Source organism: Pleuronectes platessa, chromosome 22 (assembly GCF_947347685.1).
Source record: "Pleuronectes platessa chromosome 22, fPlePla1.1, whole genome shotgun sequence".
Lineage (NCBI taxonomy): Eukaryota > Metazoa > Chordata > Actinopteri > Pleuronectiformes > Pleuronectidae > Pleuronectes > Pleuronectes platessa.
This window is the reverse complement of record NC_070647.1, coordinates 15,149,935-15,222,023: the sequence shown is the minus strand read 5'-3', so window position 1 is coordinate 15,222,023 and position 72,089 is coordinate 15,149,935. Positions and strand designations below refer to the sequence as shown.

General features: G+C 43.8%; 2 protein-coding genes across 2 annotated transcripts in view; both read left to right on the top strand.

The window, feature by feature from the left end:
• Positions 1-19,225: 19,225 nt before the first annotated feature.
• Positions 19,226-54,553, top strand: LOC128429199 (ankyrin repeat and sterile alpha motif domain-containing protein 1B). The gene is made up of 8 exons (XM_053415476.1): positions 19,226-19,321; positions 25,711-25,897; positions 38,460-39,118; positions 39,675-39,797; positions 41,727-41,796; positions 44,145-44,251; positions 51,865-51,963; positions 54,224-54,553. Exons 1-8 carry the CDS (start codon positions 19,226-19,228, stop codon positions 54,416-54,418), a joined length of 1,536 nt encoding a protein of 511 aa, XP_053271451.1. The 3' UTR covers positions 54,419-54,553.
• A 7,511-nt stretch (positions 54,554-62,064) lies between these two features.
• Positions 62,065-72,089, top strand: part of LOC128428428 (ankyrin repeat and sterile alpha motif domain-containing protein 1B) — a 23,678-nt gene continuing 13,653 nt past the window's right edge. Inside the window, exons 1-2 of the mRNA XM_053414601.1 lie at positions 62,065-62,100; positions 71,871-71,978. The gene's annotated coding sequence lies outside the window, so the exon portion shown is untranslated. The remainder of the gene's footprint in view (positions 62,101-71,870; positions 71,979-72,089) is intronic.

Here is a 72,089-nt window from a genome sequence, read left to right as displayed (position 1 = left end):
AGGCAACACAGAAATTCATGAGACGTCAGGCGTGGGACGTCCACGAGTCTCCGTCAGCGCAGGTGCATCACACAGACACACACAGATACACAAACACACACACACACACACACACACAAAAATCTCCGTCAGCGCAGGTGCATCACACAGACACATCAGCAGTTCTCCATCTATTTCTTCGTTCCTGTTGTTTTCTCTCGCTCTCTCTCTCTCTCTTCCTCCTCCTCCTCCAGCCGTTGTTCTTTCTTGAGTAGGTGGCTGTTGAGGGGGAGGAGGGTCTGCTGCAGGTTAGGATCACAAACCTATGATGTTAAGAAAGATCAGGGGGGCCAGAGATTAGTGGAGAGGAGCTTTGAACGCCCGTGATTTAAGGATTGAACGAGCTCCGAACACATGAGGTTTTTTTAGTTTTAAACATTTTAATCTGTTGAGTTTTAACAATTTATAAGAAAAATCTTGTTATGGGCATCATGGTGGCTCGCCGCGAGCTGTGGTTCCCGGTTTGAATCCCAGTTTGGCCGGCGTCTGTCTGCATGGGGTCACATCCCGTCAAGGGTGTATCCCAACTCTAGCCCTATGTCATCTGAGATTGGCTCCAGCTCCCACCACGACCCTCAAAGAATATACAATGATATAATGATGGCATAACTAAGCCCAGTAAGGTGTGTGTGTGTGTGTCTCTCTGTGTGTGTGTAGGTTTATGTGTGATAAGTGTTGTATTCATCCTATAAAAAGTTAGTCCCTGACTCCTGTAGCATAACCCAGGCATAAAAAGCAGAGTACTCATAAAAATTATAACTGGAAGTCGTTTTTCGCTCTGTGATCCTCCACTGAATTTACTGTCGGGTTCACAAAGACTCACTGAGTCCAGCTTTTAATTTATTATTTCATCGATTTCATTCTGTTTTATGGAAAGAAGTGAAAATAACCTAAAAACTGCATTATATAACTACTACACTATAAATATTCTATGGCTGCTTCGAATTTTAGAATGATGACTAGCTCAAACTGATCTGCTGTAGTTTTAATGTGAAAAAGACACAAATCACAACAGAACATGAAGATTTAGAGTTTTCTTTAGAAACAATGGCAATAAATGTTAAGTGTATTTAGTCCTTGAATCTTCTATATGTACAATATCAGTCTAGTCCACACTCATTCCCTTACAGCCTCTGAAACGTCCTCCCCATTTGTTGTGGCTGCAGTTAAACACAGGGACGGTTTCGGTGAGACAGCGGGCGGCGCTCCGGCAGCAGCCGCTCGCCCCGGCTGGTTCCGGTGTCTGTCGGGACGAAGCGTGGAGCCGGGGGAAAGCCGCAGTTTGAGCTCGGTTAAATACAGCGACCGCAGGGAATGTGAAGGGTGTCATTTTCCCGAGGAGCGACTGCTGGTGTCCCACGGGTGGCTCAGCTCGCTGATTTCCGAGGGATTAGACCGTAATGGAGGGAAATCAAATTATGTGTGTATGTGTAGGGAACATGGCTGAAGACTCTTATTTTGGAGCCTCAGGCATCACAACGACCTGTGTTCATTAATGCACAGCACGAGACCGATGCTAATCTCAAGGAGCCCACGTTTTGCTGCTTATTAGCTCGAGTTAGTTCCGCCAATCTGTCTTTTCGGTCAGTGTGTGTCTCTCCACTTCTGTCCTCTCTTCACTGCACCTCCCCTCGACGAGGCCCTCACAGGGTCCATTGTCCTCTCTGGTGTCCAGCCCCCCCCCCCCCCCCCCCCCCCCCCCCCCCATCCCTTTTCTCTCTAATCAAATAGCCTCCGTGAGGAAATGCCAGCAAATTATAGCCTCTATTCATATCTGATGGCCTCTGAACTCATTCTGCATTGAACAGAGCTCCAGGCCGGGGCTGAGATTTCTACAGCACGGAGCTGAGGAGGCGGACGGAGGCAAGAGACAGTCACAGGATTAAGATAGAAGTTCCTCAGACGTGACCACAGAGACGGCACATTTCCTATTTGTGTTATCAGCACACACACATACACACACACACACACACACACACACACACACACTGTATATTACACATCCAGCTCTAACCCAGACGGTGAAGAAAGCTCTCACATGATCACAGAAGACAGTATGTTCAAACCCCACAGTGCATTATTACACATATATAATCACACAGCGTTACATACATGCCATGCCTTGGGTCACATGTGCAGGCGCCATCACACTCTCTCACACACACACACACACACACTCTCACACACACACACATACACACACACACTCAAACACACACACACACACACTTAAACGTTTAATCTGGCCTGTGCAGTTGGACGGGAGCTGCGTACGACCTGCTAATTAGTGGCCAGAGGAGGCCTCTGTTTGTCTCCTCTCTTCCTGTGCAGTTCAGACACAAGTTTCTCTGTGTGCTATCTCTGCCCTGAAAGATAGAGACCAGGGCGGAGGGTGGAGGGAGGGAAGTGAATGAGTGTGTTTGTTTGTCGGAGAGAGAGAGAGAGAGAGACTGCTCGCGTCGCACCGCATGAAGCCTTTTCTTGCACTTTTCCCGAAGCCTTGTGACCTCTCGGGGTCCGTGAAGGACGCGGAGCCGGGACACCGTCAAAGGATCAGGTAGCTAAACCTGTCGTCACACTTCCAGATTAGTTCCACCGGCACGTTTGAGTTCCTGTTCCCCGGGCTTCACCGTGGATGAATAGCTCAGACTTCCAGCTGGTTGATCCGTTTCGGAGCGGCTGAATTTTCTTGTGTGAGAGAAATCAAGCATGTTGTCTGTGCTCAATTTTCAAATTTCTATGTTTTTCTCATTTTTGTGTGTGTGTGTGAGGAAACCTCTGCTCTGATCTGCCCTGCACTCCCACTTCCTCTGCTTCCTCTCCTCACTGCAAACCCATTTTCCCCTTCCCGCTCTGTCGCTCTAATCTCGCACTCGTCTCCTCCAGATCCGCTGACACAAACTCTGAAGTTAGTGTGGAGCTGGATCCCGGCATCTGTTCATGTACCTACGTTCTCCCCTCCCTCCCCTTGTTCCTTCTCTGTCACCACAATGGTTTCTTTCCCTCTCTGGCTCCTCCGTGGCTGTTTGGGTGGAGGTTTGAAGTAGCGGGACGACTGACAGATGATGAGAGAGGGTTAGTTTGTCATCTCCAGATGAGCGAGATAAGAGGCAGACGCGGAGTGAGTGTGATTCCTCCGCCTCTCTGTTCTTTTACAGATAATTTCAGGCACTTTTCTAAATCATTTCCTGCGTCACGTCTCTTTCACTCGTTCCTTTTCATGTTTCATTCTCCCGGGAGCTTTGCAGAGATGCGTTTCCCACTCAGCTTCTCTTCTCATGTGTTTTTCTCCAGTGCTTCTTTTAATGAGGCCTCTTTTTACCTGTGGCTTTTTATTTTATTTCAGAAACTAATTATTAATAAATTATTACATCTTGGTAATGACTTAAATCAAAAGAGAGCTGATGATCCGGAGCCTCAATCTCATACTTTCCTTTCATCTGACGGGATATTGTGAATGTTTACTTTTACTTTCACTTCCACTAACTTTATCACCGCATGAATGTTTATTTAAAGTTTCATGGGAATCCAATAGTGGAGATTTTTCAGTCTGGATCACAGAGCTTGACTGACATTATCAACCACAGAGCCTGACAACAACTATTCATCTAGAAGTTGAGTGTTGAATCAGGTGAGATTTGAACACATGTTAATAAACTTTGATGAAACCTAGTGTGATTGACAATTCCTCCTCATTTTCACCATCATTGTTTCTTGCTCCTAGTATTTTCTGTAGCTGTAAGCAACTGCAGAGTCGACAATTTGCTTCCTGTTCTAAACCAGTACGCACACACACGCCTAGTGTATGAGAAAAGGTTATATATGTTATATTATATATGGAAATCGTTTTTTAATTTGAAAACATTGAAGTATAAAATGAGGCCTGAGTCTTTTTTATCCACCCTAACTCAACTATGTAAATCAAGTTTCTGGTTTACTTGACATTTAATAAATCATCTTCCTGCTGAAATTCGATGTTAACACACAGAGGAACATTCGGCTTTCTCACTCGTGCTATTGCTTTCTTACAAGTTTTGCTTTGAGTTTCAAAATTGACGTGAAGATGATTCATTGCACTTTAAATCTGAGCTGTCAGATGAGTTTATAATTCGGAGCAGAGGTTTTTTTTTGGTGCCTGAAAGCAGCAGTAAACTCTCAGCGGGTCTTTAGGACTCCATCATAGCGCTCTCTGCCTTTCCATCAACTATAACCAGGCTGTCACATCACATCAGTGTCAGCCGGGCCCGGACCACCTGCAGAGGGGAGGCATGAAAGACCGACCGGGCCTCCATTAGCCTGTAATGGCCGCCTAATTGAGAGCTGATGGAGACAGAAAAAAAACCTGAGGGGTGTTAGTTTGCAACCTTTACTAAAGTGTGGTGTGAGCGAGAGGAATCATCAAGAGACTGATTGCTCTATCAGCCCGAATGATTAATCCATTCTGAGTGTGTGATTGATGGCCTGGTGCAGTCTGGGTAATGTAGTAACAGCTGACAGGAGGAGTAATGGGTGTTAAATGAGGTGAGGAAGGGGGGGCGGAGTCAGAGGGTTGAGAAATATGTTTGGAGTGTGGTCGAGAGCAGGAATATCCAGACCCACAACTTATCACCACAGAGACACGTTTCCCACTTATCCCATTAGAACGGGTTCAACCAGGGGCAGGTTGCCAAGTGACTCTTCAGAAATGATGATGGAGTGTTGCATTATGGGGAGAAAAGGCAAACATCCAGAGGCTGCAGCGCTGGAAAGACATGTTTTGTGTCTCCGGCTGCAGTGACTCTCGCCACCGTGACCTTTTCCCCTGCTTCACATCGCTCGCTCTTGTTTATCCCCCCCTCCGGGTTTCTGCCTCACAGATAAGGAACCCATTGGTCCACGGCTCCTTCCATCTCTCTGTGAATCCTCTGGGGCTCAACCTTTTCACCGCCGAAGCTGCGACAAAGTACAACATGAGATTCTCCACAAATAAGAGAGAGAACTCGATAAAAAATTATAGAAAGGTCTCAAAGAAATAAGCTCTTAATTGAACCCGAGCGATTAATGGTTTGGTCGTTAAAAAATCGTTTTGGCCGATAACCTTTCCTCAATATTGTTTGTCGGTTTGGAAACTTTTACTTTACAGAAGAAACAATGCAGAAGAGATCTTTGTTTATGTTTAGATAAAAATTGTTTATTTTTTATCAAATACATTTGGTTTTATTTGTCTTTCTTTTTATTTATAGTTCTAAGTAATACATTTTATGGCTGAAACAGGATAAATTAGCTTTAACATGAATTAATTTTCTCCAAACAAAGTTCCCCCTGTGTGATGTATTTCATTTAGTTTGCATATTAGGGGGATTTGGCAAACTCTCTATTCAGGAGGATTAACAATAAACTGCACAAACAAAGTGCAACAGCATTAATAAACCAAAGTGATGACAGATCAACCTTCTCATTAGGTCTATTGACATGTCAAGAATAACAAGAGGTACTTTCTTTCGCTGAATTTAAGATGATGAGGCGTTTTATCTCCTCTCCTGAATATGATGTATGTGCATCTTTCCGTGATATCACAGTTAAAAGAGAGAGAGAAGAAGCAGGAGATGTGGATTGAGGACACACTAACTGAGACGTACTTGCAGATGTCAAGTCAGGTGAGCCTCGACCTGCAGCTGCTCAGGATTCACAGTGAAGCTGCTTTCGCCTCATCGCTGAGAGGCTGTGGAGCAGATCTGCAGGATTAGGCTGAAGGTTGTAGAGAACCCTGCTGAGGTTAATCGTGGTCAGGGGAGTCAGGCCGATTAGTGAGGACGCGTATCCACAGGAGAGGAGCACCTGTTTCTTCTCCTGAATAAAACCTGTAGTTTGACATTTAGCTTGATTCGGGAAAGTTAAAACCTTGTTAGACGTCGGTGTTAAGGATTTATGAAGAGTTTTGTCAATATCACGGCAGCTGGAGAAGGTCAGACGTTTAACTGTTTGTAGAAAACTTGAGCAGGATCGTGTTTTGCGTCAAGTGATTATCAAATAGTGATAAAGTTTAAGTTTTTTTAGTAGGGAGCCACATCTAAACAGTGGTGCTGCCCCCTGGAGTTGATGTACCTCTGGTTCTCTGATTGGTTGTGTGCTGATTCTCTGCCAACACTTTTCATGTTAGACAAAAAGTTAAATACTTTGTCTGAGTTTTGTGTCACTTTTTGGAAATCTCCCCAGTTGATGCTCTGCAAATGATTCTCTTAACTTGTGTTTGTTAGAGTTCCAGCTGCCGGCTGAGACAAAATAGAAGCTGTTTTGATAACTTTATCAGGTCTCTCACCTCTGATGTTGTTAGTTTGGAGTGAACCTTGTGCCGTTTCCCAGCTGCTGTTTTGCTTTCCTCTAAAAATCCATTCCCACCATGTGATGAGACCCCGAAGCCATCGCACTGATTTTAACAATCCCCTCTTTCATCCGTTTTGAACCTAATAATTGATATAAAACCTTTTAGCTCTATCTGAAAAACATTTATCAGATTACGGCCCTTTTTCACAAATTGCAGCAGTTTGATGACAAAGAAACTGACAAATCTCAACAGTTTACTAAAGGATGAACGCTTTTTTTGTGCCAGGGACAGTTTTGACTAGAAGGTTTGTGTTTTTGGAGTTTCTGTAAAGATGCTGCAGGGGAAACTTTCCTCCCGCTTCCTGCACACGCAATCACTACCGGATGTATTTCATGAATCTTCCTCACACTTCTCTTTCTCTATGTTTTCCCCTCTGTCTTTTTTAGGACTCAAAGTTTTCAGGAGAGATCATCACGTCCCCGTCTCTGGACGTTTTCCTTCCCGAGGACGAGGACAACCCGTACGAGTCTGTGACGACCGCCGTCACACGCAAACCCTGCTCGCTTGATATCAACCTCCGGCTCAACAGCGGGCCCCGCAATGGTAGGAGGAGGATTCAAACTTAATGCTTCTTGGTGTTGGGGTCCCGATCACGCCCCTCAACTCTTTCACTCTCAGCTTTCTGAATAATCTGGAGAAGTTCTGCCTCACTCTTCAGATAAAGAATCTTTGTTTGTGCCTCTCCTGGGATCATTTCTAATCCCTTGATGCAGCTTCTTACTGGTTAGTAACTGAAATATCTTATTAAATCAAAGTTTAAATTAAATTATACTAATTTGAAGCATGCTTGACTATTACGTTTTTATTTTGATCTCGTAGTTTATCTCTTGTGGATTGTCATACTCCGTTTAAAATACACACAAAATATTGTGGCCAATCATGTTTACTGTGTTAACAAACAAGCGTCCATATGAACAACCCACTGCTGAAACCACCTGAACCTCGAGCCAAGCGTATTGTGTGTTCAACATAAACACACAAGTGACAACGGCAATAATCATGTGTGGAAAACGTGGGTGAGAGTGATACATGTATTTTTGGAAAATCATGTCTGTAGCGCAGTTTGCTTTGTTTTTATTTCTTCCGGGAAAGTTTAAACGAGGTCGGTTTTAATTCCATTTATCTACCACATCCTCTCCACCTTTTGTTAATCAATAATTAATTGTAATTTTATTTTGCATTCTGGCCGCTGGTGTCATCCTGTTAAAAATCATCACCATCGCCTTTGTGTCAATTTAGTTTTTGTAAAATTCTCATCACGTCTTTGTTATCTGACGATGGCTGAATGTCACACAGACGACTCTATTGACACAGGAGGACGACAAACACTTCTTAATTTCCCTCCTCATGCTGCAGTCTACATCCCCGTCTAAATATGGATTCATAACTGGAATCATGTCACTGCTCTGTTCCTGATTCAACTGGATCCAGCCTGAGCTCCAGTCGATTGTGTTTGCTCATCACTTGTTTGGTTTCTGCAGCGTCGCACTCACACTCGCACAACAACAGACACACACAGCCTCTCCTTTCCTTTCACTCAGCTCCCATAGCGATTCTACACACTGCAGGTTGTCACGGCAACTGCATCACCAGCTGGTGAGTCACCTGTACGTTGCCATGGGAACTGCCTTGCTAGTGACACCCGGCATCCCCCCCCCCCCCCCACACACACACATCAAACCCCTCCCCGAGTTGAGTGAGGCCACTGTAGGTGTGTGTGTGTGTGTGTGTGTGTGTGTGTGTGTGTGTGTGTGTGTGTGTGTGTGTGTGTGTGTGTGTGTGTGTGTGTGTGTGTGTGTGTGTGTGTGTGTGTGTGTGTGTGTGTGTGTGTCTTCCCACGTTTGGCCGTTACAGCTTGTAGCTTATAGACTGTGTGTGTGTGGGAGAGAGAGAGACATTAGAGTTTGGTTTAGGGAAATTGAAAGCATTGTGTCAGTTATTGTACTCAATAATATAGATGTACAATTGTGTGTGTGTGTGTGCTGCGAGGCTGCCCTATGTCAACGTGTCTTTTGGTATAAAATTCCTCCCCTGACGTAAGTGAACAGTGTGGGTGTCATGTTTGTTCTCTGAGCCCTGCTACCTTGGGGGGGGGGGGGGGGGGGAGAGAGAGAGACTCTGTAGATTTCCATGTCATTTGTAAAAATGACTAGAGATGCATTTTCGCCTCACAGGCTGCAGGTGCTGTCTCATTGCAGAGAGACGGGAAGTAACGATGGGCGAGTGAGAGTGTGAGAGAGTTAGAGTGTGAGATGGGGCGAGCGAGCAGATGAAGCCTCCAGTCGAGTTGGAGGGTCGTCTCAGGTTAAGCCGGATACATGAATCTGAATCTGTGACACAGCAGGAGGGAGACTCCTGGATTCCTGCCTTGAGTCCAGTCATATGTCAGGCTAATTGGACATGGGTGTGAGTCAGAGGCTCATTACGTGGCTCTGAGAGGAAGGCGAGGATGATGAGGATGAAGGAACGAGGAGAAGGAGGGATCGAGATGAAAGGGAAGAGGGAAAAAGAAGAGCAGAGAAACACTTGGTGCATTACACTGCAAAAAAATGATCTTTCTCCACAGATCTTTTGTTCAACCCGTCATGTGGTTAGTGTCATGTTTTGCAAGGATTTTATAATCACATTTAATCGCAGTTCAAATGAACTTCTTTAAATGTTTCACGATCAGATGCGACTTCAAAAGAGAGAATCAAAATAACAATGTACCCAAAAATAGACAAAACATGACTAATTCACATTGCGCCTTTGGAAATCAGATGGATGAATAGAGGTGTGAATTAACTTTTTAATGATATGAGTTAATGAGTTTAGCTTCTTTTATCTGCTCTGAATCCGAGGCCTCATTTTCCTCTTTTGATATTTGTTCTTTTCGATTCGCTGCAGTTAAAACATTCAGCACCTGAGCACATTGCTCTTAATAACAACGAGTGCAAAGTAAAGCTGCTGCTGAAGAGGCAGCTTTGGCCGACGAGTGTGTGTTCACGAACAAGCGTACTTATGGAGAGACACACTCCGACTGTGCGTCTGTGAGTGATGCTACACTGTCAATCCTGCAGAACCCTTTAACAGCATATATGGGCTCAGCATACATGATTCAGATGAGGATTGTTTAGGTGCTGCACAAGTTGATAAAAGTTTTCGTCCTCTCTTCTCCTGAGTAACCTTCTACTGGTTTGCCAGGCTGCTATCACATGACCCCCTCCCAATCTTTGGTCTGTTCCAAAGAGCCTCCTTCGATGTCATCAGGTCTCATGATATTGTGGCTGATTCATGAAAACACCACGAGGTGTAGAGCACCTTTTAAGAACAGGGATTTCACAGATCGCAAAAATGCATCCAGGCTGATAAAAGCAGTTAATAAATCAAAAGCATTATGAAGGCAGCTGTAATTACAAATAGGAAACAACAGGACCAACACAAAGAAGACATATGAAAGAACATCCTTCCCTTAAAGTCACTTCCTTCCCCCCTGGCACAGCGGGAAGTTAGAAAGCATTTTATTTCTGAAGGAAACGTTGGAATGATTTAGACGCTGGTGTTTGTTTGGTGGCAACAAACTGCTGGAGCGTGTCTGTCGACTCTGCAGGTGTTCTCTGTGGTCCTGATGGATTCTCTGCTTGTGTTGGGCCACACTGCTGCAGAGGATGCTCTGATCCTGATGTAACGTCCACTAATTAAATCAGTATTTTAATGAGGTAATGATTCGGTGCTCGTTGTCACCTACCTGTCCTGAGCTGCAATTTCATTTTTCACGCCGTCCTGTGGGATAGTAGCAAACCCCCCGCTGCTAACATGATGCAGAAATTAATGGGTGTGATCAATAACGAATTTAAGATTCTAACAAAAATGGAATTGGTTAGATAAGCTATGAAAATATTCACTTTAAGGTGCAGAAGTGATACATTCTTATCATTTAACAAGTTTTATAGATCGATAGATCATTAACGTTATGAGACCTTTGCTAATCTGAGGTAACGTGTGGAGCTGCGTCCACGGCCTCCTCATGGCTTCCTCGCTGAGCAACTAATGATTATAATGTTTTTTGTTTACAGCACATTGACACAGGCATCTGCCTTAAACATCCGAAGATTCAAGATTCAATTTATTGTCGTTTTCCATTCACATAACAAATTAAATGAATCTGTATCAGACAAGAGAAGAAAAAAGCTTTGAATAATATTTAAAATAGTATTAAAACAAACAAGAAGTATATTCACATTTATATCATATATGTTGGATGGGAGCAATCAGGGTGTGAGTGTGTGTATGGGGGGGCTTGCAGGTGAAACTGGGGGGGGCACACTGTGTTTATGAGCCTTGGGAACTCAGACATCTACGTTCTCATATCGAGACCTTCTGGATAAGTTCAGGAGAACATCCAGAGTTCAGTGCATGTCTGAAAGCAGCAGGTCAGTTAGTCTGCACACGTTTCTAAAGATTTAAAATGCTTCACTCGCAGGCAGGCGTGTTGCAGGGAGAACACATGAGGCGTTTAACTACTGCACCACACAGCCGTGAATCAAAAGGCTTTAAACTCACCACGGAACACAATTTATGTCCTGATACCAGAGAAAACATTTAAAATAAAAGCCTGACAGTGGAACTGAAGGATTGTGGATCATTTGTTCTGCAGTGTAAGTTCAGCCTGTGTTCTGCTTCTTGACTGTGGGCTGCTGCAGTCCCACAGTCGTCACTTCCAACCAAACCATCTCCTCTGTCTTTTCACGTCTCTGCTTCTTCGATCTCTCCCCCTTACTTCTCTTCTTTCTATTCTACTTTCATCCCCCCCCCCCCCCCTTTGTCTTTCTACAGCTGTTTCCTTAGATTCTTCCCACTTCTGACGCCGCTGTTTTCAGGACCGATTGCTTTGGAATGTTAATGCTCGATATCCCACTGCACCACATGTCCTCTGACATGACAGTGAATAAATGGAATCCTCCTCTTTGTAATGTAAAGTGTGCTGAGTGCCGACTTGTGTGCATAATCCCAGGCAGTCATTTCGTATATTAGCTCGGGATTATACTCAGCGCAGGGGATGGATTCCTTTCTGATGGAATTTAATTTGTTTCAAATGAGGGAACCCGTTTTTTTTCCGGCTGCAACACTTCACTGGAGATACATTTCATTTTTCATCCGGCAGATTCATCTCATTTGTTTTACACGTGTACAGAGCGGGATAAGAAATGAGCAGCATCTGCTCGTCAACTGTAGAGGAGTAGAGAAGTGGAGAGAAGCAATTTGTTTTCCTTATTCATGAGAGGAGATGAATTTGACTGGGTTAGCCAGGTTTGCACCAACACCTGTAGTGCAGACTTACAAACTGTAGCTTAAAGGAGACATATGATTCTTCTTCAGTTCTCTTTCCTCTGGGGTGTTGCATAGTTTTTTTTGTTATATTTATTCTTCAAAATTCAAACGGCAAAAGCCCGTGGAAAAGGAAGCGCCTGCAGTCTGACCGATACCTAATATCATAACATCTTTATTTGAAAAGCACTTCTCAAAGCAAAGTTACACAGTTACATAAATAATCATTAATAAGTAAATCAGCCACTTGATAATTCTGCAGATCCTCCTCCTCCTCTCCGGTGCGGTGAGGAGGAGGAGGAGGAGGAGGAGGAGGAGCGACCTTTAGGCCAAACCTGCACTCACGTATAGTGCAGACAGAAAGAGCCAAGTGGTCGGAGCAAGAATGCGTCTTCTCTCCTATGGGGACGACTCCTCTGGAGATAAACACACACTTGTCATCTCCAGCTGGTAAACAAGCCGCTGCTGACGTGTGCAGTTTGAAAGTACAAAGTACAGGTTCTCACTTATTTTATATTTATTTACTGGATCCTGCAGATTCAGAGTTTGTCAATCTTAATATTGAATACGAGCTCATTTTATCCAGTTACAGCTTTACACACAGAAAACCTCTAACATCTTTGAATATAACTCTATGTTATAGGGTCTTATTCTCCCTCCGATATTAGCTTCCACCGTCAGTCCTCTCCAGTGTGTAGAGCTGAGACGTCTCGCCTCATTTACTCCAGTCCGGTCGGTGCTGGAGGCGTCGAGTGGTTAATGGCATCAAGTCCCAACTCCTGAGCTTTTTCGATTAGAACGGTCAAGTCCCAGTGACTTGTTTGTTTCAGCCTGTTTTTACAGTTGCTCGGTGTTTGAACAATTTTGAGGGATCACGCAATAGGGAGAGCAGAGTTCACTGGTTTGATCCCCAGCTCCTCCAGTCCACACGCCAACACTCTGAACCCTGACGGCTGCTCCCTGATGGCTGCTCCGTCAGGGTGTGAGTGATTGTTGATGGAAAAAAGTATGAACATGTACAGACGCTGTATGAACATGTGTGTGTGGATGGTTGAATGCGACTTGTTGTTCTGTAAAGTGCTCTGTAAATGCACTCCATTTACGTTTAAGTGCTCAGCTGTAATTTGCCACTCCGACTATATAGAAGACGTGTGAGACGAACACACACACACACACACACACACACGCACAAACACACACACACACAGTAAACATATGAAAAGCTCCTCGTCACAGTGGCATAGAGGCAGAACTGACAGGCTGGAGAACACGTCTGAAGCTGACAGTTTTTGTCTTGTTAGGCGAGCAGGAGGGGGACAGCTGATCGGAGCGCTCACTCACACCAAGCGTCCACGTGCACACACACACACACACACACACACTCCTGTGCACGGTGCTGCACGTCTGCAGTAACAAGCTGTGCAGCCGCATGGCCTCGGACGTCCACGGGAAGGCTTGTGAAAATCCAGGCTCTGTTACGCTCCGAAGCAACACGCTAAAGATTTCACTTCCCCCCCCAAGGTTTATGAGATATAACATATTATATATATTTCTTACCAAGTGTTCATTTTTGCTTAAAGTTTAGTTTTAGTTAGTTATTTGATGCAATAAAAATAGGGCAAACATCAAGATTGACAGCTGAGACTCACTCCTGATTGGTCAAGCGCATGTATCTGCGTGCTTTCGCCACCACGGCTCCTCACCTCGATCATCCTCCTCATCCAAATGCCGTTGAAAGTGTGAGGGAGATTATAACAAAAAATGTTTACAAAAGGAGGAAGTGGAGATGCGTCGTCCATCTTTATTTACAGTCTGTGGTTATACGCTGCAGTTACTAGATATATATAAATGTGTTTAATATGCACACACTCCAACATAAGCAAAATTCCCCTTTGGCAAAAAAAGACTGCAAGTGTTTCCCAGGAGTGAGCCGAAGGCAGATCTGAAGGAGACACACACGTACACAAACACGCACACACATACACATCACATCACATCCATCTTCAAAGTCTCAGCGTTGACAGGCTTATTTACTCAATAGGACAAACTCTCTATCTCTATAAATATCCCTCTGTTCCATCTTTCTTTTCTTCTCTCTTTCTCTCATTTTTCATTTTATCTATTTACGCCCAGTCGTAATCATTGATTTAGCTCCATGTGGCTTCTTTATTGAGTGTGTGTGTGTGCTATGTGCAACCTTAAGTAAAATCTACCGTGCACCTTTGTCTGTGTTTGCTGATGCATGCACACAAATGAAGACACACATGTGTTGTGTGAGCGTGATGTGAAGCTGTGTCACGCTCCCTGAAGGCATCTTGCAGCCAGACTGTGGAGGTTAGAATAAATACGTGACAGAAGATGGAGATTCAGGCGCTTCAGTTTTCAGTTTGACAGCAGCTTCATGATGCAGGTGAACAAAGTGAAAAATAGAAATAAAAAATAGATATAATCTTTTAGCAAAAGAAATACCCAGTAGATTTTATTGATTTGTTTATTAATTGTCTCATAACTAAATTATAGAATTATAATTTTTTGTGTCCTCAAATGTTTCTCTCTCTCCTGCGAGTGTGTATATACGCGTGATGATCTTATCGCAGCTCTATAGTAATAATCGTCCACTCGTCTCACTGAGCTCTAACGATCCACCAGAATTAAATGAGCCTGTGATCAAGAAAGTCATTAAAAGAGTTGTGAAAGGTGTCGTGTCAGCTCCGCACAGGAAGAGCAGCCAATTACAGGCCCTTGAAATCGCCTGCCAATGAAATTAACCGTGCAACATCTACCGTCCGTGTTCTCATCCTCCACGTCACTGACCTCCGTGCTTCAATGATCCTGTCTCTTTTATCCTGTTTTTCAAACGGTGCTGTCAAGAAGTGTCAACGTGCTTTTCCTTGTGCACTACTGACAGGAGCAGTGTCAGTGATCATTTACTAGGGAGTGTCACTTAAAGAGAGAAAGATCAAATAAAAGGTTTATACGGTCCAAGGTTGTTCTATGAGACAAAACACACATTTCCCTATTAAGATATCCTATTAAACAACATGCAGACTGGTTTAAACGGCAGGAAACATCATTTTCTATAACTTCAGCTATCTCACCTTTTTCCTCCCATGTGGTTTAGTTCTTTGTGAATATGTGAAGAGATTGTGGTTTTGTGGGAGTTGTGAAAAATCACACATTCAACCACATTCAAAGTTTAAATAATAAGGAATATTTATTTTATTTCCAGTGTTTGATATCAAGTCATTTATACTATATTTCCCCTCCCAATTAAAAATATAGCTCTATCTCTGCTGTGTGTGTGCGTGTGCGTGTGCGTCTGTGTGTCCCTCTTCTTCCTGGTTGGGTTTCACAGCATAATTGGCTGATATTCTGACATCTGATAGGATCCATGTAGACAGGTGGCAGCTGACAGAAAGCTACCACTGTGTGTGTGTGTGTGTGTGTGTGTGTGTGTGTGTGTGTGTGTGTGTGTGTGTGTGTGTGTGTGTGTGTGTGTGTGTGTGTGTGTCTGTGTCTGTGTCTGTCTGTCTGTCTGTCTGAGAGTGTGTGACAGCAGTATTTTAGGAAAGGTGTTTTGTTCTGTGTTGTGTGTCTCCTGCAGTTGATTAAGACAGATGCTCACTCCCTCTGAAATTCAATTCGGGCTACTTCAGCACTTTGTCCTTCTTTCCTTTCTTCTCCTCCTCTTCTTCTTCTCCTCTTCTTCTGTTCTTCTTCTCTTTCCACCCCTCTGTTAAACGATCACACGCTGGGGAAATTAGATCCGACACCAGGATCTTGAACTCAGCACATCACTTGTCTGAGGTCGACGTCAAACTTCACTGGGCAGCTGCCATCATTGTCCTCCTGTTTGTTTGCTGAGGCCTGTCAAATGAAAAGTGAAGACACTCTTTTCACTGTCGCCTCTCTCTCTCTCCTGCTGACGAGCTCGACTAGTGAAGCAAAATCCTGTTGTTTGCACAATTTCAAACTTGTGTTGCTGCAATTTAAAATCTCACAAGTGATGCAAGACCTGTGACATCATCCGAACATTCAGGAAAACAAACCTCCTTAGCTTCGCTCTGTTTGGTACCTTCACTCTTTAATGTGACTTCTCTCTCTCTCCCTCCCTATCTCCCCCCCCCCCCCCCCCCACACACACAAGGTCACCTGTCCCATGGACCGGTGAGTGAGGGGGAGCACGGTAACCATGGCAACTGCTCGACGGGCCCCACTCCAGACTGCTCCCCCCCCTCCCCCGACACGGCCCTGAAGAACATCGAGAGAGTCATCCGCCCACAGGTGAGCCTCGCTCGGATCCACGCTCTAATGAATCTGTTGCAGAGGCACCTGATGCATTATTGAACATCACAGTATCCACCCACACAAAAGCTTAAACACCTACACACACACAGACACACACACACACACACACACACACACACACACACACACACACACACACACACACACGCTGGTAAACGTCTGATTCTCTCCCTGAGATTGTTTGACTTCACCATCACTTCTCTCTCTCTCTCTCTCTCTCTCTCTCTCTCTCTCTCTCTCTCTCTCTCTGTCTGTTGCTTTGACAGTTTCTAGCAGATAAGAGTTCAGGGTATCTGAGCTTCTCTATTATGCTCGTGCATCTAAACAGCAGCAGAAACACAGAGGAGACCCTATCTCGAGATTCAGATCCTGATTCTGTGACAGACGTGACACCGTGTGGATGTAAACTCAGACAGACTTAGTCTCGACCTCTAATTCCAGGTCCCCTTCAACACAGCATGAGGTTCATTTTATAAATTATGTAGTAAAATAAGTGATTAAGCACGGTATGCATCGAGGCGCTTGTACCACGTGATTGACAGCAAGTACCGTCCAATGGCTGCAGGTTTCTGAAGCAGTGTCCTGGTGCCCTCAGTCAGGCTCCACCCCCCTTCTCCTCCAAATATCCCTACTTCTGGTTTTCATCCCAAATTTGCTAAAGTCTGCTTATCAAACTGTCGGCTACCAGTTTTAAATTGCAGAGGACTAATTTACGTGACCCCCCAGTAAGAGGCTCTGCAGTAACAGCCTAGAAATAGAAGAATTCGACGTAATTTGGAAGGAGAGAGTGATTTCATTATCACAAAGGCAATTGAAGCGGCGAGGAATCTGAGTTCTTACATCGATCAATATTTTCCTCCCACCCTCACTTCCATCTGAAAGCTGCCTTTTTAAAAACCGGCCGCTCAGAAGCCGAACATCATCTGAAACATCTGTAACGTGGAGGATGAAGTGTCGAAGGTGATCGAGACAGAGATAGAAGCCAAATCCAGCAGCCTGTTAAAGTTCAGTGTCCATGCAGCCTGAAGCTGAGGAAGGTTCCTCATCATCATCATCATCAGAAGTGACTCATGCATACTCGTCTGGAATCTAATAAAAGTGCTGCAATAGGATTATTTCAGGGGCAGAGTCTCTCGGGCAACCAGCGCACTGCTTAAGAAATATGCAATAAATATCATATCAGGAACTAGACTTTCCAAGTTGAACCCTGTTGTTTAAATAGGAGATGCTTTTAAAATAGACTTGTAAAACAGCAGCAGTAGAATAGATTAACAACGCGTCGCCGATCAGGAATAACTTTCTAATCAACATTCAGAAATTCAGATCAGCCTCATCAGGGACCTGAGGTGTATTCAGTTCTCTCACTTCTGTCTCTGAGCCGATCGTATCAGACAGTTCGCACCTCGATAATTAGAGGCAGTTGTTTTCTCACTCTGAGACGAGGTGTGACACAACACTGACGCTCGCTCAGGGAAGAAGCCTAGGATATTAGAATTCTGTAGAGCAAGCAGAGTAAATTAACGACTTTGTATATTATTATAATTATCAGTTAAAACAAATTCTTGAAGTTTCTTCTGAGATAAACTTTGTGTTCCTCCTCCTCGTACATGGTCGCTCACTGCTCTGTGTGTACTGCACCAGATGGGTCAAAAGCAGAGATTAAATTTCCCTACCTGCATGAGTGTGCCTTTGCATGTCTGTGCATGTGTTTGGGACTAATAAATGGATCTTAATCTTAATCTTAATCTTAATCATTCTTCGTCCTCCTCCCCCTTCTTCTTCCTCCTCTTCCTTCTCCTTCCTATTTCCTAGAAGTCTAGATCCTCCATTATTGTGCACACTGAACTTCTTAGCGATATAAAAATCATTCAGTTGCAGAGTTTGAAATCGGGACTATAGTAAAAGTTTTAAAATGTGCAACACTCTGTGTCTGGTCTCCGTGGTGCTTTCCTCTTTCCTGCTTCTGACGTGTTGTTTTCAGGCGCGTTCATGATGGAGATGGCGTTAAAAAAGTTTTAAAAAAGCTGCATAAACCGACAAAATCCAATCCACATGCCTTACCTGCCCTTCAGGAACCTCAACCTCTCCCCTCTTGTTTGCGTCACTCCCCCCCCCCCCCCCCCCCAGGGCCTATCTTTGGCATGCTAACTAATGTGCGTCGCGGGATGACATGTGGTGTCGAGCAGGCCTGCGCTCAGCTTGAGGCGAACATAATCAAGGAGCACCCGAGTTCAATTTTATGGCGCCTAATTAATTCTCTAGAATTTATTTCATTTCATTTTAGTGCTCCCGCTGGCTATGTCACCAGTGCACGGTGTACGCCTGACACTCTGTGAACACACATACACACACACACACACACACACACCACAGACCTATAAGGGCCGGGCACATACATGCTGCCGCTCAGGATGTGTAGAAGAGGCTCCACAGTCCTTCCTCCTCCTCTCTGTGCTGAAATATTAATGTGGTGCTCTCAGGCCTCCAGAGGGGCTTTTCAGCAAAAGTTTCCAAATTAGATTAAATCTCACTGTTGTTTGTCAACACCATGAGTCTGTGTCACGATGATCTGATCTCAGTTATATAATTATATCTCAAATCACATTTGGTAATAGCAATGTACTGAGAGAGGCCTCTCTGGACAAAACAGAGGAAATTAGTACATCTGTTGTATCTATTGGATTTTTAACCACTAAATGTGTAACTGCATTTAAAAGCATAGCAGAAAATGACATGAGTTTTGATTTGAGGTGCCCTCTAGCTTATCTCATCCCACTGGTGTTTTTGTCGTTCCAAGGACAAACACTGGAGTGAGTCTTTATTTTTTTTGCAGATGCTCCCTGGGGTGTTTGCTGCGATTAAAAATGCATTCTGGGTAATTTTCGCTCTCTTTAAATTTGTGTTTAAAAGAAATTATCCTTTGAAAGGCACGAAGAGAACACAGGCGCTGGGGCTTAATGTTTGGGTCGTTTTTATGTCGTCAGCTGGACGAGTTGAAGCTCTGGATCACGTGGTCAGATGGGATTCAAGGGGCAGAAAGAGGGAAGGATTAATTAAACGAATGTAAAGATGGAGAGAGAGGGAAAGCAGAGACGTGTATACGCTGCGTCACCGGGTTATCAGATGTACCCACTGGCTCTGTTTCCTACTTTGCTGCTTGTGTGTGAATCTGAAAGGTTTAAAAGAGATTCCCATCAGAGGGAACCCATGGTGGAACTCGTGTTGGAGCTCAGTGAAGATGGTTTCTCTGACTATCACATGAATCACATAATGGAACACGAACGCACAAACATCGACATCTTTGTGAGGATCGGTTTGTGTTTGTCTCAAAAAGCAGCCTCCATTGGCCCAGTCGCAGAATTTAGCATCTGTTTCTCTATTTTGAAAAAGTCAGGACCTAAACTACCAACACTTGATCTTTACTAAGTTTTCAATGATTTTTTTTAATCATCTGTACATTTTAAAAACATATCCGACTGTTTTCCAAGCAACACTTTTTGCTCAAAGTAAAAGTAAAGCCAGGAGTGAGTCATGTTTTTGTTGCTTTTGTGCAGCTCAACGCTTTTGTTGTATTTTCTATTTATTTTTATTTTGATACACAGTGAAGTGTTATTCTCGTATTTTACAAAAGTGTCAAGAGAAGGTCTTTTCTGGAAATCTTGTTCGGATACAGTCACACCTCGGAGAATCTAGTCTTTGAAAAGGGGGAGAAAATGACATCTGGACCTTCAGGGATTTATAGTTTTATCCAAAATAATTGCCGTTTGGATTCGTGTCTCTAATTTCATGACGAGACATTAGAGACACCAAGGAGAGAATAGAATATAGGTGGACCACAGGTGGTTGTCAGCTCACAAAGAGTTGATCATAGCTCATCCTTTACACATTTCATCGTTATCAGGCAATGACATTTCTTTGTCAACCATACATGCAATTACTGTGAAACCGTTATTTATTAAGTTGAAAATCTAATTTTTTCCGAGAAGCAGGAGAAAATGCCTCTTTAATAAAGAAACAGTTTAATAAAACCTGCTGCTGTGCTGCTGTATCTAATAATAATTCAAAACCTCAGGTGTCCTAAATCCAAATTGACTTGTCTCACAGCTTATTTTTCTAATTTCACCTGGATAACACATCACGGTACTTTTTAGTGCTTTTTCCGAGTGTAGGTTTCCACCAAGATATCAGTGCCCTAAACGCGTCTTTGTTCAGATTATAGAAATACATTTAATATGGAAAAAGAGAGACAGAAGACGCGATAGATATTATATGTAAAGAGTAGACGGAGGTTAGAATAAACAGAAAGACAAGATAAGGTAAATTTCTAGGTGAGGGTTTGCAGCTCGGGGATGTGATGCAGTGAAAGTCCTGATGCCCAGTGTGGAGAGTATACATTCACGTCTGCTGTCACTCACAAAGAGGTCCTTGCGTTTGGATGAACACAACAAGCTCCTGACCACGCACTCAGGGTGGAGTGCAGATCGACAGACTAAGGTTCTGGTGCTTTTCAGAAGATAATAGATCGTTTCCCCCACAGAGGTTGAGAGGATATACTCTCACACACGTGTAAAAGCACTCGATGGTAAATGTGCTGACTCAGCTGACGCATATAGGAAGCAGCATGGCTGTGGCTTGGTCATAACCCGCTGAGTGATGCTCTCAACTCCCCCCATGTCGCTGTGGTCAAAGTGCCCTCGAGCAGGGCACCTAATGAGCACTGCCGTCAATCAGCCTGACCCGGGGTTTGAAAAACAGAGAGGTATTGATTTTGGTGCGTTCCTCCAAGTAAAGATGATTTGTTTTGACCGACAGGGACCGAGGAGCTGTGACAAGGGGAAATGTGTAATTTGAACATCACCGGGGAGTGATTATGAGATGACAACATGATTATAGTAAACAAACAAGACAATCAACAGACACTCCCAGAGTCCAGAAGCACAAAGACGGACTCTGCACTGCTGGATTGTCACTGTGAAACGTTTGATTATGTATATATGAACGAAAAGAAAACAGAACGATAAACAACTCTATGGAACTTGAATTAAGAAAAAGGTTTGTAAACTATATACATTCTTCATTGTTTATTTCGTAATGTAAATGTTTTAACTCCCACAAATAAGCAAACAGACACGCTGACACTGGAAAGGTCCAAATATGGCATTTTTTTTAAACTAATCTTTCAAACATGAACAGACCAGCATTAGACGATTGAGTAGATAAAGTATTTTAAAGTCTTGAGCTATAGATATGAAGACGTATCGCTGTTTTCTTTTCCTCAGTGTTTCAGTAAAGTTTCATTTTGCGGAGTTTGTCTCGTGTTAATCTGTTTTTAGACACGTTTGTCAATGTGTCTCCGTTTTCCCCAGAAAATCACTAATCACTTTGGCATTTAGAGCTCATTAATCTGCTCACACACACATCAGTCACTTAGCACAGACACTCACACACACACACACAGACACACACACACACACACACACACACACACCCTTGACGATCCCGCTCTGACAGTGTTGCTCCAGTCAGTTAATCTTCCAGCATATTTGCTCGGATCTGCGCATGATTGCAATACATGATTGCTCAGTATGAATCCAGGAATGTGTCTCAGCTCTGTCAGTGTTGTCACTGGCACTGGGCCCACGTGTGCAGAAACACACACACACACGCACACGCACACATTCACACACAATCGATAAAACAATCATGTTGGTTGTCTGGCTTTAAAGATAGGCAGCGAGAAAAGAGAAGGTGAAAGAAAAAAAAATTCACTAGATATAGTGGCTGTTTTACCAGAGCTGCATTTTTTTTAATTTACTTATTAAGGTTTAAGATGTTTGTGTATGTGTGTGGTCCCGGGTCAGCAGGATATTCAGCCTGTGGCCCCCGAGGAGCAGGTCACACACTGCTGCTTGAAACGGACTCAAGCTAATGCCCCAGTGGGAGTTAAACGTCCGGGCCATTTCTCAGCCCATAACAAACGAATCTGTATGTAGCACTTTGATGGTTCCAGCGAGCCGTGCCTTTCAATCACCTCGCTGGTTGTGAGCCAAATGGACCGCTCGCCCCTGCTGGCCCCGGCACTGCATTTTTAAATTGTGTGCCATCATGAATATGGCAGGAAAACTGCTTTAGTGCTGAGGATCGGACAGGAGGGGAAATGGTGCCGGTTCAAAGCGAGCGGAGTTCAGCCCTCCTGCGTTTCTCACAATTTCACATGATGGACGGACGGAGAGAATATTTCCTCTGACGAGAGGAGCGAGTGGACTGATGGCAGATAATAGGAGGGAGGTGGTTGCGTGGGAGAACCAGTGGGGAAACAGAATCTGTACAGTCTGCCTCCCAATTACGTCAAAAGTACAAGAGATCCTGTGTTTCCATTATATTTTAGGTTAGGGACTCAGGATGTGTGAGTTGTGTTTGAATCCTGATGTGTATTAATATTTGATCCTGCGTGTTTTATCTTCTATGCACGTGAAATAGAAACTCTATTTCTTCTGAAGACACACGCGTCGCTCGATACAGCGTCACTCTCTCCAAGCTGCTGTTATACACGAGAGAAGTTGATCCAACAACAGAAAATATCGATTAAAGCCACGAGGATAATTCCCTCTCAGTCCCCAGCTCACGTTAAACTGATTAATTTGTCAGCCGGTAAAGAGACTAAATGGAAATGGCGATATTCACCCCCCTTCCCCCCCACACACTCTTAGTACAACTACATTCTGTCATTTGTTTAGCAAACAGGTTGCACAGTTAATTTAGTTCCATTCATCAACCGTGGATATTTGTTTCCCGACTCCCCAGTATCTCATCTGGTAATTAGGATCATTTTATGATTGATTATCATAAATCTACATGATTTCTCATTTTCTCATAGTAGAAAAAACTTTTTCCAGTACATACAACTCAAACTGCAGAGACACCACTCGCCTCATCTTGGGTGAGGAGATGCTTTCTTCTAGCTAATGGTTGTGTCATTTATTAGCACCTACACCCATTAGTTAAGTGTTAAACAGCATGTTTTCCCCCAGGGATGCTGTTACAGGCTGGGAAAAGGGTTTTCACTGTAGTTTAGTCAGGCATGGAGGACCTCCCTTCCTGTGTCATTGTGTGCGTGTCATTGTGTGTGTGTGTGTGTACACGCTCATTAATCCAATTGGCCATGGCATGTTCATTAGCCTGCTGCCCATTTGCATTGTACACGCTGAGCCTCAGCCAGAACTACAGCGTGCAGTGTTTTTTTCTCTGTGTGTGTGTTTTGTTGGGTGTGAGTGTGTTTATGTGCATGTGTGAGTTCCTAATAAGCATGAGCCCAGAGAGACGACGCCTTTTAGTCGTTAGAAAGAAGCTGAAGCGAAATGCACCGAGACAAGGCGCCGATGAGTGTGGGTGTTAAGACATGCTCGAACGCTGAGAAGGAGAAGTTGAACACACACACACACACACACACACACACACACACACACACACACACACACACACACACACACTGCAACCTCTCACTTTGAAATGCCACAGTGTCCCACATCAGCGGCTCCGTCTTTCTGGGTCGATTGTCGTTTCATGTCAACATTTTACATCCTCTTGTGTTTGATTTTAAGAGAACCCTACAGAGCTGCACCTGACTAAGAGTTCTGTCGGTCAAACTTCAATGTCAAATGTTTGGTCGGACATTCAGGGTGACAAAGATGTAAGTTAGGCTATGTCTTTGAGATCCGTCCCCAGAAGTATCTGCACATTGATTTTAAAAACAAGGGAAACCAGACAAAACAACAGATGTGAGGTATTTTTATCTTTTAAACTTGAGAACACACAAATATAGAGAAATGTTTTTTCCTTTTCTACTGTCTACCCTTGAAATCTATCCCAAGATGGTTCCGATTATACTCTAGTGTTGAGAATCTATACAACACTATAGGTTCTGTTTTTTCCTACCTGGGCACAAATAAAGAAGAGGTTTTTATTTGACTGTGTAAGATTTATTTAGTTTTTCTTGATTACAGAGATTCATTGTGTGTTTGACAGCGAGCTTTGTGCCGTGTCCCTCCCCTCGGCCCTGTCCGGTCTGTCATTGTCTTTATTCCCCGTTGCTCGTCCGTGCTGCTGTGATCCTGTCTGCTTGATGTATTGGTCCTTTAAACATCCATGGTCTCGGTGGGATGTTGCTGCTGTGGTGTTATTCCCCATTGACCGAATGTCCACTGGAAAAGGAAAGTGCTGCTGTGGCTGCACTGGTCGGGACGGTTGTTGTGTCTCTTCTGCTCGTCTAGGTTAGAATTCTGCAGTGAAAAAGCTCCGTGTTTATTGGCTGATATCAGGTTGTGGGTTGAACTTCTGTTGATTTGACCTTTCTCTTACAGCAGCAGGGTTTTCAAAGTGACTTTGAAAAACAAACCCTATAGTTCTGTACACTACAATTTCTTGCCAAGAGTTGGAGGAGAAGATCAATACGACTCTTTTGCGGCCGTATATAAAATATGAACTAAGATCTCGGAGCTGCTTATGCTTGTTTAGAATTATGGCTTCGTGATAACTCTACAAATACAAGTGGAATCTATCTCCTCGTTAAACTTACAGAAAAGCAAATAACTGTAGTTTTTAATTGTTGAACCTTATCTGGAGCACTTTTAATTAAATATATACATTTTTCATGTTTAATAAAGTAATAATCCTATCTTCCGTCTGTTGTTCCTTCCTTCTTCTTTCTTTTTTGTTGCTGCCTCCTTCCTCACTCCTCTTAGTCCAACTCTTTCTTCCTCTCCTGATTAACATTCTTACCTCCTCCCATCATTTGTTCTGTGTCCTGCTCTCTCCCTTATTTCCTCTTTTCCTCAGTGCTGCCATTTTCTGTCACCGTGTCTTTTCATCTCCACAGTTTTTCCATTCCGTCCTGTCCAGTCCTCTCCATTCCTCTTCATCTTCCATGCCTCCTCCACGTTCCAGTCATTTCCCTGTTCCCATTTTACCTTTGTTTTCATCTCACTTTAGTCCAGTCGATCTGAAGATGCTTAAAAAACCCAATTTCTTTGCACCCAGCTCAGAAAGAATAGAAATATTCTTCCCTTCTCTGCGTTTAATTCCATTCCCTCCTTCTTTCTTTCTTTCTTAGTCAGTGTTCAGTTTTGTGCCTGGACTCAAAGTGAGGGTCTTATGAAGGTGGTCCATGTCGTGTGTCAGTCTCCTTCAGTATTTCAGGGTTTTATTTTAACCTTGGTGCTTCACTGTATTGATTTGCTTTCCTCTGACACACACACAAGCAGACACACACACACACACACACGCACAAACAGACACACACACACAGCAGGGTGTTGACTGCTGGAGCTGTTTGTGAAGCAGCAGCAGGTTGTTGAGAGCCTCATTATGTAAGATGTGTTTACCAGGTGCCAGTCTACAGTTTCACGTTCCTCTACCTCTCCTTCTCACTCTCTCACTCGGCTGTAAGCTGTCATCATGACATCCTCTCTCTCTCTCTCTCCCTCTCTCTCTCTCTCCTTTTGTCCATTTCTCCGTCTTTCTCTCGCCTCTACCTTATAAGATATAAGGTATCTATCCCTCTCTTTTTTATATCCTTGCACCATTTTCACATGTTACATAAACCATGAACCACTGATTAAAGCCACACAATTGTCAGTTACATGAAAGAATATAGTTAATATTTCATCTTTTTCTTGCTCCTGTTTTGCCTTTAGCCCAAGCAGCGGACCTCTCTGTCCTCGTCCCTGGACGTCCAGAGGCCGGTGAACCACAGCTGTGAGCCCAGCGAGGTGAGCTCGTCCCTGGGCTACGCCAGCTTCAGCACCAGCCCCCCCGCCAGCCCCCCCCTCAGCCCCAACCAGGAAGACTCTGCCGGCTCCAACGACGACTGTCAGCTCACAGGTAAAGACTCATGAAGCCGTCGGGAGGGTGGGAGGTCGCTTGATGTGAAAGGCTCTGTCTCTCGGCTGGAGGAGACACCAGTTGGTGGAAAACTCTCCACCCTGACCTCTGACCTCCCCCTGGAGGAGGAGCTGCAGAAACACAAATCCCTCCTCAAGGGGAAGTTCAAGACAAAAACCCAGTTGTGCAGACATCCTCCTGAGTTCATGTCAGAAAACGGCACAAGTATCAGGTAGATAGGTTTCCCACACATTGCAGCACTGATCTATAATCTCCTACTTGTCTAAGAATTGAAGTAAACGAGCTCTGAGAATTATTCTACCAAACATTTTGATCCTGTATCAGTGCTTATCATGGTTCATCGATGATCGAGTCTTGTGTATCTGAAAGAGGTCGTTTAAAAAACCCGTCAAACCAAACAGCCTCTTGTGCAGAGCAGAGACATCTTAAAGAGGTTTTCTCAGGTGAAAACTAAATATTCCTCTGAAGTCTGTTTGGGTGGAAATCAGGACGAAAACAAGCTCCTGACGCTGGAACACTGTCCTGGATATCCTGAGAGGAACCCGGGCTCCGAGACACCAGCACGTTGGTCCTGTGGGGCGTCGCACTCACTGCCTGACGAGATGAAACACTGTTAGGTTCATCTAATGAATCCCCCCCCCCCGCTGAGTTTTTAAAGTTTCTGCTCCAAAAGCAATATTCTATGTAATGGAGGTGTTTTCTCCAAAGAAGCTCCTAACGAGGGCGGTTAAGTATTAAATCTGCACTCGAAGCACATTTCAGTTCTTTTAGAACAAACACGAATACATGAATGTTAAAAAAAATGCAAAAAACGTGTTTACTATTCACGTGTGTTTCTAAAATGTTGTCATGAACCCTAAGATAACTAATATATAAGCAACTTTTTCAGATTTCAGGCTCACGTTTAAAAATACATTTCTCTCTTTATTTCTGATTCGATTCTGTCTGCAGTATTTTTTTTCTAAAGATTTATTGTATTATTGGTTTGCCCAGTACGCTTGGACACTGGGACGTGGGAACCACTGGCTCGCTTACTGGTTTGCTCCTGAGCCTCATTTCCTCTCTGTCACTCGCTTCTTGCGTTACCATGGTGACCAGATTCCTTGTTGTCATGGCGAAGCGGCCTTGGTCGTGAATCCTTCCGTCTCTCACCTGGGTGTCTGTCCAACTGTCCAACTGTCCCTCACACCCACTGCTGTCAGGCTAAGACAGAGGACAGAAAGCAGGCGGGAGGCATTGTCTGTGTGTGTGCGTTTGTGCATGTGTGCGCGTGTGTGTGTGTGTCCTCCAGTATTTCAGAGGCCCAGCGAGGCTTTGATCTGTGTGGTGCCTCAAACAAAAACACATCCATTATCAATCCACAGGTGCATGCACACAGAGACGCACACAGAGACGCACACAGAGACGCACACAGAGACGCACACAGAGATCAAATTCAATGAGACATCTCCATCTTCCATTCCTCTTGAAGCTCAGCTGTGGATGTTTATGTAACACGTGGGTAATTTCCTTCTTGAACCCACTGAACATAATGAGCAATTATCGATCTCCTATTTTTTACTGTGAATACATCTCTCTCTCTCTTTCTCTTCTCATTGTCGGTCACACTCACCTGTGTGTTTTGTGTATGAACCAGTGAATGAGAAGTAGGTTGTAAACTGGTAATGGATTGTGTATATACAGTTCTATCGACCATTCAAAGCATATCACAGTACAATCCATATTCATACAGCAACATAAGCTTCCCTCACTCACTGTTCATACTCTGCAGAGTGGAAACGCTGGGGAATGAACCTACGACCTTCTGTTTAGTGGACGACCTCGCTCCTGCAGGTCACTGATGATTGTTCACCCAGGTATATCACAAGAGGGTTTAGTGCTTTAGATCTAATTTCCAGCGAAAATCAAACTTTTGAAATAATTAATTATCTCCTATTTAAGTCCTGAAAAATCATAACGATCCTTGCTTTTTAGTTTTTAAATTATTTGTTCTCAATCTTTGTCGTTTTCTTGCTCTGACTTAGAAAAAGAACATTTACATTAAAGTGATTAAAATGCACACATAATACCTTATATACTGCACTAACAGAAATACTTTATATGAGCACTCACAGAATTGTATAGATAAAACCTAGAATGAATTTGATTAATTCTCTCTCTCTCTCTCGCCTCAATCTCTAATACCAGGAATAGATTGGCATCCATTTATACTTCCATTTAGTTTTTTTTCCTCCCTCCCTCCCTCCCTTCTCTCTCTTTTCTCTCTCTGCTTCTCCGCTCCACCGCTCATCCCTCTTGCTCTCTCTCTACTTATTAGCTGTGTAAGGCCCATTGTGGGGTTGCCATGGTAACAAGTGGGGGGAGGGAGGGAGAGAGAGAGAGAGGGAGGGAGGGAGAGGGAGAGAGAGAGGGAGAGGGAGAGAGGGAGGGAGAGAGAGAGAAAATATGTGGGTACAGAAGGTAAAGGATGCCAGTGAAAGAGTGGGAGAGAATGACAGTGTGACGTTATCGGGTGTCGGGAGGAAACGGAGAGAATAAAATGTGAGATTTCTGGAGGTTGAAATGACAAGAAAGTGATTTGAGTTCTTTATTTTACCCTCCGCTCACCATAAAAGGTCTTTCCTTCCTTCCCTCCTCCCCACATCTGTCTCTCCTCTTCTTATTCCTCTCGTTCTCTCCCTTTAAAAAGAACCTAAACTGTTCCTCCCGGCAGCCTCACATTTTACACAATAGCTGCAGTGGAGAACGCAGGTAGCTGGCACCGGCGTGGGCGATCGGGTAGAAAAGAAGACACTATTTTTAACCCCATCCATCAGCGGGCGCCGATCCTGCGGAGCCTCGGTTTACGTAACGTTGGACGTCACTTGAGAGAAACCTTCCCTCGGTGCAGGGAGTCCAGTGCAGTGCAGGGTTCTGCTAAATCACTGCAATCAAGCAGCGCCCCCTGTGACGTGTTCAAAAAGAAAAGATAACTTTGTTTTACACTTTTCCTTTATTTTAGGAATTACGGTGGAATAACTTTATTTACTTTATTCTTTGAATTTAAAGTGGAATTACTTAACTCTTCTACTTCATTTCACGAATTTAAGATGATATTACTTTACGTTATACTTTTACGATGGACTTACTCTTTTACTTCATTTAATATTTGAAATTGCTTCAGACGTGCTGTTCTCTTCACTTCTCTACTCAGTTGTGGTAAAACACAAACTCCTGCTTTCTTCATAATGCATCCGACCACCGATCCACTGAGAGATCGATGAGCTGCAGCTAATGAGCCGAAAATGGCAAAGCAATCATCGGCTCAGACTGTGTGTGTTCACTGGAAGGAGTCAAATTCATTAGGCCTCCGTTGCTTAATTCAGGTCTTTGTTCTCAAATATCAAACTCTTCACTTGTACCTTGACATCAGCTCCCAACTACAATCGCACTCTTCGGCACAAACACACAAAGGGTCTGTCAGCGCCTCGTGCTTGATCATTAAGCCTGTGTTGGCTGCATTCGTTTGATACTCAGGCACTCATGCAAATACACAAATGTCCTTCTGACACCTCGGCTCTGCCCTTTGCTGTCTGTCTGTGACACCATCACATCTGAAGCCGTTCCCTCCTTCTGAGTCCACACCTGAATAGTTTGACACTTTATGAAATAAGCCCTTCAATTAGCGGCCACTGTTATTAACTCGTTTGATCATAATCATTTAACAGAAATGAGCATGTGGACATCCTCCACCTCATTTTCCATAGGAGGCAGAAATGGGGCTGTGCTGATCTCCTCTTACATCAGATAACAGGAATCTTCCCTGCCGTTAAAACACACACACACACACACACACACACACACACACACACACACACACACACACATACACACCTACACACCTACACCCCTGTCATGTGGTAGATGGAGGTTTTGATGAAATTATAGCTCCCCTCTCGCTGCTTCTCCACTCGGGGCGTGACAGAGCGTCAATCAAGGTTGAAAGCTTGAGTTTGATTTGAAAGGCAGGAGGACGAGAACGGCAGAAGATGTTTGGTTTACAATGCCTGTGTGTGTGTGTGTGTGTGTGTGTGTGTGTGTGTGCAAACTGTAAAATAACACTTACGTTTATTAGTTATATCTGTTGTACAACCAAGTGCAATCCAGTGGAAAGCCTTGCAATATATCTTAGCTCTGTGAATTTAATAATCTTCAGGTATTGCTGAGGGGAAAGTGCTGATTTCATTTTAGGTGCAACTCTTGGTGGTAACATAAATAAAAAGATGGACGACATGTTTATCGAGGCACCGTTAATACACGTGCTCGACCAATCGTGAGTCAGTATTACCTGTCAATCATGATATTTTACCCTATTGTTTATAGTGTCAAATTAAAAAAGTCATCTTTTTAAACAGTCTATGCTAAAACCACATCATGACATGTTTCTCTTTGGCTAAACTTTAAACAAAAGACAATATAAAAGGAAAACATTTGATCACTTAGTCTCATACACTAAGACGGAGGAGGTGGGGTTTATAACCTGTTCTGCGGCCAACCACTAGGGGGCAATCAAGACTATTTGGCTTCACTTTTAGGGCGCCCTCATGTCGTCCATCTTTATATACAATCTAAAGGTAATATATACTGACAGTTGTTCCTAATATTCTGACAAAAGACTACTTACACAGAGTGTATTAATATTCCTGCACCTGAGGACATCGTCAGTCCTTTCATTAAAGTGTCCTCTCTGAATTGTCCTGGCCTCGGAGCTGTGGCTCTAATTAGCAGCACAGTTTCATTAAGGCGCTGGTTTCTATCACACGTACTGTTTCATTCAGATTCAACCTCGGGCCGTTGCGCTGGAAAGACGAGTTCAGGTAATTTGCGAGTGGCGCCGTGTGTTTGACGGCATTAAGCTTCACCGGCAGAGACCAGAGTGTTCGCTCTGCCACTTTGGTAAAGTCATGTTTCGTCTCAGCGCGCACACACACACACACAACCAGACTCAATTCAAACTAATAGAAGTGAAAGTAGCAGAAATTGGGTAAGATTCATAGAGAAAGAGCTGTTGATCACATTAAGCAGCGGTGGAGCTTGGAGAGAGAATCAGAAAGAAGCCGGGAGCAAAACTTTGCCTCGACTTTTCCTTTTTTATTCTCTTATATAACTAACAATGACTAAAAAGGCCGGATAAACAAAGCAGATTGGTGCAGAAATGACCTCAATGAATGTGGTGGAGCAGATTTATATGAACGTGTTGAACTGCTGAGGTTAAACTCACAGTGACGGACTGATGATTGTGACAAGCAGCAGGAATTTGCATGTCGTTGTGTTGATAAATCTCTTAAATGGACTCAAGTTTGAAGCTTCAAGTGCCCTTGAGCCAAACACTGAATTCCCACCGGCTCAGGCAGAGCGCTTACCTGGGAACCTGTTAGAGATACAAACAAAATGCAGCGAGTTTTATTCCAAACAAGGATTTGTGTGTTTCTATCAGCGTCTGTGCGTCTCACAGACTTTATATGAAGATGGTCGACATGACGGCCTCCTTCAAAAGTCTAATATACTTTCCTCAGAGAGGGTTTTTGTAATTTCTTATCACACTGATGTTTAAGAGCTAATTTTCTCCAGATGACGATGATGATCTAGTGACCATGACTCCCTCCCTCAGACTCAGATGATTTTATAAGTTCAAGATGGCAGTTTTCATATCCAGGATATTTTGGCTTCAGTACTGGATAGTGGGAGGAGGTGGAGACGTGAAAGCTAATGTTCGCTAACTTGCACGGCTGATTTTCCACCACCTTTGAAGATGTGAAATAGTGTGTAAGGGTCATGCAGGTTCATCCTCGTGTATCGGCAAGAGATACAAACAACTTTATTTTGGCCTGATCTGAAGTCTCCATCTTGGTCAGTGGGTTGTGAAAACACCAGGGACATGTTCAGGGCTTTATATCGCTCAAAGATCTTGTGTGTGAAACACAAATGAAAGTTCAGTGACTCTAGAGAGAGGCTGTCGTCGCTCTCAAACATCTGGAGACTTGAATAATGGGTTATTTCAAAAGATGAACCTGCTGCCGTGGCAATATGGAATCAGGAATGAAAGTGTGTATTTAATATCTGCAGGCTGGTCCTACTCTGCCTTAAGGGCTGGGTTTCTATTTGTACGGACCATCAGACATGAGGCGATTCTCTCCATCACTCTTTCTTCACGTCCCACGGGGAGGAAGGTTAAGACGTGTTTGCTCCTGTTGGGGAAACAGCAGCTGACAGGCCACAGACATGAGGCTGAGGTGCAACACGCACAAAACAATACTAAACATGATGAGCTGAAAATATAAGATGAGAATAAAAGATAAAATTAGAATAAAAATGGAATGTCAAAGAAAATTTGACCTATTTTATTTGTGTGCTCCGAGGAAATGCCGGGACCGATTGAATCTGATTTCTGGAAAATGTCTGAATTCAGCTTTAGATTGAACATGTGGGGTCCGGAGCCCAACAGGTTTGAAACCAGTTCAGGAAACACGGTGGAAAGCCGACGCATGCTGGGACTGATCACATCACGTCTCGGGTATAAATGAAACTCTCTCTCCCCGGTGTTTCTCAAGAGCACTTTAGTGTCTGGAGCAGATGGCGCTTGTGACATTTCCAGCAGCACTTCAAGGTTCTGCAGCTCTAACGTGTAACTCAACGAATTTACGGTTTCCTATTAACCCTTCGTCAAATCGTCAAATCCAGACCTGAGATCATAACCGTCCCACAGCCCCACATTACTATCGTGATTCGTTAGCATAGCCAAGCAGCAACCGAGCATCCGCTTAGCGCCCCTCGGCTCGGGGGAGCTGATTCTGATTTATCCAGACCTGCGGCGCTTAGGAAATAAGGCTCAGTCTTTAATCTTGGGGATGAGTGACAGCTCAGATATTACTCTGTGGTTTTTAATAAGAGTCAGCACCGCGCCACGAGAGACGGGGCGAGGAACATGGCACTATCTGATGCTTGGATCATCTCCTGGCCCCCTGACACTGCATACACACACACAAACACACAACCACACACACACAAACACACACACAGAAAAACATCCCAGTGTATGAGCACGAGAGCTTGTATTGTATTTGTGTGTCTCTTTGTATTAACAGAAACATATTTAAGGTGTTTACCACAAAATAATGAGTGACATGATAATGATTCATTGAGATGAGTTTGTTTTTCATAGTTTGTGTCCATCACCTTTATTTAAATGCAAATTTTAATACTTTCATGATCTTCAGTCGGTGTGAAAATCAATAATGAACGAGTTTTTATATCAGATCTCCTTTGCTATACGACAGTTTCTCTCTCCTCCCATTTTGATATATAACCTCCTGCTTCGTATCCCCGCCCCGTCATTTTTCTCTACCCCCCCCCGTCTTTCGATCCTTCATTCTGTCTCTCCCTCGTTTCTCTGGCCACCATTCGCGAGTGCTCTCTCCCTTTCTGTCTCTCTCCCTCTGGCTCTCTGATAGATGCTCCTCGCACACCCCCTCACTTGAGCTCAGCCTCGGCGTCATTTGTCAGACCCTCCTCTGCGTTTTGGGCTTTTTGCTGCGCCGCCACAGTTCTCCTCTCCATAACTCATTTGCTTCCACTTAAACTCCATTCAGTCGGATTGCCTCATTCACAAGCTTCTTTTCCCCTGCCTCCCTCTGTTGCCCACACCCTACATCTCTCTTTTTTCTTTCTGCATTTGAACGTTCACCTTTTCCACCTCTTCCCTGAGGTCCTCTTCCACCTATTCTTCTGTTATTATTCTTCCTCCCCCCCTCTCCTGCTCCCTAATCCTCTTATATTCCCTTCCTCTCCATCACAGACTGGGCAGGACACCAATGGTCTGGTGTTGCAAACATTTATTAAAGAGCAATTAAACAGGCGTTTCAATCTTACTGCAATTACAACAGGAAGGGAAAATGGATTCACCCGTCTCCTACTAGGATAAATGTAGTTTTCTCTTTGGAGATGCATTTCCCTCGGCACCTTCTGAAAACTTCCTTCCACCCATATCATCTTGTTCTGGGTTTAGTCACTCTATGATGGGCTTAATTTGAATTGGAGATTTTCTCTTCACTACTCTTAAATCTAACGGCTGTAAAGTTGCTGCTGCCAAGAGAGGAACATTTTGGGAATAGCATTTACTTTACATGCCAACATGAGCTGGTTAATGAGCAAAGCTGTGTCCAATTCACACAGTAGCTTTAAGCAGGGGGATTTTATTAAGCAACACAAATAAGCAAATTCTCTAAACAGCCAAAAAGGTTCTGGATCAGGTGATGGCACTCGGGCGTTTTAGCTCTAAAAAAAGGTCCACATTTGTTTTAGGATAGTTTGGTAACTGAGCTCACATCCATTTTGTTTGGGCCACATGTGCTGCATCACCTCCTGATGTGGACCACATCCGTCATGTGTCTGGGAGGAAGTCAACTCAGTCAGCACGTTGTTAGAAAACAGGATTTCTCAACAAAAAATAGAGGAGCTGTTACACAATATTCAAAGATAACAGCAGATGGTAGTGAGACAACGGAAGCAAGATCATGTAACACAATAAATACTATGGATTGAATCACATTAAAAAAAAGCATTTTTTCTTTTTGTTAAGTTTAGTAAGCATTTTTTTTCTTTTGCAAACTTTTTATCATTATTTAATATTATTATTTTGTGTTGGATTTAGTGTTCAGACAAATCAGTTCTTAAAGAGTTAAATCATATATCCATGAGTAGTAGTGGGAAATATTTATTGTTGCAGTCACATACATCCACATACAAAGAAAACATCCCTGTCCTGCGTGTCACAACTTGTGTGCGTTGTAGTTGTGCAACACAAATGCAGGTGTGTTGACTTCTGCAGAAGTTGTTTCGCCATCTTTTCAGTAGAAGCTCAGTGGTGAGTGAGTGACTGTGTGTGTTCGTGCAGTACAGTCAGTGTGTCTGTGCTTTAGTTTGAGGAGATACTGCCTTGAATTAGCAGGTAAGACCCATACACACACACACACACACACACACACACACACACCCACACACACGCACAGACACACACAGACTCGCACACACTCAGGAAGCTCAGGAGTGGATAAATAGTGAAGGTTAAAACAACAAACAGATTGTGGATTGTTTCCAAAGGAAGAAGAGAAACAAGAGACGGTCGAACCTCATTTGAGACAAATGACGTCTTTGCTCTCGAATTTATTTATTAATTTCCCTGACACTCGTCATTACGTCAATATTCTCATCAACTCCGCAATTATTAGGTTTTAATTCTATCTTTTCACCTGAAATACATATTTTTCCTTTACAGAAGTCCTGTTTCTTGTCTTTAACTTTCCTTCCTCCTCTCCACTGCACCTGGCAGGAATCTCTCCTCTGCCTCCACTGTGCCTCTTTTCTTCTGTCTAGACAAACACACACTTGCCGATTTGATTGCTGTGTTTATCAGCCGCACACTTTTACTGAAGGCCAGAGACATTTGGCCGCCCCCCCACCGGGGGAAAAAAAGAAAACAGTGGGATGCTGATGCTGATGCTGTTTGTAGCCATAGCAACCAACAGGCTCACCTGTTGCTTAACTTAGCCGGATGGAGAGAAGCAAACAGGAAGAACAATGAGCGTCTGTATGATTATATATACTCTCATTGTCGTACAAACTCACTATACGGTCAGATTAAACAGGAATTTAAGTTATGAATACAAAAATGTTTTTGCATGAAGCCAAATGTGCAAATTTAATGTGTAATATAACTTATTGATGCCGTGAAGGTCCAGTGAAAATATAGGATTTTCCGGTGTGAATCCAACCACACAAAATATCATCCAAATGCTCCCTGTGTAATTAATCTGTCCAAAAATAAACATTAGTTCAACGAAATTCACAGTGGAAGTAAAATGTAAAACTTGATTCCCTGACATTTAGTCAACTGGCAGTCCTTTGCATATTAATTATGATCAGATTATAACAATCACCTCAAAGACAATTTAGACAAAGACACTGTGTATTTCTACTGATCTTTGAGCCACTTCACTAAAATACTGAGCATTAGTCAGAACTAACGAGCTTTCAGCCTGTGTAGGAAAATAAAGACAATGTCCCTCCGTGCAGCGCTTCAGGATGAGTCACCTTGTTAAACCTTGTTACCTGAAGAGCGTTAACGTCTACGTGTCGGGCTTTGAAACTCAGAGTGAACACGGTTAAGGTGCAGTTAAATGCAGCGTTCAGCTTCCAGAGGATGGGGAGGCTCCTCATTCCAGGACTGATGTTAAAGTTGTTTCCACTTTTTTATTCTTTCAGCTCAAAAGAATCAAACATCTCCTTTTTGAAACATTTTTAAATCACCATGAATGATTCTCTGTAAGACAGGCGTCAGGAGTTTTCTCTGGGAAAGAAGAACCTCAGACGTTTTCTGATTAAAGTCTGTTGGAACGGGGGGGTTATTGTGTGTCGCTGGGCTGCGTTATGTAATTGTCGTGTATGGAAATGTGGCTGAATGTGGTGCGGACAGACGAGAAGTGCTCACTCACACTGGCTATGTGTGTCTGTCTGAGTGTTTCTGTCTGTGTGTGTTTGTGTCTCTGTGTGTGTATAGTTGAGATACATGCAATTATTCAGCTGACGGTTTGATTACAAGACTGTGGAGTTTGCATGCGTGTGTGTGCGTGTGTGTGCGTGCAGTCTCTGTTCCAATTCGTTCTATTCACTGACTGTGTGATTGTTAGACCTTGTGTGTGTGTGTGTGTGTGTGTCTTTGTGATGCTTATCAGTGGTGAAATTGTTTACAAGGCCCGGTACACAATCCTAACACACACTGACAAGAAGCAGAGAAAAAGGGAGAGGACACACACACTCATACACACACACACTTGCAGCTCTAAGATGTGTGTGTCTTTAAGCGATGTCTTGTTGAGGTTTCACCGGCTGATGACTGATCGAACGTGACATCAGAGAACATCACCTGCAGTTGTGCGCGTTCTAACAAATTACACACAAACCAGAGTGCACTTGTTATGAATGGTTGCCATGCTGTTGTGTTTCAGAAATGTGTGAATGTAGTTTTCACACTATGCCATTCATAAAGTGCTTCCATTCATCCCTATGCAGTTTTTAGTATTAAGTCGTATTTACAGTGTTAGCAAACTCTGTGAAATCTCTCATTTTGTGTAATGATGAACATGAAAGCTTATTTGATTTTTACCTTTTGCCAAGAGGTTATGATTTCATTACCGTTTGTGTGTTTGTGAACAGGATAACGACCAAACTAGTGAACCCATTTTATTGAAACCAGGTAGAACAGTGGGGGTGTGAGTAAAAGACGAAGCCATTAAATATTGGAGTGGATTCAGATAAATGGGCGGAGTCAATAATTAGTTGTCTCTTTCTTTAACATGGCGACATAGACCCAGGTCAGCAGCGTTCTACGAGTTGAGGTTGATGAACTATTTCCTAACTTCCTTAAACTGCCTCGACATGAGATGATGATGTAACTTTAACCAAAACAAAAAGTCACGCTCTCAAACTGAAAAACCACGCTCTTAAATAAAGATTGAAAAAAATAATACTCCAAATTAAAGTTTACAGTCCTTATTCACTATGTCCATCTGTGGTTATAGATTAAATGTTCATCCAACTGTGCAAGAGACTTTGCAAAAAAGTGAAAAATAAATAAGCATCTCTCTGGAACTTGCTCCTTCGCTACAGGCTCCTATTGAACTGAAGATGTGTTTGGAGTTTGAGAATCACTGAGCTCTGGTGAAATGCAGCAAATCATCAAAGCCAGAAGAAGATCAAATAATCCACCTGTTCATCTGCAACTTGTATCGTGAGGGAGTTCGTCCTCTCCACACGCCAGGCAGTTCATGTGACCTCAGGTGCAAGCTGTTTGAAGATGTGTTTATAAGCATGTGATGTGTGTGTGTGTGTGTGTGTGTGTGTGTGTGTGTGTGTGTGTGTGTGTGTGTGTGTGTGTGTGTGTGTGTGTGTGTGTGTGTGTGTGTGTGTGTGTGTGTGTGTGTGTGTGTGTGTGTGTGTGTGTGTGTGTGTGTGAAGCCGAGCAGACACACACTCTCACACTCGTGCACATTCATCTATCATTACACGAACACTTGTAGATGGAGAATCAAAAGCTTTCCGTAGGTTCTCTCACTCCGCCGCACACAGACAGTGAATCGGCCTCTGAAAGCACCCCCTCCCCAAAAAATGTAAATCAGTCAATGGTGTAAGAACGTCTGCACCAGAGAGATCATGCATGCACACTCACATGCACCCAGACAGTGGAGGAGCAGGGGTGTAAAATCCAAGTCAGGAGTTCCATCAGCTTCTCCCCAGCGAAGCAGAAGATGCATTAGCGTGTTCTTATCTTCCTCTTTGCAGCTTAGCTTGTTTTCCAGTGTTTTCTCTCCCTGTTCTGTTGTGTACTTAACATTTTGTTGAATATTATTGTGTGTTATTTGTGCATTGAGTGAATTGCTGATGTGAGTTCATTTGTGGACATGATTTAATGCTAATCACTATGTTTTTGTGTGTCTCCTGCTTGCAGACGACGGGCCGTACCAACGAGACCCTCCTCCTCCTCCTCTCTGCTCTTCCTCCACCACATTGAACCCTCTGTTGGAGGATCGAAGGAAGAGCCACATCCCGGAGGAGTTTGCAGGCCTCCTTCATGGCTCTTCTCCAGCCTGCGAGACCCCCGACACGCCTTTCCACCTCTACAGTCCCAAATCTCGCAAGTATGCCTCCACAGACGTCCAGAGCGGTTTGCTGCAAACCCCGGAGTTCAGCATCGTGATCGGAGGGGGACCCACTCAGGTCTCCTCCAGGACAGGGGGCGAGTCGTTGCCTGTGAGGACCGCCAACGACCCGCAAAAGCCTCAGGTGGTGTACCGGACTATCTTCCACACCAGGGTCAACCAGCATCAGGCTCGACCCAAGAACTGCGATCAGCGGGATCAGCCTCGTGGGTGGTCTACGTTGGACCGCCCACCCTCCCACTACTCCGGTCAAAACCAGAAAGCTCCGGAGTCACAGGGGATCCAGACGTCGGGCGAATCCAAGGACGCTTCATCTGGGGCAGGCTTCGAGGAGAGGGCCTGCACCCTGGGGAGGATGAGGTCCATGCCCCGGAGCGTGTTGGACCTGCAATTGTCAAAGTGTCTTTCCAAGTCTGATTCCAACCTGGTAGCTGTGTCTCCCGTACAGGTAAGATGTTACCTTAATCATTTTCAGTCCCAAAAATACATATGAACCTCTTATTTCCCGGTACTGCCTCGTTCTTCTGAGGTATTTAAGTAAGAGACCAAAGAAACATAAAAGCCTCTTGAAATAAAAGTTGTTAAAAGTACTTTTTTTTGTAAAAGTTTAGGTTTGCACCAAGATCAATGCGAGCAAATGCATTTATTGTAAATATTCAGTTCTATGAATTATGCAGCGGTGGAGGTAGTTTGCATCTTGCTGTATCATGCAGTGTGAAACGGCAAAGAAACCAGTCCAACCAATTAGATAACTCAAGAAACTGGGCCACAGTGCTCCCTGCTGTGCAGCACATTTCAACAAGGACTCCTTTAATTCATAGTAAATAAATCACAAGCTAGATACATAGTCTGTTTGATGAAAATAGCTTCATTATAACTGAATCTTTTATGAGCCGTGAACGGACTTGCACTTTATTCTCCTCACAGCAGTTTTTAGTCGTCCATGTATTTAAGGTTAAAAAAGGTTGCATGTAGTTTATAAACATTTTTTAATTCATGTCCAGGAGGAGCACAGTTGGGGGTCTGGATCTCGGGGCCAGGGCCCTGGAAGTCCGAACCCAGGGGAGGGTGCCAGCCCTGGGGGGAGACTGGAGAGGACGCCGTCCTTCACTGCTGAGTGGGAGGAGGTAAGAAGACGTTTTTCCCTTTTTGTGTTTGTTTGTCTGTTTGGGGATTACGCAAAAACGACTGGTCTGATTACCTTGGGATTTGGAGGAAGGATGTGTTGAGGCTCAGGAAAGAAGCTCATACATTGTTTGGGTTTTACAACATTTCCGTTGATTTCCCCGCGAATAAATCCAAGATCTTGATTAAAAAAACTTGTCACTGATATTTATGAGTGTGTGCAATTTGGTCGGGCGAATGCACAGCTTTTTATCAGATGTTTAGCATCAATCAAGGTCGTAAAGAGGGAGAGGTTGTATCAGTCAATTTCTGTATCGTGACACAGATTTATTTTTTTTACAGTAAAAGTGATTAAAACTCGATTGCTTTTCAAGATGAACCATCTCTCCAGGGGACAGTCGAAATCTCTGCTTCCACAGCTCGGAGCTATCTCAGTCTTTTCTCAGTTAAAAAATAATAAAACTTCTTATAACTCCTCTGCAGAACGAGCCCCTGTGCTAATTTAATATGCTCCTGCTACTGATTTCACTGATTCTCTTCTGTAACTGGCGACGGAGCTGCAGGGAGGAAATCAGAGAGGAAGCAGTTTTTTTCCCGTTCATAGAGGGGTCAAGTGCGGAGGTTCAGGGCGCCGTGTGTTTGGGTTTGTTTGTCCCCGAGGCTTCTGGGTTATAAAGGGCTCGCTGACACAAATGTCATCTAGTGACTGGACAACACGGCCGGGGTCTCGGCCCTCGGTAAACACACCGGGGCGCGGACGCATTAACCTCCGCTCGCTGCTCAGCATTCACCTCACACAGAACACACGCTTTAAGAACCTCACACCATTCACACTCCTTCAGAGAACAATGTGTGTAAGAGATTTAATCCCTCTCCTTGAAAACGATGCTGATGCATGTGGGTAAAAGTACTCGCCTGTCCACATTTGCATGTATATGTTCATTAATTCCTCAACACAGGGCATAACTTGCTGACGGTGATGAATTACCATATGGAGTTCTCCTGTAATTCTCAGCAATTAAGGTGACCTTTCCTGTTTAATTGCGAGCTGCGGGAGGACGAGATAAGATGGCTTCAGGGAAAGTGTAGGGGGACGTGTGGGGGATTTCACCGAGAGAGAAAAATAAAATAACAAAGTCAATCTATTTGCAGCACACGCTCAATAAAGGAGTTGCATTATTAGCAGGAGACTGATCACAAGGGAAGTCCCACAACAGTGTGAAGATACTCAAACTCATTAGTGCTACAGGAGAGAAGAGATCGTTCAGTGTATGTTAGTAATTTACGCTCTAATCTGGCTTTAGCTGTAAAATTGCTGAGCTGTGTGAATCTGAATATGGGCAGATTGTGTCTCCTATTAATTACTCTACTGGAGAAAGGTTCTCTGGCGTTTAGGCAACAAAACAACTTGGTTATGTTGAGATAAAAAACCTGTTAGTGGTATAAATTTACTCTTTGGGAACGTTAATAACATGCACAGGCTCGCTGGTGGAAAGCCTTGAAGACAAACTTATCCCCAGTGCGGCTGGAGCACGGCCAGGTTCCTCTGACCCGCGGTGAGCCGGCAGTCCTGACAGGTGGAGGGATGCGCAGTTCCCAGATCTGTGGTTAGCAGCAGGTCCAGGGTCAGGGATGACATTCAGCCAGACACTAATGAGGCCACAGTAGCTCTCTGCAATCCAGACTCCCTCCTCCTTCATCTCTGCTGTGCCTTGTCTTTAAGTTTCCTGCATCTCCCCCCTCTGCTCCTCCACGCTTCTTCAATTCACCGGGGGGATGATTGACATTCAGTGTGCTGGCTGGCGTAGTGATCATGTTATGTGACACTTGAATCCAGAAATAGGGGTTAGCCTTATTACTGGGAAATGAGCATCTCTCTAACGTTGGTTTTCTCCCCCGTCTCTCTCTCTCTCTTCCTCCCATTTGCTCAGATCGACAAGATCATGAGCTCCATCGGGGCCGGGATAGGAAGTGGATTGGACATCAAGGAGGACGTCTCAGGTAAAACACAAACAGATATGTGCTGTATGTGAGAGTGTGAGTGAATCTGACTGATGTGAGAACGCTGTGACATCTCAACGACAAAATCTGACCGAGGCAAGAAACACGACTGTCCACAGATTATCTGAACTTCTCTTTTTGGAAATAGAACCAGACGTAAACGTACCTGAAATATCACTTTGGAAAACAGGGAAGGTCAAAGTCACTTTCAGATTTATGGTCGTCTGAGGCAGTTGCTTGCTGCAAAGTGGACAAACAGATTAACCTCTGGTCGTCACTTGACCTTCTACAGTGTTGAACCCAAATGAGTTCCTCAAGATACTTTGCAGAAGCTCTGGTTTGGTGAGAGTCGGCACAGGACGGCTTTGCTTACTAGCGTCCTCCGGTTTCATGGCAAAACAACATAACATTACTGGCTTCCTCTACAGATAGGTCAACAGGGCACGCAATAGGTCAAGCTGACAGTGAGCGCCCTCTGCTGGAACAGGAAGCAAACCATGTCTGATTCACTTCTAGTCTGATCAGGTCGTCACATTTCGAATATTAACTTTTTACCCCCCATATTTGAATTAGTGTTTGAATTTCAAATAGAAAGTGACCGCCAGTGTCAATGTGGTTTAAACAGCTGATGCACTCGCGCCCATCTGAGTGTTAGTCAGACGCTTTATAGACCAACAGAAACCTGGTCTGAAGTCAGTCGGCCAGGATGTTACTGTTATTTCAATGGTGCATTTTCAATGAGATAGTAATGTGCACCTGCAGGCAGATGCACAACCTGTTTACACTGAGAACAACCGTCTTGTTGTTGTTGACTTGTGCAAAAAGCTTATTTTACAACCCGGAAAATAAGATGTTAATTGTAAAAAAAAAATCTGGGATTATCTTCTAAGTGTGTGTGTGTGTGTGTGTGTGTGTGTGTGTGTGTGTGTGTGTGTGTGTGTGTGTGTGTGTGTGTGTGTGTGTGTGTGTGTGTGTGTATGTGTGTATGTGTATGTGTGTGTGTGTGTGTGTGTGTGTGACATTCCATGACTGTTTTGTGTGCATCAAATCCCTGTCTATGCCACTCTCCTCACCTGCGCACATCCACTGCTCTGCTACTCTTCTCTGTTTACTGCGCTCATCCCCCTCTCCCTGCGTTAACTCCCCCATCCTCCACCTCCCGACCCCCCCCCCCCCCCCCCCCCCCTATTCCTCCTCTCTCTCTCTCTCTTTTCATCTGTGAATGCAAAGCTGCTGCTAACCATGGTTACCACTGGGGAAAAATCCTGCCAAAACAGCTCCAATCCCCCCCCCACCACCACCAACACACACACACATCGCCACTGCTCACCACACACACTGGCAAACATGTACATGTCAACACATGTAGACTGCATACATACACTCAGCGTGGTGTGTGTGTGTGTGGGAGGGAGCTCAGCCTCTTGCAGACAAAGAAGCTCGAGCTGTTGTGAAGCTGGAGAGAGACAGATATACGTAGAGCGGCAGCGAGCGCAGGGTGATGATCGAAACCCTCAGAGAAGATAGAGACAGGAGGTAGACAGAGGAAAGTGAGCGAGAGAGAGAGGGAGCGACAAAGAGAGACAGGGAGTGAGGAGGGAACAAGGGAGGAAAGCAGTGCACCGAGAGGAGAGAGAGAGAGAGAGAGAGAGAGGAGGCTGCAGGAGCATACAGATGAGTGGGAGTACTTGATAAAGAGAAATCCACAGCACAGGCAGCTCTCGCTCTTTTTCTCTCTCTCTCTCTTACACACACACACACACGCTCTCTCACACACACACAGACACACACACTCGATCAAGGGATCAGCCAAGCGAGCGCAACAGCTGAAAAAGAAAGCGGCTGCTGTGCGCGACACAAACGCACAAGTCGGGCGCTTCTGCTTGCGGATCTGAAACTCCAGTCTGATCCAGCACCCACCTCCGACAGGATTTTACCCCCAGGACCGCAGCTCTTTTTCTGGATACAACTTCGCCCTCCGCCCCCTTCTCATCCTCCCTCCGGCTGGATTCAGAGAGAGCAGCAGCTGGACGCCTGAGCCCACCTGCACCCTTGCGTGCTGACCCCCTCCATCCACAACATGCCTCTAGCCTAGCACCCCACACCTTCCTACTCCTCTTCCTCCTCCTTTCTTCACCTCCCCCCCCCTTATACCTGCATCCCCCTTTGATTCTCCTCCTCCTGCTGCCTTGCCAAAAGACTCCTCCAAAGCATGGCGGGCTCGTTCGACAGCCACTTTGCCCGCCATAACATGATGTGGCAGTGCCAGCTCTCGCAGCCGGACTGCCGCTGCTACCGCGTGGACGGCTACTCCCTTCTGAAGCGTTTGCCCCTCCACCCCCTCATAGGTCCCCGCTGCCCGCTGCAGTCTGTGGGTCAGTGGCTCGACTCCATCGGCCTGGTCCAGTACGAGAACCACCTGCTGGCCAACGGATTCGACAATGTCCAGTTTATGGTGAGTGTTTGCACAATTGTTTTTGGGGGGAAACTCGGGGGTTTGATCCCCGGTATCTCTTCCCTTCCTGTTGTTATTTATCTTTGGCTTCGGATTCAATCACCACTCTCTGTTTGTTCCACCCCCCATCTAAGCTTTCTCTGCTCCCCAAGGTACAACTCATCATTTCTGATCATTTTCTTTGCAGTGATTAGCAAGGCTAGTTATTCCTCTTTCACTCTGATCTCTCAGATTTTTTGGCGTTCCTCCTCTCTCTCTCATTCCTCCGTTGCCTCTCCCCACTGATGCCATGTGAGGTCCTCCCACGCACAGAAATCCTACGCCACATCTCAGCCACAGCAGAAATCTCAACTCCAGCATCAAGCTGCACACCGACATGCTCATACTGCACTGACAAATCATCTTGCAGACCATGATGTTTAATGATTTATGCAAACATACACTTACATACATGCTCACACGTAGAACTCTTAGGTGAGACCACCTGTAGCCTGTGGACCAGGATGCAACCTGGTCCTGTGATGTCCAATGACGCGTTTGTCTCCAGTGACGCTGGAGGAGAAACTTTCTGGGTCATTTTGCATTGTGATGCATGTGATGCATGTGTTTCTAAGAGACGTCCATGGAAGGAGAAGGTTTCATGAGTGATAACTTCGAGAATGAGGAGGAAGTGGGAAAGGGAAGGAGAAGCAGTGAAGACAAACTGAGAGAAACATGGGTGACAAGCAGAGAGATGATGACTGGATGAGTTTATCAGATTTTCACTATTCGGGGGAAAGAAGCTCCTATCTCCAAAATGCCAAAGTCAGTTTGGGGTTTATCTTAATGATTCAGAAGCAATGCATCAATAATAGCATTATAGTATTTTACTAGTAGAGTCATCTTGTGATGATACTTAACGACGTCATCCTGAGATATGAGGGTTTCTTGTCCTTTTATTTTTTGCACAAACTTGACGTCATCACATCCAGAAGAGAAATGATAGAACAGTTAGATGTTCTCTCCTGATATGACGACAACTAAAAGGGTATGTAGGCATCTGAACAAGAAAAATCATGTAGGTGTGTGTGTGTGTGTTAGTGTTTGTGTGTGTCCACTCTTCCACACACTGTGACCTGCATCTTTTTCTTCGGTTACCCTGGCAACAGGATGAAATCACAGCATCTCTCTCTCTTTGTGCGTCTCAGTTTCTAGTCACAAGCTCCTTTAAGCATTTAATGAGATTTTGATAAGTGGCCCTGAAGCTGATATAAAGTTGTGTGTGCAGCTTGTGCATATGAGCGAGGACACTCTTCCTCCGCTCTTTAAACTCATCTACATTTATAAATCTCACATCTCTGCAGTGGCCAATTATCTTCATTTTTTCCATATTCAAATTTTGTAGACTTTTTCCTTCTTCCCTTCTTCTTCCCCCCCATCTCCTCTTTTCTTTATCGTACATCAGTGGAATTCACACACAGTGAATACATTTCATAAAGTTGCAACACATACAGAACATAGCTGTTTACCAACACAACAAATCAAGGGAAAAAGAGGAAAGGAATCGATTTGTTGGGAGGATTAAGTTTTTTCATCCCTGTAAGTCCTCAGAGGATGTATGATAATGCCTTCAGCGTGAATATTTAACCAGTTCTGTGGAGATTTTGCATGGTTTGCTCTCCAGGATATGATTCACAATCCAGCAGTAGAAATGGGAATACAATTGTTTGCCTCCAAGTTGTTTAGAACCCATTTTACAGCAAGAAGCAGGAAGTGTAACGTTTGCAATAGTCTTCTCCACATAAACATTTCCACTTCAACCTCCTGTTTGGTACCATAATGGGCCATTTATTTACTTAGAGACAAAACACCACATTTTCATTTTATCAGCTAAGTGTGTAAAGTCATTGTGGCCTCTTCACACATCCAGCAGCCACTGCAACGAGCCACTTCCCTCAGGTGGAACCGACGCTCAAGCCCTTTACTGGAACTGAGAGAAACTGAAAATTGAGCCAATGTCAGATCTGATAATAAGAATAATGACTTGGTCTCAATTAATTATTTAGATTTTCAGCAAACATAACTTAGGTAGCATTGAAAAGGACTCTAAAACATTGTTATGGCATAAATCTACTCTCAGTATAAGTATGTTTTTCTTGTTTTGTGGATTAGGTGCAACCTGCACAGCAATTCCAAACTCATGGAAGATGTTGTGTAAAAGAGCTGCTGTCAACCGACCCTAACCCCTCATTTTCTTCAGTTTTAACATTAACACAGATTAGTTCAGCTTTAAGTTGAGAAGTTGTCAAACAGAAACCACCGGGAACATTCTCCTGTCCAGTTTCTATATATTGTTTGATTGTTAAACATCAGTGAAGGAATTCATAACCTCGCCAAACCCATCTCACCTCATGTTGTCACAACCATTTCAATTGATTTAAGTCAAAATAATATGCCAACTTCTGCCAGTTCCAAAGTGAACTTGTATCATTACGCCCCCTCCCTCTTCCTCTGGCACACACACACACACACACGCTCACACACTCCCACACACTCCTGCCTTCACATCAGTGTGCCATCGTTGTTTACTCTCATTTTCACCTTGTTCATCGTTGTTAAGTTTCTGGCGATATTTCTGAGGGACGTAAGGATTCTCTGTTCTCGTGGCTTCGACACTCTTCTCTGAATATCTTTCTCAACAGCTCACAAACTTCCTTTAGATCTGAGATGACACTGCCTTGCAGACATCATGGGGACTTTAAAGTTATTTTTTTGCGTTGGCCTCTCTCCGGCTCTCTTTGAGTTTTTCGGGTTTTCTGGTGTCCCACTTCCTGAGCGGGGCTTTACCCTCATTTCGCTGTTCGTGACTAAACTGAACACGGCTAATATTTTCCAACCTTGGGAAAACTCCACTACCACAAATTGAAATTAAAGCAGCTGAGGCACGGCCTACAGGGATTACGCTGATATTGGTTGCGCTCCTCTTTATTATTGACTGTGGATCCTTCAAGGAAGGGAGTGGGTCAAATTCATTTCAGCAGCTCTCCATATGAGGAATCAAGTTAAAATGGAAAACTCGCTGCAATGGAATTATTATTTTTTTTTCTTTACCCTTTCGAGACCAGTTCAAGTTCATGTGTACGACTGATTGGCTTGCAAATGAATTCGACCTCAATTCTGATCCACATCGGATTTGATGTCAGCAAAGGCACGATGCAGGAATATAAACATCCACCATTACCAACTTGCACTAATGGGGGTCATTGGAGTGGGCGTGTCTTGCTACCTTAAGCAGCCAGTAGAGGACAAGTGGCGCTAGATTGATGGACAAGTGGGAAGAGGGTGGAGTGGTTATTATGGAGGCAGCGTTTAATAAGGACGCTGGATGGAAACTAATCGCACTCACTCTAAATGACTGTACATGCATGAATGTGGGAGTGATGGAAAATTACAGTGGAGGTAAACAACAACAGCTCATTTACATAGATTGTTTTGTGTTTGAGTTAAATACCTGCTGAAATGAAACGACTGGGAATTGAAGCTACGAAAAATCAAATTAGAAAAACTAGTTTCCGGGCTGATGTTTAGATAAAACAAAGCCAAACGCTCATTATTACTTTCTGTTTGCGAACTAAGGCTACAGATAATTAAGCTTGACTTTCTTTGGTGCTGGGCAGATAGTGTATAATGGGAATTTTTGTGCCTGAGACTGGTCAAGGAGTGGGCAGAAAAAAAGAAAAAAAAAAGTGCTGAAAGATGCTACAATTCCCTGTTAGAGCTGAAGGGGAACCACAGAGTTCTCACCTGGATGAGATGTCACCATCCTCGTCAGGCTGGATTCATCATAACCTCAGTAGATACTGGTTTGACCGTATTGGGTGTCGTGCCTCACACAATCATCTTGAGGAAACCTACCAAGATGGAGACCATCCCCCTCGACTGTGGCCTCTTTGTGGGACCAGTCTGCAGCAGAGCTCGGTCTCCTTGCTCATTATTGCCATCAAACACGGCACATGGTAATAAATAATTAGATACGTGACCAGACTGTTGGAGTACGAGGAGGAGGATGGAGAGAGGCTGATGGTGGAAAGGACAAGATGATGTGTGACTTGTTGTTGCAGCTCACTTGAAAGATAGTTACGAGAGCCACTCTCATTAGAGGAAACAGGAAAAGAAACAAATAGTGTGAAAGAATATCGTGCAAAAAATCTCTTTTGGGATTGAATGGAGGTGATGTAGCACATCGATGGCTCCAGTGAAGAGATAACGCATGATATCATGCAGAGGGAATCGATAAGAGCAGCTGCAGGGGAAGTGAAATGGCTCTTACGTAACCGTCGCACTGAAACAACAGTAGAAATGAATTATTTTCAGTATTCAGACTTCTCATCCTCTTCCAAAAGGAATTCATAATAAAATAAGCAAACAAGAAATAAGAGAAGAATGATGCGTCTGAAACCTTTAAGAAACCAAAATCCACTGAGAGATGGTCTGTGAAGTGAATAATAAAGGAGGGAACAATATGATGAGAAGAGGCCAGTTTCTGGGATGGCAGACCAGCGGAGACTGGAAGGCAAAGGGATGAACACGAGCGTGAAAGGAACAGAACACGAACAATAGGCCGAGCATGATTTGTAGTTTTCTCCTGAGCCTGTTGCTGCTGATAAAGGCCTCGACCGCCGCCGCTGAATAACAATTTTTCTTGCTATATCTCTAATTTCGCCCCAGCCCCCTGCAGTTGTACATGAATTCTAATTTCTGAATGTGTGTGACCCACTGCGGCGCCGTCATTAAGCTGTGCAGTCAGAGTGTCACCAGTGAAACCACAGGCCGCGGCAGCTGTGTCAACAATGAGGGGATTCTGAACACCTTCCAGCCGCCAGGAGAATGAGTTGTTAGTGTTCAAACCAGGTGTTCAGCAGTTTATCTTGCATATGCATTTTAAAACAAACTGGATACCTCAAGAAAAAGTCTAATGCCACTGCATTGACAGACAGATGGTTTCCTCCAATCACCTGTATCAAGAATTATTTTTAAAGCCTCTGCCTTTTTCCAACCAGCTTCCGATGTATCCTTCCCTAATGGTTCTGATGGTTCTGATGGTTCGTTACCATCAGAACAATCTGGGAAGGATTCATAGGATTGTCCGTTGTATCGGAAGTTTCCTTTTCTTAAGTTTCTTAACTCTGCTTTTTCCCAAATGTGGATTTCCCTTCAGTTTATAAATCCACAGATTTTTAAACACATGGCATGTTAATCCATGTTCTCAGTTTATTAATCCGTGCATTTGGCTAATTTCCATGTGTCCCATCTACCATCTAACCCCTCCAGCAGCTTGTCTCCAACCTGAAGCCAAAGTTTGAAACGTAAACACACTTTGAAAACAAAAAGCTTGTTTAAACCCGAGGGATGCTGAAGGAGGATTGTTAGTGAAACACGTCTCCGGGGCCCCCGCTCGTCCATCCCGGCAGCTGATTGGCCACTTCCTGTTCTTTAAATGATCCGTACCCCATTTTTCATCCTCTGTGAGAAGAGCGTGGTTCATAGGGCAGCTCCCAGGCTGATTAATAGAGCGCAGAGCAGAGCCGACTTTGGGAGTTACCGTGCTACGACTTCACAGCAGAGTAATGACTCGTAGAGCAGAGTAGATTGTAGAGGGGGGGGGGGCAGGGTTCAGAGGCAAGACTAATTGCTCCCTGTTGGGCTCCTCATAGAACAAGATGGAGTTCCTTAATGTTTGTTCTCTTTCTAAAGCTATTTTTCACTTTCTGTGTTACCATGAAGTTTTCCTTGTATCTGCCATTTCCAAGTGCACAACATGGATCTTGGGATAAACACCAAACGGATGCATGAAGAATTAACAAAGAGGGAGTAACGATTGGCAACTTAGTAATGACTGTTTGTTTTCTGGGCTCTGCTTTATCTCCTAAAGACAACATGTCTGCCAAGGAGGTTGTGTTTTCACCACTGGCCGTTTCGTGTTAGTTTGTTGGGTCAGTTTGTTTATTTTGTTAGTTGGTTGGTTGGTTGGTTGGTTGGTTGCATGCTTATGCAAACAACTTGATAAAACAATGGGGCAAGAAAGAAACCATACAATTTTGGTATGAATCTTCCAAATTAACATCTGGATCTAGCAGTTTAAAATATGATTTCCTAGGAGGTTTGTTTTTTTCCAGCTGCGGTACACTCATTCATTTTGGTGCAGATCAAGTTTAAGACATTAGTTGAATATTCAGAAATGTAGATACCTGTTAATCCTTAATCTCTTGTCTCTTGAAAATACAAGAGAACTATAATATTCAGTTTGGGACTGCTGTTGACAAATCTCTCAAGCGTGAATCCACCCAGATGAGTTGAGTGTTGTTTCAGGTTTGCCGGTATCTCTTATCTCTGAGGCCACAGGGATCCGCTGCGTCCACCTCTGGACAGAATTGAAATGGAGGGGGGGGGGGAAAGGAGGAAACAGGAAGATAACTGGTATCCACCTGCTTTCCTCCTCCGCGTCTATTGGATGTTTATCACTGTTATTACTTTGACAGGGAGGAGACGTAACAGCGCTGACAGGTTTAATCCGTCTGTGTGTGAGGTCCTGGAACCCCCGAGCCTCCAGGCCGCTCACACTGTCCGCCTTATTTACCAGCGTCATTCTACCGATAACCTCAGGTTTACCTTTCTCTTCCATCACAGTTTATATTTTTAACGGTACTTTCTGGCTGAGTTCGCCTTTTCTCTATCCGGCAGCTCGAGCTCCATTCCTTCCTTTCCTTTAATGATCTGTCTGAATGAAGGCTTCCTCTCGGTCTCTCTGGGGCGGGGATGACTGATAGGCCTTTTAAAGTTTTTCCCATCGGATTAATTAAAGGTGAATTCAGCACGATGCCCCTACAAGGCTGCTGGTCTTAGAAAACCCTTCTGTTTTCATTACCTTTGTGTTTTCACTCATGTTCTCTATGATAGTGCATTTGCTGTTTTTATGTTTATCGTTTGCTTGAAATAAACTGGAGCAGTATTTTAAGTTTCACTGGCAGGTGTCATCAGATCGTGCATCCACATCAACGTTGTTATCTCATCTCTAAATCTGCTTTAGCTCTGGATCATAGTTTTTTCGACAACTTAATGACATTGCCGGCATGTGGTTGTAGAATTTAAGAAGATTTTGGCTTTTTAAGGAATATTTTCAACTTTGACTTTTAAATTTTTACTCCCTCTCATTTACAAAGAATGAATTGGCAAAATAAAATCCACCAAAAGCCTGGAGGGTTTTATTAGGATCAAACACTGCTCTATAACATTGTTACAGCGAAGGTGTGCTTCATGAAAATGAGACCACACCAGTGGCTTTGCATGTTTTACCATATTTACCAGTGACATGTTTTCCTTTACACATAACGAGTTCAAGAAATTTACACCACATTGAGGTCTTAGAGGAATTTCAATGTGTTTTTCCACTTTTCCTGCTTGTATTCCTTTCTGTAATTTTTTTTTCCTATAAGGGGCAATTGAGAAACTTACAATGAAGTATTCATTCAAAAATCATAAGCTGCCAAGTCAGTATTAAAGTAAAGAAGCTGCTGTTAACACAATGTACTAGAAATAATAATAATAACCGTGGTTGTTGTTTTGTTGCTCCGCAGGGCAGTAACGTGGTGGAGGACCAGGACCTGCTGGAGATCGGGATCCTCAACTCAGCCCACAGACAACGTCTCCTTCAGGCCATCCGGCTGCTGCCCCGGGTCAGTACTGCAGAAAGTCACACACTCCCAACAAGAAGATCTCAGACAGATCACACAGAACATGAAGTGCAACCGAGTTCTCTAGTCTGGGTTTATTGTGTTAAATTCTCTTTCCAAGATTATCCATTTCGAACAAAGAGCATATCTTCAATTTTAGCTCCAACTAACTGTACAAAGATCTCCTGTACTTTCTGTGTCATTTAACTCTGAGTCTGACTCTGAGTTTGAACACGGCACCAAAGAGTCTGCACCACTCGACATCACAGCCTCCAGAGCTGCAGCCAGAGAATTAATCAAAACCAAAAGATTTGAACACCTCTCTCCTGTTTTCTTCTCTTGCTCCCAGTAAAACAGAATCGACCTTAAGATACTTTTGGCTGGTTTTAAATCTGTTAAGGTCTCTGCTCCTCTCCTCCTCTCCTCTGCTCCTCTTCTCTGCTCCTCTTATCCTCTTCTCTCCTCCTCTTCTCTGCTCCTCTTCTCCTCTTCTCTGCTCCTCTCCTCTGCACTGTTGATATTTGATCATCTTCCTTGAATAGATATATCTCTTATCACTTCTTGACATGTTTAATGGGTCTTTTAAAATAAAGTCATATTTGTATTATTATGATTATTGGAGTTATAATTAGAATTATTAGTACTAGAAGTAGTAGTGGTATACAAGAAACTTATAGAGGTTATCAAGAAGAAGAAGAAGAAGTAAAGAGTCAGAATAATTCATATTAGAATAATATGAATGTCAAAGTTCTAGGAGAGTTTGTGTGTAGGCTGCTGATGTGTGTTAGGAAGGTCAAACACCTGTGTGTGTGTGTGTGTGTGTGTGTGTGTGTGTGTGTGTGTGTGTGTGTGTGTGTGTGTGTGTGTGTGTGTGTGTGTGTGTGTGTGTGTGTGTGTGTGTGTGTGTGTGTGTGTGTGTGTGTGTGTGTGTGTGTGACTGAAAGTGACTTCAAAGGTGTTTGACTGTGGAGAACGAGTCTGAATATAGACTCTGAACTCTGAGATAAGCAGGTTTCACGCAGACACCCAGAAAACTTTGATCTGCACTCAGCACTTTCCTCCTCTCATCCACACGGAACTTCTTAGAAATACTGTAAAAAAATTCTACCTTTAACTTTTGTCTGCCCTCTCACACACACACACAAACACACATATATGCGATGCTCAACTCTAGGTGACGGATGTGTAGATTCTCGTTTGAAGCACCGTAAACTCTCTGAAGCTGTTTTCAATGTCAGAATAAAGTGAATGAACTGGATTCACGTTACACACAAAGAAGTTTTGAGGGATCGCCCCCTGCTATTCCCTTCCTACTCTGGCTCCTCCAGACGTGAGCTTTCTGTTTGCTCTATGAAATTATTCAGCCAGGATGTATTCATGAGGTTTTTTATTTGTTAAACCCACTCGGTTCCAGCTCTGTAACTCTGTAGCCTCTTCGCTCCTGCACCCCCCGCTGAACCGGGGAAGATCCAATAAATGTTTAATGCAGGAACGAGGCTGTGGCCGAGGAGTCGAGAAGGAAAATGGGAAGAAAGTGCAGCGCAGCGATCAAGTATGATGTGAATAGAATCTAAACAGCTGTCAGGTTATATAACAAACTAGGCTGTATTGTGGTATTTGTACAGAGTTCTACAGCAGCTGGTTCATGCTGCAGAGCTCCAGGTCAGAGCGACTGCACCATATGGGCAGAGAAACAGCAAAACAACTGCAGCATCTCTGCATTTATGAGAACACACAGAGTGACCTCCACCAGCGGTCCCCTTAGATCCTAACAAGCCTGATTAAATTAATCAAGATCCATGAATTATTCTCTGGGAGATTGGTGGAAATCTAAAAAACAAACATTCTATGTCCTCACAATGTCAAAGAAAGTGCTAAAAATGTTCAATGCCAAAATTTAAAGAGTTCGTCCTTGTCCCATGTGGTCCCATCATTCCGCTGAGTTTCCTCCACCTCTGCTGATTGGTCTCTTTATCCCCATATTGCATAAACATGTATTGAGATCAGATACATGAAGATCATTGTCCAGATCAAATTTCACCTGTTCATAGGACTCGGCCTTGACGTGCTGGATTTTTCTACATTATTCACAAACATGTTGAAAAATGTAAAGTTAGTTAAAAAAAAATCCTGTACCCCCCCCCCCCCCCCCCCCTTAATGGGAATCTGCTCTGAAAGGTCATGGGTTCTTCTCTGGTCCATGGTCCAGCTTTCCCCAAAGTTTCGTCCCCTCACCTTTCTCTCCATCTCCTCCGAACCCAAGGTGCGGCCGGTGGGATACGATGGCAACAACCCGACGTCGGTGGCGGAGTGGCTGGAGTCGCTGGAGCTCGGCGACTACACCAAGTCCTTTCTCATCAACGGATACACGTCCATGGAGCTCGTCAAGAAGATCTGGGAGATCGAGCTCATCAATGTGAGTCCAGAACTTCTTTTTAAATCTCTGAACAGGAGGTGATGGGTGATATTCTACAGTTTAGGAGCTGTAACTTTAAACAGCTGTTTATCTGTGGAGTGACATGTTCCTTCATAACAATGAGTAAAAGCACTGTGGTTTGTTTTTTGAATTTATCCCACGTACAGTGTCCTGCTGCCAGGAACGCTCAGCAGAGCACAATGTGTGTATCAATCCATGGCTGAAAATAGTCTCAAACAAAAGCATTATTCAACATTCCCTTAAAAACACTTTCACATTTATAGGGACAAAACAGGGCGTAGAAGCAAGTAAGAAAGGTAATGGGCGACTTAATATTCAATGGATTTGTTGTTTTTTAGTGAATCAGTTGATCTGTCGATTCTCTTCCACCTTTAGCCAGAGAGAGAATGTTTTATCTGAGATGATCAGGTCATAGGGGAGAATTTCCCTTTGTGGTGAGGGCCGGTGGTGTCCCAGCTGGGGCTCTGTGGAGTTCGTCCTTTTGACTCCTCGTCCTCGTCCTTCACTCGTGTGACGGAGTGAATGTGTGTCTCCTGCACATCTGTACACACATCTGGTTGTGTGTCCGAAGTGAGGCTGAGGTGCGTGTGAAGCTTTTCTCTGTGGGACGATGCTGAGGCTATTACTGTGCAGAATGCCCACGAGACATTTCTTCTCATTACAGTAATGTGTGCTGAGAAAACAATAAGACAGGAGGAGCGTATATTTGCTTTTATATCATAACCCTACATCGTTTTCTCTGTATTTGACTTTGTGTCACAGCAGCTCTTCGGCAGCTTGAATTTTGCAATGAACCCACGTTTACAGCTGCTTCCCTTCATCGCGTCTCTCCGTCTGTAAATGTCAGTGAAGGTGGATGATAATGAGGTTTGACTTTCGAGCTCCCGTGTTGTCACAAGTGCTGCAGGTTTGGGATGGAATTTCTCACCAGCATTAAATCTTCAGTAGAGTCGGGATTCACCGCAGCGTGAATCGGCCGCGTGGCAGAGATGTTCCCCTTTGATGCTCGGGGAGGGAAACGAAATCGTGCTCGGATGCAGAGGGGCGCCCGATGAGCTGATTCAATGAAGGGGGGGTAGAGAGAGATGAGAGGAGGGGTGTTTTTCCTTCCCAGTGGAGGATAAAATGATAAAGTGATGAGTGATCAGCTGGAGGAGGTGGAGAGGGAGTTATATAAGCATGTGGGAGGCAAGATGTTTCACAGCGCTGGGGATACCACCCACACGCTGCGCTTGTGTGAGTGTGTGTGTGTGTGTGTGTTTGTGTGTGTTTCTGGATGCATATGCAAGATAGAAACGTGTGAATACAGGCTTATGTGTTTTTAATATGTTTTTAAATGTTCTTCTCTAACACAAACCAGGCTCTAGATCCCAGATTGATTGATTGATTGATTGATTGATTTTTAAAGGATCTTTATATCATGAATCCCTTAAATCCTTAATTTGAACCTGTATGTGGATGACATATAAAACATCCTGGTTTATCTTAATTAATCAATTCACCCTCTGTTAGTAAAGAAACCGGTGTAGAACCGATTGTCACCACAAGAGGCTGCACAAGTCCACTACATGTACAGTAAGTGTGTCCACATAGTTATGTCTACTTTTGGAGTCTTAAATCAACTTCAGACAATGTGCAGTAACACGGGAAAACAACTTCCTGTTTCAACTGGAGAATGACCTCACGCACAAAGCCCGGTCCTCACAGAAATGTTTTTGCTTGTTTGGTTTATTTTATAGGTTCCATTTCTTTCATCTGCCCAGCGCCTATTGATCGTATCATGCTGGTGAGACAGACTGTGTGTGTGTGTGTGTGTGTGTGTGTGTGTGTGTGTGTGTGTGTGTGTGTGTGTGTGTGTGTGTGTGTGTGTGTGTGTGTGTGTGTGTGTGTGTGTGTGTGTGTGTGTGTGTGTGTGTGTGTGTGTGTGTGCTGTTCTGTAATGACTTTGCAGCACTGCAGCTGTACACTGTCTCTAGAGTAGTCTCTGGGGTGATGGAGAGGTCACTAATGCACCTGAGAGGTAGGTGTGTGTGTGTGGAGAGATGGTGGGGGGAGATATTTTTGTGGTGGCACAAATTAAAGCGACACGGAAAAGGACAAACAGAGAGAGAGAGAGAGAGGTGGGGGGGGGCAGCTAAAGTCTTAAAAATAGACTTTGTCCACTGCTTTCATGTAATGACCAGATAATCACTATGGGCAACATATGCTGTGGTGTCTGAGGATACTGGAGGAGTGGCAGGGATTGTTAGAGCCCTTTAAAATTGATGGATACAAGTGTGTGTGTGTGTGTGTGTGTGTGTGTGTGTGTGTGTGTGTGTGTGTGTGTGTGTGTGTGTGTGTGTGTGTGTGTGTGTGTGTGTGTGTGTGTGTGTGTGTGTGTGTGTTTGTCTCCTTTTGATGGGACACATATGTGCTGTCCTGTTGCTGTGGGATTAACATTCTCAAAACACCTTTTAATCCTGGCTGTCTACACTCACACACACAATACACCGAGAGCAGGTGTGTATATATGTGTGTCTGTGTGTGTGTGAGAGATATACAGTTAATAATTGTTATATGTATATTCAATTATTCATTTGACAGTTGTGACATTTCAGTGTATAGTAAATTGGGAATCTAAAGCCTCAAGACCTGAAATGAAAACTCATTAAATCAGAATCAGAATGAGTTCTAAATTATTCAATGAATATTAATATTTATATGAATTCATTATTAAAAAACAGGCACACAGTGAAGTGAATGTACTACTGTACCTCCACCTGCGCGCTGATGTCTATACAGCAATAAGGTCTTAATTTAATAGATCAGTAGATTGACAGACAATTAATCTTTGGGTCATTTCTTAATAAAAAGCTGCATGTGATGGTTGGAGCTTCATAATTGAGTTTTTTTCCCTCCAGTCCTTCACGTCAGATGATTCTTAATGTAGTATTGTGTGTGTGTGAGTCTCCTGGTGATGCACAAATAATTTACTGTCAGATTCGGAGCTTCTTACCTCAGAGGACGTGATCTCGACTGACACTGAAAAGACTCATTATAAAACACTCACGCTGATATTAGAGATTACCGATGGTCTATTCATCTTTATTGACCAAAAGAAAAGAAGTGATTTGTAAAATAAGGGTAGAGTTTAAAATATTTCTATATTTTAATTATGTTTTTTTCCTAATAGTTAGAAACCTGTCTTCAAAACCTTGAAAAGGTTGATAGTAACATTTTAAAATCATATTATTAGGTTATGTTATAAAAACATCATATTATAATCTATCTATCTAACTATCTATCTATCTCATAATGTGTATGACACACTCATAGAAATGAATAAACATGAAGGAGATGAGATTTTGAAGTTTGCCACAAAGATGTTGAAACTGCAGATGGAAACTTCCGATGCCTTCAATCATAATAACTGTTCTTGTCTGAGGAATCGAAATGAACAGACCTTGATTTACATATTCATTTCCCTGCAGTGCAGCGATCACTTACAGTCGTGTCCTGTAGTATCCACAGGGTGGCGCTGTTGCCTTTTGGTTCAGTCAGATCACCTCAGAGAACCCAGACCGAGGCAATTAGAAAAACGGATTTCATTTAGGAACAAGTCTCGTTCAGGACGGTGGTGCTCAGATAGTTTCTGCTTCTCAAGGAACTTTCTCCTTTATCTGAGAGGAGCCTGAGGCTGTTTGTCCCCGGTTCACCTGTGTGTTGTTCTTAAAGTGTGTGTCTTCAGGTCAGAGGGTCTGCTCTCTGCATTTACTTTATTCTCTTAATCTGTAAAGGAAATGACTGAACTCTTTCCAAAGCAATTTATATCATAATACAGTTGAATCTCTTTTTGTGCTAACTCTGTTATAGTCGTCAGACACATAATCACTCCATCACACAAAGCAGCTTTGATCCAGATGCTCGTCCCTGAGACTAATTACATAAGTTTGACGTCTTTCTTCCTTTGATTTGAAATGTTCCCGGGTCCAGTTTGCACGTTTCACATTCTCTCGTCTGTAACTTGTCCCTGAAGATCTGCTTCAAGTGCAAAATGATTCCTGTTGCCGCAGCCGCTTCGTGTTCTCTCTCTGATTTCTCCTCCTTGTTCAGTCGACAGAAGTAAATACAACAGAGTATGTGTTTTCCTTTCTTCTAATCGTGAGTTGTCCGTAATTAATCTCTTCACCTCTCGCGAAGTTTACTGACGGCCCATCACTGACCTAAACCCATTTGAGAAGTTGATCCAATAGTCAGTTGTCTGGAAAGAATATTTGCAAAACTCTGAACTGTGTTGAACTGGAATGAAGACATCATTCTGGTCTCTTACGTGTGACGACCTGCTGGTGTGTGAGTTCACATTGTGTGCGTGTGTGTGTGTGTGTGACTCACCTACAGGGCTCAACTTGTCTCTGCATTCTCCTGGTTAGTACAGCATGCCATTTCAGGAAACACAAACACACACACACACAGAATAGGAATCTGTCCCGAAAACCTAAAAATGACTAACTCTGTGTGTGTGTGTTTGTGTGTGTGTGTGTGTGTGCATATATATTTTTGTGCAACTGTATGAGGGGTCCAAAATAAAATGAGGACAGTCGTCAGAGTTCAGCCTCTCTTTACCACGTGTACTCGGTTGCCATGGCGGCTACTAGTTACCATAGAGACGAGAGATATGTGCACTTGGTATAAATGAATTGGTTTGTGTATGTGTGTGTGTTTGTGTGTGTGTGTGTTTGCTGGATTGCCTTTTCCTGACAATTTTCAAAATTCTCTCTCCCTCCCTGTGTGTGTGTGTGTTTGTGTGTTTGTGTGTCTGTGTGTGTGTGTGTCTGTGTGTGTGTGTGATGTTCCTTTACCCATCACCTTCCTTGTCACCTCTCCAAATGGACAGATTGTCTCACATCCCAACACCAGATGGTTCCTGCCTTCGTTAGACACTGCAGGATTAAATCCTATACATTGTACAATAGAACACACACACACACACACACACACACACACACACACACACGCATCCACACTTCTGTTATTTAGTTTACTTATTTCACGCATTCACGAGGTTTCACACCCTCATTTCTCTTCATACGTGTCCTAACATGAGGATAAAGTACGTCTGCGTACAGATTGTGTGAAAAGGCGAGTGAGTCGTAGCTGGTGTTAATTCCAGTGTGGGTGGATGAGCCTCAGGACTGCAGTGTGCTTCACCGTCTCTGCCGGCCGAGACCGCTCTCCTGCCGCCTTATTTGGCGTTTGCACTTCCTGTTGTAGCTGGTGATGGTGTGGGAGGTGTCAGGAGAGAATGTGTGTGGACCCCCCCCGCCCCCCAATGAACCTGTGGCTCACTTGTTCTGCTACAGTCAACAGCTTCACTCGTTTCTCCTGAGGTGGTCGCCTCACACCTCAGATGCATTAAGATGAACCCCATCGAAGCCCAATTAGCGATGAACCAATCGCGTGTTATAGTCGTTGAAATCAGTAATAGACTCATTAGAGTTACATTAACACAGTTTCCTGACACATCCCCCTTGAGTTCTCAAGTTCAGATTCAAGTTCATCGTTAAATTCTCTCACATTAGACGGTTTAAATCTAGTTGTGTAACATAGGAGGCTGTGGTGAATCCTGAGGATCACATACGTAGCTGCTGTCAAGACAGAAATAGTCTGAATGACGTCAAGCTCTGTGGGTTGGATTTCATTCATCCGACACTCAGGCGTGTAAATATAAACTCGAATAATAAGCACAGGCTTAATATAAAGCACCAAACATAAACACACACAAACACTGGTGTTGTTGTAGCTAGATTCTGACGTCAACATTTATAATTGAATCAGGTTGTTGTGGTTAAATGTTGTGCAGGTATTCGTATGTTGCTCAAACCTCCTCAGTGACGATCTCAGAGTAAACGCGGCCTCAAGGAACGTTGACTCATTGGGATCAGATCAATGGAAGTTGCTTCGCTCCGAGCCGTTTCCTCTCAGATGTCTAAACTTGTCTGTGTCTGGAGCTGAACAAAAATATGTGAGCACAATAAAGACTAATGACATGGGGTTGGAAAGTGGAGGCTGCAGCTTGGGCACCGGTAAGTGTTTTACAAAGTAAAAGTCTTTGATTTGTTTCCTACTGAGAAAATGTGGGTTGAATTAGAGTTTGGTCACGTCCAGGTCTTGGATCAGCATTTGCCATGGTGCCGTGGAGGTTAGGACAATGACCAACAACCGCGATGTCCTGGGTTCATCCAGCTCGGGACGCTGAGTGTCATTTAACGTCTTGCTCTTTTCGGCGATCAAACACAGGAATAGAGGATTCTAATAAATCATATATTTTAAAAACACTCCTGGTTGAGTATGAAAGACAAGCAGCTGCATTAGACTCCAGCTGCGTCTTCCCTTACGGAGGCTGCGTTTGAAGACTGTCCCGTTGCCGAGGCTCCTTCAAATGCAGCCCACCAAGCCTCTGACGGGTGGATCCCGTCCAACATATCCCAGCATGCATTGCACTTCAGTGACGAACCGTTCTTCAAAGTGGCGCCGACAAGCGACAAGACGTTTCATGCTTCGACTCAACCGAACAGCGAACACTTCATAAAACCAAGGAGCATTAAAACTTTCTTGTCAGGTTCAACCTGAGCTGTAAGGCGGGGCCAGATGGTGATGTCAGTCGCGTAAAGATCTCATTTCGGTTCAGCATGTGGTTTCTATGTCGTCCACAAGGAGGCGACTCTGTGGGCCGAGTAGAACGCGTCCTCTGAATTGAGTTAGTATGTAGTTCTGTGGTCATCAAAGCTTTTCCTGAACCTTTTAATTCAGTTAGTCGTATGAAAGTATTAATACCACTCTCACGTCTGTGTTGTAAATATGAAACTACAGCCAGCTGCTTTTTTAGCTTAGCTTAGCATAACGACTGTGGGAAACAGCTAGCCTCGGTCTGTTCAAAGTACATGTTGCCTCAACTTGTATTTAGAGTGTTTAATCTGTACATAGAGTAAAAAACAAGAACAACAAAACAAGGTGTGTTTTTTTTTTGTGTGCTCGAACAATCAGTTGACAATTAGTAGTCTTGTCGGATCACGAGGTTGCTTGGTAAATTGGTTCTCCTCTGTTTTCAATCTTTGTGCTCGGTGTTTTCAAACCAGCTGCTAATCAGTCATACAGACATTAGAATAACCTTATTGATTTCATTTCTTTGTCGTAATATATGTTTATGTTTTATTATATCGAAGATTCTGCTGCTGTTGAAGTCTCTCAACTCACGCAACACACAAACGCACGTATTGTGAGCCTGTACGAGCCCAGTGTCTCCATAGTGACGAGATGGAGAGGAGGAGGAGGAATGTAAGCTGGGTAGAGAGAGAGAGAGAGCAGGCAGAGAGAGGGAGGGAGTGTGTGTGTGGAGGGAGAGAGAGAGCTCAAGCAGAGACATGTAGGAGATGTAGTCTGGCTGCCGCAAGCTGAGGGAAGAGGAGGAGTTGGTGAGCGCCTGAAATCTGCAGACGGAGTGAGTGCGAGAGAGGAGGGAGACAAAAGCCGGTGGTGGTGGTGGTGAGGAGAAGACGAGAGGAGTGAAGCCAGGAGAGCGTGGAGGAGAAGACGACAGGAGGAAGGAAGGAGAAACACTTTTCTTGTAGAGAAGAAGAGAGAGAGAGAGGAGGAGAAAATAAAGACTGCAGGAGAGGAGCTGACTTCTCAACCTTTCATTTGGAATCAGTCCCGTCTTGTGTGAGGTAAGTCTGGAGCGGAATGGAGGTGGAGAGGGAGAGCTGTGAAACGAGAGATGGGGAAAAAAGAGGGAAGGGATGCGATGACGAGAGCTGATTGTTTTTCACTTGCTGCTTTAGTCATGCATCTTTACAGCTGATACTCTGCAGGGCATTGTGCGTACGTGTGTGTGTCTGTGTGTGTGTGTGTGTGTGTGTGTGTGTGCTGGAGTTTGAGTTTAAGGGTTTTTTATGCATTTCGTGTGTAGGTGTCTGTTCTCCGAGCTCAGTGTTGAATAATTCATTCTGCTTTGATTAAACACAAGTTTGCTGCAGAGAAACAAAGGGAGAAATATTAAATTAATTTTACCTTCGCTGAAAATGAAGTCGCTTTCTCCGATCTGATGCTGAGGAATCTGTTCAACCTGTTTTTCACATGTGGCGTCTTTGGTTTTCTTGAGCATCTTTTCAATCTGAGCCATCGTCCCGAGGTCCGGACCACGTTGGTTGTCATGTACGACTTTCCCCGAGTCGGGTGTCAGCACCACGAGCTAAATCCAGTCCCTGGTTCCAGAGTGAGTCAAGTGAAGCTGAGGGGGAAACGGGCAAGAATAGCTTGATGTATTACTACTGCACTTAAATCCACTGAAATCCAATTGCTTCCCCAATTTGTCCCAAACTCATTTGCATGCACTTACGTTCTCCGAGAAGATGGAGAGAGCAGTAAAATCTGGGATGAGAGAAACAACGTAGTTCCTTAAGAGAGAGAGAAAAAAATGTTCAGGCTTAAAACTTTTAATTTCCTCGCCCCACTTTCCTCGTAAAGCAGCGATCATCATATTGTTCTACTATAACTTCCAGTTGAAAGCTTCTAACATTTGTCCACCGCCCAGATCATAAGTTAATAATTGCTCGCTTGTGTGAACTTGTTTTTCTTGAAAAAATTACGAAGGGATAGACGGCAAACCGCGATTGTGCAAAACCCCCAAAAGTGGGACAGAAGGAGACAGGTCCCAGCAGGACTGAGCAGAGGACAAAGTATTTTCCTTCACGCAGCGGCTGAGGAGGGAGCTGGACAAACACAAAGATTGAGTTGGAGATCGTCCCAGATGCTGTTTACCTCCATCAATCATAATCCAGCCTCCTGCTCATGGAACTGTCAGCGCGCCGATAGATTCCTCTCCACCGGCCGGCGTTATTCAGGAGGCAGAGAGCAGAGCCTGATGGACGATCCCCTGAAGGACGTTTGTGTGGATAAAGGCTTCAAACGTTTACAGTCCCCGGTGTAACAACGTAATTTTAACAAACACAAGTGGTTTTATTAATTAATATATTAATTTCTTAGAAGTAAGGGTGATTCATAGCAGGGACACTTTTTTATTTGACACCCGTCAGTCGCTGACGTGAGGACGGTTTACTTTCAAAGTGTTGACATCTTATTTTGGGAGTGAAGTGGGTCACACGACAGGAGACGTGACAGACGCCGTCACAGACTGTAAATCAGCGGATCTCCGTTTTTTCATCGGAAACGTTTGACCTAATTACCTAAAGTGGTCGAGGTGCACACATGTACCTGTGTGTAAACATGTGTGTGACGTGTTGTGTCTTTATCTTAAACTCCACTGCTCATTGGTCGCTGGTGATATTCATCTACTCTGCTGCTCATTCACATTTATCAGTATGAACGCAAAGCTGTTGCTAGGTAGAGGTTAATTATTGGTTAACTGCTGTTAGTGTTAGTTAAGGGAACCTTAGCTTGTTGATATCTGACTCATTTAGATTTAAGTGGTGAAGTAATTATATATCAATGGCGATTACATTTTAAAAACTCCAATACTTACACTGGTGCAGATACAATAATGAAATGTTAGAAACAAAATGGGCGATAATTCCTTTGTTATCAAACCTGTATGAGAAGGAAATGTACCTGAGGCTTCATTATTTATAGTTATAAACGTTCTCATAGATAACTACGTATGATTAGAAAATACAAGCAAATATTTAAAAGTTGATTCAGAAAATATGTGTTTGTAAGAGCATCTTTTCTACGTCGTTTATTCTGTAAAACAAAATTGTTTTTGTATCTACGTATATCGACTGATATGAGATGATTTATGATATCAGCTAATTGAAATAAGATAAATCAGTCGGGCTTGAAAAATAAACACAAAGTAACACTAACTCAAATAAACAACCGTAGCCGCACCATTCAAGGGACTGAAAGTTAAATTGATTTCAACATTTCTTCCATTTTCATTTTGAAATACGAGCAAGCAGCTTCTCAGGATCACATCACAAACAAAGTGATAGAGTTGAGAATAGTCGGAGCTATGATCAGACACATCGGCGTCTTCTCCTGCAACATTTCTCACTTGTGTTGCCTCTCGGCTGCAGCGGCACATTTACTCAACAGCTCCTATTTTCATATTTCAAGCTCCCCACTACTCGGGGAGAATCGCGGAGGAGCCCAGCAGCAGGGGGCCGTCAGGAGCTGTCCCCCAGCTGCCAGCTATCAGATGCACATATGGCTGCTACAAGCCTCCTGCTAACCTGATCCTGTATCTGCAGCCTGTTTTATGTCCCCGGCAAACAGGACCTATACTGTACTCGACACATTCCACTGCCTCCGACCACGAGCAGCTGCTGCAGCGCACACGTCAACAACGTACACATCATCGCTGTGTCATCCTTCACTGTGTCATGTCATGAGGTCACGCACGTCACACTGTCGGCTTCAAGACTCTGCTTCGTCTCAGGAACTCATTCAAGCGTCAAACCGGTTTAATAATTGAAGACCTGACACTTTTATTATTCATAATGGATTTAACATTATAACGTGACTTTGATTGTTTTTGTGTTTAATATAAAATCTCCCTATGCGTTTTCACTGTTCGAACACTAAAGACGAAAAGGTGCATGAAGCCTTGAAGCTCCCACACGCACACGCACGCACGCACACACACGCGCACGCACACACACACACACAGCGGGGGCTTGAGGAGAGTTGCAGTGTGAAAATCAGTCACATCTCAAGGCTTTGAAGTATTTATCAATCCAGAAAAAGAATATTCATTAACCATTTCCTCTCTTATGAAGGATTCTATTCACGAGCTGCTCTGTGTGTGTGTAGATGTGTCTTTCACACACACACACACACACACTAACACACACACACACACACACGCACACAAACGCAGCCACTGCTTCCAGTCATACTTACAGTTCTCCTGCTGTTAATGGAGATATATCTGTCTCCATGTAGGCCGGCTGACTAACGGCCCGCTCCCATTGGCTGCCTGCCTTCTCAGCAGTGTAACGAGTCGTTCTATTGGTCCATCGTTTTTTTTTTAACACATCACCCTTAGCTACAACTCCAGCTCCCTGGTTGCCAGGCAACCCGTGGTATCCGGTTTCCCTCCAGTGTCTCCCCCCCCCCCCCCCATGTGTGTGTGGGGGTTAGTTTTCATTCCTAGTGGGGACTTCAACGTGAATACGCACCAACCGATTGGGACTTGTGTTGCCATGGGGACCAAATCTTAGATCCAATGTATTTTTAGGTTAACGGTTAGAATTAGTTTTTTTTGGTTTTGGTGGAAACAATCAGTTGTGATGGTTGAAATTAGGGTAAATGGGCGAGAGAGAGAGAGAGAGAGAGCATCTTGCCAGTGAGTCTGAGATTGTGTTAAGTGTGTGTGGGTGTGTATCTGTGTGTAAAATCTATCGTGTCCAGGCAAATCAATACTAATCTCGCCCCACTCGTTACTGGAGGGAGGAGAGAACGAGGAGAGGAAGGTGGCCGACGGTGATAAAGTGTTAAAGGTTAAAGAGACGTCGATAATCTCGGTGAAGATTTAGCCGAACGTGCACGTTATCCACATTAAATCCGTTCTGTTGTGTAAAACAATTCCTATTGATTATTTTATCTCCGTGGGCACATTAATTAATTATTTATTTCCTAGTTATATATTTTATAAGATTTATTGAATGTGGTGGAGGAAACCAAACCTCATGAAAACTATTTTCATTCAATTTATTTCCAAGAAACCGACACATTTTGGAAGCTCCGGCTCTGTGTTTGTCATCGTGGTCTCCAGCCACAGTCTAACTTCTCTAACCACAGTGTCATAATGACCTGAAAATATTTAGTATTTCTCACAGTGTTTCCCGTACATCAACAGATTAGTGGCGGCCATAATGGCGTCATCGACCACCACATACTTAGCTGTTGTGATCTGACTCCTGGTCTGTGTCCACGACTTGTGCAAGACTAGAAGCTCATTCTTAAACTCTGACGCTGAACGTTTGTTAACTCAATCCAGGAGAAAAACTGTTTTCATAGACTCAGGACTCTACTTTTATACATTTAAGTTTTTAGTCCAAATGACAGAAACATCCATCCATGCTTTCATTATCTATATCCTTTTCCTTTAATGGTATTTCTGTGTCTGAACGGAGAATCTCCAGCTGCCTCTGTAACAAATCTGAGAAAGTCTGAACCCAACTGTGGGAACATAGAGAAACAACCATTCAGCCTCACATTCACAAACACAAGACGATCCAGAGTCTGTTGTAGTGAATGTAGCACACATCTCATTCTATAGAGATGTATTCTAGAGGACGTGACTCCTGCGTCCTCAGTGGCGTCCTCAAGCCTCTGAGGATCCTCGGTATGTGCTGATCAATAAAACCATTGAGTCGGGCTGTAATGTATTCTGACCCAGGCCGTTTAAGTAACCGCACTCCAGTGATTCTTAGCTGTGGAAAAATCAATCCAGGTTTTCTTTGATGTGTCGGCGGGGGCGGATAGCGCTGGACCCCCCGATCGTACCATTAGCGGACGACGCCCGAGGGGCCTGGGGGGGGGGGGGGTCGGTTGATACCGCTGAGGTCACGCCCTCATCGTCTGCAGGGGGGGGAGGCGATCGGTCATATTGACACGAGCCTGGAGACAGTAGATACGCGAGGAGAAAGCCAACAAACAAGAGAAGAACCAATCACAGGCCGTTGCTAAGGCCCAACAGAAGAAAGTCTTCTGGTCTTTTATTAGGCCCGATCACTAACACACTATTTATTCTCTCCCCTCTGTCATCTGGATGTAATAAGAGGGGGAGCGGAGTGGAAAGAAGGACGGAGGAGAGACGTGTTGAGCGCAGAGGATGAGCAGTGATTTCAGGTCGGGGGAATATGGACGGAGAGCAAACAGGAGGAGGAAGGAAACGGGACGAGAGGGATATTTAAACAGAAGCACAGAGATTAATGAAAGTGTTTTCACTCGAGCACAGACAGTGACCGGACTGTCGCGTCCCTCCCTGGGCTTCACGCTCCAGTGACCCCAGCAGCCTCCACTCTCCCCTCCAGTAGGAAGCAGAGAAAAGGCTTTTTGTCCCCAGTGTCCTGACGGAGGGAGGTCGTCCTTAATGTCCTCCATCACCGACCCTCTCCACTTAACCCTTATTATTGCAGCGGCTGTTGCAGCTGTCCTCATTATGTGGTGTCCCGCTTCTTAATTTAGACCCGATCATTTTCTAGGAAGTTGAAGGAAATGATTCAGCAAAAAACTGGATTTCTCTTTTTGGCGGCAGGTGAAAGTTTCTCTCTTTCAGGGACAAGTTGAAGAACTCGAAGGTGGAAGAGTCGACGAGACGATCGGCCAAGAATCAGATCGTCATTTTTTCACTGTTTAATTTTCCGTATTGAAGTGACAGCTTCAGAGAGGAGATGACCGGGAGAGAGAGAGCAGCTCCGTGTGGCGGCTAATCCGTTAATCAAGCCCGTTCAGTCCGGGCTAACGGGACTGTTAAAAGGATTAGAGCATTGATCCGCACACACACACACACAAAAGACACAAACACAGCGGCACGTCCAAACACTGAAGGCAAACAGTTCCACAAATCACTTCACACTGCTGCGCTCAAAGACCAGAGGATAAGGAAGCGTCGTTGAATAATATGCTGCCTGATACACACCAGGCACAGAGAGGCAGGAAGACCCAGTTTACACTCAGCTGGACGTCAATCTGCAAAACGACTGATTTCCATGACATGCAGTTGTGAGTTTGGACATGACCTGAAGAAGAATCAATAGCATTCTGAAGCAGATCTAGGAATCGTTCCTTTGTCTTCAACGTGGCGAGAAAGGAGCGTTTTCCAAGCGCCCCTCTGGTTCCATCTATTTCTAATGTGATGAGTGTGATGCAGAAATACATGGAAAAGCTTTGTGCTTCTCCAGGAGGGAAAGACTCCGATGTTCCTTCATTCTGGTCGAACAGGTCGTGTTAAATAGATGTTTCTCTGGTTTGAAGCTGAAACCCTCGTCACAGACCGGGTCAGCAAACACAACGAGAATAAAGAGAGTATTTTAAGACTTCACCAAAGACAACTTATTTCGACTAAAGGTGAATAACGAGGTGCGACGGATACGCCAGCCAATCATTTCATCACGTCTCAGTGAAATGATGGGAGGGCCACGGACCGCTGCTTGTTTTTCTTTACTTTATTAATTGATCTCTAATAGCACATGAAGAGGATTTCTACAAATAAGACGAATAAGTGTTTCAGAAACTACGGACCATACCTTCAGATTAGTGTTTGTGTTAAATTTGAATATCTGAAGATGCTGCTATTATGAACAATAACACAGATACGATCACTAAACATGAGAAGAATCCTCTCTCTGCTGCTCTGAGTGTAATTCAAACGCAGATGTGGAGATGAAGTGAAGCATCGGAGAGTGAAATGTGTTTTACAATAGTCGTTGTGTTGCGTTTCGATACGATCTTCTCACCGGGCGGAGAAACAGCTGCTCGTGCACGTGTGAGTACACGTGCACGTGCACAGATACACAGTTTGCGTGTAGATATATTTTTTGGATGAGTGAGTGTGGGCTGCTGCAGTGTTGCCATGGTGACGGTTGAACTTCAGGCTGAGGTTGAGGCTTCTACTGTAGCTGAAGCAGATGCTGTTACATAAAGTGTAACACACACTGAAGCACACACACACACAGCTCCGCTCGGTGCTTTTAATGGTGTAAGTGTGTGTGTGTATCTATGTGATGACACAGCAGTGTGAGGACCGCTGTTACGCCTTCGCTCCCTCGGGAGAATATTTCAAAACATTTTTCTACAAACCACAAAAATATCCAGAACATTCTGAGTCATGGAATCTTGTTTTTTTCATTAAATGTTTTTGGGACGATGCTGAAATTAGGGCGGACAAAAACTTCTGTTACTGGTTTAATGGCCGACATACATTTTTTTAATAAATTGACAATGATTCCTAAGATGTTGTTATCAAACCTTGATATTTGACCATTTAACCAGGAACTTAATTATAAATCACTATAAATGAAAAGAAAATGCAAATCTATAAAACTATATAATATGTTTATTCTGTAAAATAAAGGTTTTAGATCCCGAGGCTCATTCCAACACTCGGCTCTAGTGGAGATGCCTATTTTCTTTAATCTCCAGATGAAGCTAGAACTCGAATCATTTTTTTATTTTTCTTAAGAATCTACAAACAATTAGCTGTCATATGATTCTTGATAATTTCCTATCGACTAGTGTCTAAATTTACTAAACTGCACTGGAAACAATATCCTAGTTTAAATCCTGACAATGACTCACAGGTACGGTGATGACGGCTGATAAAAATACTCTTTTTGGATATTTTCCGAATGTCCATAACCGTCTTTTAACTGGTGGAGAAGTGCGTCACATCCTCAAAACCTGGGAAAAGAAGAAATCACATGATGGTAATGCACCAAACTCAGCGATCTTCCAGTGTCGACTTTAGTAGAAAGACACAGAAGCTGTAGTGTCTCTGATATTCAGTGTCCATAAAGAGAGAGAGAGAGAGAGAGAGAGAGAGAGAGGCTTTGGAATCCAGAGAGGAGGAGCAGGAGAGGAGAGACGAGTGAGTAAAAAGTGGTGGACGGAGCAGGGGGTGGTCGTTATACGCCAATTAGTTTCACTAGACTCGAGTCCCAGCTCCGCTCCGTTTCCCTTTGATCCGTCTAAATTTAACAATTAAGATACATTGTCTCCAAGCAGCTGGAAGGAGGTTAACACGTTCACGGCCCATATCCGAAATCTCCTGTTTCCACGATTTAATATTCAAAATTAAGTGAAGTGTTTGGACATTTTTGTGCTTACTTGACAGATTACACCCGAGATGTTTCCATGCATTCTGCATTTGAACTCAATTCATAATGCAGAGCTCTGATTTATTAATGTTGGGTTGGTGCGTTCAGGGTTTATCTGCACATAAAACCAGAGCATGTGCATCCAGCTCCACTCTGTGTTTTCTCCAGCAGATGTAGAGCAGTCATTAGTGCAGGAGATGATGAAGTGTTTGTGTGTGTGTGTGTGTTTGCACCGACTCAAAGCAAGACTGTCGGGAGAATCATTAGTCTCCCAGCAAGGCCTCACATCCTGGCTAATTACCACCTTTTGGCCCAGAAGACGCACACAAACACACAAAGGTTCTCTCACGCTCCAGAGGAGAGAGGCAGCTCCGTCAGAGCGGCCGGTGGTTTGTTGTACACTGACGCTCCGGTGACACTGAGGGCAGACGTCCCTGCAGACGTCCTCCTCTACGCTGCAGCTCGTCTCTTTAGAAAAACGCAGTAACTGGCACAGTCAGCGGCCGCCTGGTGTCCAGAGAAAGAAAGAATTCTTTCACTAGAGTCCTGAGTGTGTTTGTGCTCGTGCTTGTGTAATGAGCTCTCGGGCACAATCAATACACTGTTACCAATTTTTTTCCACATTCTCATTTTGTAGAATTTGTATTTTAATGGCTACGAGTGGGGAAAAAACTCAGTAAAGCCCCTCGGGAACAATGTTTTATCAGAAAATTACCTTTGGAAAAAACTGCATTTACTCGGTTTGTTATTGTGATTTGTGATTTTTATCACTGGGAATTATTTTGGAAGGAGCAGTATGACAATTTAAAATGTGCTTATTCACTTTCTTGCTGAGGGATGTGAAAATGAAGAGAGCTTTCATGTCTGTACACAAAATGTGGAAAGACTGGGGGCAGGAGGAAACTTTCTAAAGCTCAACTTGTATTTATGAACATTTCTGTTTGAGTTATAATAATGAAGCTTAAAATGTGGTTGTGAGCTGTAATATTGAACAATGTGTTTCCTCCTTAAAACGAAAACAAGCATATTTTAGTGAATGCAGCTAATGTGAAGCTTCCTGTTGGGATCTTTTATGTTCCTGGATTTTAAGGTTGAGAATGTGACAAAGTCAAAGTCTCGTGTCCTCGTTTCTTGTGACTCACGTTTGACTTGAGTCCAAAAGTCTCCAGCTCTGATTTACACTGATACTTTGCTGGGTCAGGAGAAATCGATTTCTTATTCATTTGGATGAAATGAAAGAACAAAGTCATAAATTACAAAATGAGCATAAATTAATTGAACCTGTCTTTCTGTAACGACCCCTGTGCTTTTCCCTTTGATGCTCTTTTTCTATATTACAGTTTATCATCTATTTCAGGTTACCTTAACTTTGAACTCTTACCTTCTATAAAAAAAGAAAACACATGAAGTAGCCATGTTGTTCATTTTAAACAATATATAGTAACGAAAATAAGTCAAATTCATAATTTTTTATGATCTCTTTCAATGTTTTTTTTGTCCAATCAACTGTTCAGAACCTATTAAATTCATGTAAACATATTGAATTCATATTTAACAAAGAAAAGGAGCCAGAAGCTGAAACCAGCTAGTAAAACAATCTACGTGTGATTTAAACATTTATTTAACTGTCCTCTTCTATCTGTGTTTTTGCTCAGGTGTTGAAGATCAATCTCATCGGACACAGGAAACGCATCTTGGCCTCGTTGGGCGACCGGCTACACGAAGAAACCCCACAGAAGCCTCCGCGGGCCATCTCCCTCAGGGTGAGTGTGTTTCAGTGAGCAGGACGTTGACTGAACCACGTTAACGTCACAAAGTATTATGGATTCATGGCAGATATTTTCTCAGAGGGAAACACGGCTGTTACCGCCCCA

Coding starts and splice junctions, on each gene's coding strand:
- LOC128429199 (XM_053415476.1), top strand. CDS start 19,226: ATGGTGGAACTCGTGTTGGAGCTCAGTGAAGATGGTTTCTCTGACTAT. Junction 19,322..25,710: donor GCACAAACATCGACATCTTT/GTGAGGATCGGT, acceptor TTTTGCCTTTAG/CCCAAGCAGCGGACCTCTCT. Junction 25,898..38,459: donor CGACGACTGTCAGCTCACAG/GTAAAGACTCAT, acceptor TCCTGCTTGCAG/ACGACGGGCCGTACCAACGA.